This window comes from Cherax quadricarinatus, chromosome 14, assembly GCF_038502225.1.
Source record: "Cherax quadricarinatus isolate ZL_2023a chromosome 14, ASM3850222v1, whole genome shotgun sequence".
Lineage (NCBI taxonomy): Eukaryota > Metazoa > Arthropoda > Malacostraca > Decapoda > Parastacidae > Cherax > Cherax quadricarinatus.
Window position 1 is genome coordinate 9,439,235 of NC_091305.1, and position 60,948 is coordinate 9,500,182.

Sequence of the window (60,948 nt, forward strand, 5' to 3'; positions counted from 1 at the left end):
CCGCCTGGCACTATGTCCTGATTCACCATGATTCTCACACCATCAACCCAAACCGCCTGGCACTGTGTCCCGACTTACCATGATTCTCACACCATCAACCCAGACCACCTGGCACTGTGTCCTGACTCACCATGATTCACACACCATCAACCCAGACCACCTGGCACTGTGTCCTGACTCACCATGATTCACACACCATCAACCCGACCACCTGGCACTGTGTCCCGACTTACCATGATTCTCACACCATCAACCCAGACCACCTGGCACTGTGTCCCGACTTACCATGATTCTCACACCATCAACCCAGACCACCTGGCACTGTGTCCCGACTTACCATGATTCTCACACCATCAACCCAGACCACCTGGCACTGTGTCCCGACTTACCATGATTCTCACACCATCAACCCAGACCGCCTGGCACTGTGTCCCGACTTACCATGATTCTCACACCATCAACCTAGACCACCTGGCACTGTGTCCTGACTTACCATGATTCTCACACCATCAACCCAGATCACCTGGCACTGTGTCCTGACTTACCATGATTCTCACACCACCAACCCAAACCACCTGGCACTGTGTCCTGACTTACCATGATTCTCACACCATCAACCCAGACCACCTGGCACTGTGTCCCGACTTACCATGATTCTCACACCATCAACCCAGACCACCTGGCACTGTGTCCCGACTTACCATGAATCTCACACCATCAACCCAGACCACCTGGCACTGTGTCCCGACTTACCATGAATCTCACACCATCAACCCAGACCACCTGGCACTGTGTCCCGACTTACCATGATTCTCACACCATCAACAAAGACCACCTGGCACTGTGTCCCGACTTACCATGATTCTCACACAATCAACCCAGACCACCTGGCACTGTGTCCCGACTTACCATGAATCTCACACCATCAACCCAGACCACGTGGCACTGTGTCCCGACTTACCATGATTCTCACACCATCAACACAGACCACCTGGCACTGTGTCCCGACTTACCATGATTCTCACACCATCAACCCAGACCGCCTGGCACTGTGTCCCGACTTACCATGATTCTCACACCATCAACCTAGACCACCTGGCACTGTGTCCTGACTTACCATGATTCTCACACCATCAACCCAGACCACCTGGCACTGTGTCCTGACTTACCATGATTCTCACACCACCAACCCAAACCACCTGGCACTATGTCCTGACTTACCATGATTCTCACACCATCAACACAGACCACCTGGCACTGTGTCCCGACTTACCATGATTCTCACACCATCAACCCAGACCACCTGGCACTGTGTCCCGACTTACCATGATTCTCACACCATCAACCCAGACCACCTGGCACTGTGTCCCGACTTACCATGAATCTCACACCATCAACTCAGACCTCCTGGCACTGTGTCCCGACTTACCATGATTCTCACACCATCAACCTAGACCACCTGGCACTGTGTCCCGACTTACCATGATTCTCACACCATCAACCTAGACCACCTGGCACTGTGTCCTGACTTACCATGATTCTCACGCCACCAACCCAAACCACCTGGCACTGTGTCCTGACTTACCATGATTCTCACACCACCAACCCAAACCACCTGGCACTGTGTTCTGACTTACCATGATTCTCACACCACCAACCCAAACCACCTGGCACTGTGTTCTGACTTACCATGATTCTCACACCACCAACCCAAACCACCTGGCACTGTGTTCTGACTTACCATGATTCTCACACCACCAACCCAAACCACCTGGCACTGTGTTCTGACTTACCATGATTCTCACACCACCAACCCAAACCACCTGGCACTGTGTTCTGACTTACCATGATTCTCACACCACCAACCCAAACCACCTGGCACTGTGTTCTGACTTACCATGATTCTCACACCACCAACCCAAACCACCTGGCACTGTGTTCTGACTTACCATGATTCTCACACCACCAACCCAAACCACCTGGCACTGTGTTCTGACTTACCATGATTCTCACACCACCAACCCAAACCACCTGGCACTGTGTTCTGACTTACCATGATTCTCACACCACCAACCCAAACCACCTGGCACTGTGTTCTGACTTACCATGATTCTCACACCACCAACCCAAACCACCTGGCACTGTGTTCTGACTTACCATGATTCTCACACCACCAACCCAAACCACCTGGCACTGTGTTCTGACTTACCATGATTCTCACACCACCAACCCAAACCACCTGGCACTGTGTTCTGACTTACCATGATTCTCACACCACCAACCCAAACCACCTGGCACTGTGTTCTGACTTACCATGATTCTCACACCACCAACCCAAACCACCTGGCACTGTGTTCTGACTTACCATGATTCTCACACCACCAACCCAAACCACCTGGCACTGTGTTCTGACTTACCATGATTCTCACACCACCAACCCAAACCACCTGGCACTGTGTCCTGACTTACCATGATTCTCACACCACCAACCCAAACCACCTGGCACTGTGTTCTGACTTACCATGATTCTCACACCACCAACCCAAACCACCTGGCACTGTGTCCTGACTTACCATGATTCTCACACCACCAACCCAAACCACCTGGCACTGTGTCCTGACTTACCATGAATCTCACACCACCAACCCAAACCACCTGGCACTGTGTTCTGACTTACCATGATTCTCACACCACCAACCCAAACCACCTGGCACTGTGTTCTGACTTACCATGATTCTCACACCACCAACCCAAACCACCTGGCACTGTGTCCTGACTTACCATGATTCTCACACCACCAACCCAAACCACCTGGCACTGTGTCCTGACTTACCATGATTCTCACACCATCAACCTAGACCACCTGGCACTGTGTTCTGACTTACCATGATTCTCACACCATCAACCTAGACCACCTGGCACTGTGTCCTGACTTACCATGATTCTCACACCATCAACCTAGACCACCTGGCACTGTGTCCTGACTTACCATGATTCTCACACCACCAACCCAAACCACCTGGCACTGTGTCCTGACTTACCATGATTCTCACACCACCAACCCAAACCACCTGGCACTGTGTCCTGACTTACCATGATTCTCACACCATCAACCTAGACCACCTGGCACTGTGTTCTGACTTACCATGATTCTCACACCATCAACCTAGACCACCTGGCACTGTGTCCTGACTTACCATGATTCTCACACCATCAACCTAGACCACCTGGCACTGTGTCCTGACTTACCATGATTCTCACACCACCAACCCAAACCACCTGGCACTGTGTCCTGACTTACCATGATTCTCACACCACCAACCCAAACCACCTGGCACTATGTCCTGACTTACCATGATTCTCACACCATCAACCTAGACCACCTGGCACTGTGTCCTGATTTATAATCACACTATAACACATATGTATCATGTAAACTATTTAAATTTCCAGCGTTACAATGGAAATCCTCAGAACTGCTTTTTCTTCATTAATATAATAATAATAATAATAATGATAATAATAATAATAATAATAATAATAATAATAATAATAATAGTAATAATAATAATAATTATTATTATTATTATTATTATTATTATTGTAGTAGTATTAGGAATAGCAATAGTAGCAGCAGCAGCAGCAGCAGCATTTATTTATTTTCACAAGAAAACACTAAACCTGTTGGTATTATATCTTCTGGAACTGGGAGGCAATCATATATGATCCGAGGAAAGGTTAACTTCATTTCATACCTATCCCACCCTTTTGAAATGTGTTAGAAATGCTGGAAATGCTGAGAATCTCAGACCTTCAGGAGATAATCTGCCAGGTGAACGAGAGGGTATGCGGAGACTTCCCGAATCTGCTCACTAAGCATCTTATAATCCTTTGCCATTTAAGAGATGCAGCTTTTATCTCCGTGTCCTGCCAGTGCTCTGAGCGCCTGCGGTACCTCAGGGGACAGTTTGAAGCCAACCAAACTTCTCAAGAATATCACGACTATCTCTTTAAGTCTCGAGGCGGCCGGGTCTTATTAAATCGAGGTTGAAAAGAGTGTAGTCGGAGAGCATTAATATCCCAGTAAAGTGTGTAGAGTCAACCCGGCTTCGACATAAACCACATATCCAATAAAGAAGAAAAAAGGTATTTGTAAAATACTACAAGCCAAATTAGCTTAGACTTTTTCTTAATATATTCTCTCTTTAGTAGTTTTGCTTTGTTTCCTATCTAGTAACAGACAGAACAATCTAGTAATACATATATATATATATATATATATATATATATATATATATATATATATATATATATATATATATATATAAAAGCAAAATGCTGCACATACACCAGAATATTCGTACTGAACCTTTGGCAGTATTTTGCATCGAAGCATTCGTGGAATAATCCGCAATGCTGGTGGAGCTTGGACTACCTGCAGTCTCGCTGGAACCAATTTATGTCGTCTCAGGCACTGCCGGATAAGATCTTTACCTCTCAGCAAGCCAGAGGACGACTGCGGGTCCCTGAGGACGCGGTTGCCCACAGTGAAATCCTGCAATGTATTTGAATAAAGAGAAGTTTTCTTTTGTTGATTTGCCAGTATAGGCAGGTTTTGCACTGAGACAGAGGCAGAGAACTAAATGAATGGTATCTACATATGTCTGAGAAATTTATATATATATATATTACACAGATAACTTGCACATAGGAGAGAGAAACTTACAACGACGTTTCGGTCCGACTTGGACCAAGTCGGACCGAAACGTCTAACTTTATTATAGCGCCTAACCTTATTATAACAAGCCCAAATTAATTTATCCTAATCCAACTAAATATATTATAAATAAGTTTACAATAATTTAATAATAAACAATGAAATATATTTTTTTCGTTAGGTTCAGAATGATTTTTACGAAATTATTGAATACACATATTTTCGCTTGCCTTATTCGGCAAGAAGACCGTCGCTATTTAAGCCAAAATCGCAAGTTTTACCTGTTAGGCACGACATATATATATATATATATATATATATATATATATATATATATATATATATATATATATATATATATATATATATATATATATATATATATATATTGAAACCTTTGCAACCAAAAGAACTTCCTACAAGATTGGCTGCTACTACTAGTAATATCGTTGCATTGCATGTTAAACTTGATCGCCTTCTTGCACCCGCAGCTAATTACATCCTCTAGCATGCCCCGCCCACGCTTATGAGACAACTTCAGCTGCTGCTTCATTACTTCCAACTCTCTATAGATGTCCCTATATAAGTATCTATTCTTATGTTTCTATATTAGAGCGATAAAGCCACTGGTAGACAAAATACCTCTCAAATAGATTCCCAGTTGTTGTACATGTGACGTATTCAGCAACTTTTAGGCATTATATATCTTTATTCTAATTACTATCAAGAAAAAAAAAGAAGAGATGTGAATTAGAAAACGAGACGCTCCCACTACAGGTGAAGACGAAGAATCACTGAACCTCTTAAAGGTTAGAGATGGAAAACAGTGAGGTTTTAAAACTGAATGCATCAAATTTCAGGAGAGAATGAGAGCAAAACGTCATTGATGAAATTGAAAAAAAACCCAAGTTACTATACTCATGTACGAATTCCAAGCAAAAATAGCGTTCATTATTGTTGCTTTGCTTAAAGGATGTGTAATTTACACTGGAGAGAGGGGGTAAGAGAGGTTTTGTGTGCGAGGGGCTTGGACTTCCAGCAAGCATGCGTGAGCGTATTTGATAGGAGTGAATGGAGACCAATGGTTTTTAATACTTGACGTGCTGTTGGAGTGTAAGCAAAGTAACATTTATGAAGGGATTCAGGGAAACCGGCAGGCCGGACTTGAGTCCTGGAGATGGGAAGTACAGTGCCTGCACTCTGAAGGAGGGGTGTTAATGTTGCAGTTTAAAAACTGTAGTGTAAAGCACACTTCTGGCAAGACTGATGGAGTGAATGATGATGAAAGTTTTTCTTTTTCGGGCCACCCTGCCTTGGTGGGAATCGGCCGATGTGTTAAAAATAAAAAAAAAATAGTAAAATAATATAATACTGATATTTTAATGTGACTGTTCGGTAAGCCGTTAATTAGACTAAAAATTGACAATACAAATGAATGTTTCATGAATGAGACTTAAAACTCTGCCAACGTCTTCAAAATGCCTTACATAACCCTAACCACACTCGACTTCGAAGAAGCCATTGATAGTATGCCCCTGCACTCTTGCCCCATGCCCAGACTAGTGGAACTCCATATTCACCAAAATTTCCAAAAAATCACTATCCTATATTTTAAAAATCCTATGGAGTCTAGACACAGGAATCATCCCACAGGCCTTGCTGATTCCATAAAGGAATCAGCAAGACAGTTGTAACAATTTCTACGGTAGCACTAGCATCCCCAAAAAATTAAAATTTTAGAAAGAAATTTTAGAAGCAAGTGTGTTAAACACATGGAATTAAAACACTTACATAACCCAGGATAACGAGTTAGAGGAGGACCCTCCTGCCTCTCACAATTACCGGACCATTACACAGCCTTCATTGTACTGGAACACAAATATTATGCAATTGTAGTAAACACAGACTAAAAAAAAGCCTTCAACAAGTACGCTTATGGTGTAAGAACATTCAAAGTGAATAAGTGGGAAAGTGGAAGGTGGATTTTTAAGTGTCTAATAAATCGACTACAAAGAGGAACAGTCAACAGAGTAAAATCAGAGGTTTCCACGGTGAAAATATCTTTTTCTCAAGGCACAGTCCTCGCCGCAGTTCCCTTCCTCAGTCCCATTTCCGGTATAATCAGGGATGTGTCGTACTACTGTATTATTCTTACCAAATGATGCTAGAATTTGTATAAGAGCAACACACGTGAGGATACAGAAAACTTCCAAGCAGATATTAACCAAGTCTTCCAGGAGGCCATGGGAAATACATAGTCAGTGAGGACACTTTTTAGTTATTCCGCTATGGAAAACTGAAGAATTTAAAACTGAAACGGAGTATAAAACTAACTCAAAGTACTCAATAGAATAGGAAAGGAATGTGAGGGACTTAGTGATAATATCAGATCTTAAGTTCAAGGATAGGAACAGTATTGCTATCATAAATGTAAGCTAGGTAAGATGCAGAACTGAAGAATGCAAAGAAAATTTTCTGGCCATATAAATTCATTCAAGCACTTAAAATATTGGGAACGTCTGAGTTCCCTTAGAATGCAATCCCTGGAGCGTAGGCGAGAAAGATACATCATAATGTACACATTGAAAACTCTGGAGGGGTTGGTACCAAATCGACTCACTGAAATTACCCCTATGACAGCAAGAGGCTCGGCAGAGTGTGCAAAATTCCTCCACTGAAAATGGTCCAAGGATGTTTAAAACCCCCTACTTCATACATAAGGGGAGTTAATCATGAACCACTGGCAGTCTTCAAGAGGGACCTTAATAAGTTTCTCACATTAGTTCCTGATCAGCCAAGATATAATACATATGATGGACTGCGTGTGGATAGCACCAGTAACCACGTTGTGGTCTGGTGTGGGATCGGGCCGTGGGGGCGGTTGACCCCTAGAATCATCTTCAGATAACCTTCGGATATGCCTCTACCAAACAATAATATTCAGACTTTGGACAACTGACATGTTTAATTGTTAGCACTTAACTGTGAAACTTGGTCGCTAGAATAACACTTCACTGGCTACTTCAAACACTACGATCAGGTGTTACACGTTAATTACAACCGATATATTTTTAATTAACTTGCTGACTGTTGGGTTAGGGGCCAGATGTCACACAACTGTGACTGTTTTTGATATGTGTAACATGTATTTACATGTTGAATGCAAGTCTTTGCTTTCATTCCTGCAAAATGTGCACTAACTCTCACACAAACAAAATACAATAATCACAAAAAAAAAAAACATTCATGCGCAAGTACTCAAGGCGAGTCCCAGTGTATCATGTATTAAACTTAATAATAAAAGTCCATTAGAGAAAATTAGGTACAACGCCTGGAGAGCAGCAACATGTAATTAAACAATTAGGCTTCAGATCAGATAAACTCAGTAGGGTTTATCTGGGTTTATCCTAAATTATGGCCACGAAATAAAACAAGAAATTGATTGGCAAACTGTATTTACTTGCTACTTCAGACTAATCTGGAAATTATGTAGCATATGAGGCACTGAAAAATCGACTGTAAGTAGGGAGAGAAAATAACTGTACTACCTGAAAGAGGGAGAGAGAGAGAGAGAGAGAGAGAGAGAGAGAGAGAGAGAGAGAGAGAGAGAGAGAGAGAGAGAGAGAGAGAGAGAGAGAGAGAGAGAGAGAGAGAGAGAGAGAGAGAGAGAGAGAGAGCAAAATGAGTGTTATAATGAGGAAAACAATTTAATACTTAAATATCAGTTAATAAAGTTATGCAAACAGACCATCACTAAACATAGAAAGTCATCAGCAATGCAGCAAATCTTGCTCACTCCATATACAACATCGACTAACACCTGACATGCCGCTCGGCTCCAGTGATAATCACCACACCTGTGAGCACCTCAGTTGCTGTGGTCGATAGGTTCTGGACCAGTGAGTACAACAGAAGCACTCAGATAATAGAGACCAGCATTGGTAATCCAGCAGCCGCTGCTGCCGTATAACAACATCCGGCTACGCCACTATTGTCACTCCTCCCACTGAGCCAATAAATCTTCATATAACAAAGACCAGTGTCAGGTGATCTTTCCCTGCAATAAAACTTTTTCTCAAGTGCTGCGGTCGAGTACACATGTTCTAGTGTTCTCTGGTTCCTTTGATGGGCTCTCGAGTTTACCTTCTCCCGCAACCTGACTCTGGTAAAGCAATATGTTGCTGGCAGAGGTCTGCTGACTCACATATTCATCACAGCCTGGCTGATCTGGCACTTAGAGGAGGTACTTATCAACTTTCATCTTGAAGATTTCTACACTTGTTCTGTCCATATATATATATATATATATATATATATATATATATATATATATATATATATATATATATATATATATATATATATATATATATATATATATATATATATATATATATATATATATATATATATATATATATATATATATATATATATATATATATATATATATATATATATATATAATATATATATATATATATATATATATATATATATATATATATATATATATATATATATATATATATATATATATGTATATATATATATATATATATGTATATATATATATATATATATATATATATATATATATATATATATATATATATATATATATATATATATATATATATATATATACATGTATATGCAATAAGATCACAGGAAACAGGTGATTTTCAAAATATGCAAAACATAATGTGAGTAGTCACGAAAGCGCTTGGAATTTCTCTATTCTTTCAGAGTGGTTGTTTTGCATATATGTATATGTAAATTCAAGAATTATGTGGATTAAAGTAAAGGTTGGATGCGAAAAGTGGGTCATAATAAGCGTGTATGCACCTGGAGAAGAGAGGAATGTAGAGGAGAGAGAGAGATTTTGGGAGATGTTAAGTGAATGTATAGGAACCTTTGAACCAAATGAGAGAGTAATTGTGGTAGGGGACCTGAATGCTAAAATAGGAGAAACTTTTAGAGAGGGTGTGGTAGGTAAGTTTGGGGTGCCAGGTGAAGCAATGTAAAAAGAGAGCAAATGAGAGAGTGGGTGAGATGTTATCAACAAATTTTGTTGAAAATAAGAATAAGTTTTGGAGTGAGATTAACAAGTTAAGGAAGCCTAAAGAACAAATGGATTTGTCAGTTAAAAATAGGAGAGGAGAGTTATTAAATGGAGAGTTAGAGGTATTGGGAAGATGGAGGGAATATTTTGAGGAATTGTTAAATGTTGATGAAGATAGGGAAGCTGTGATTTCGTGTATAGGGCAAGGAGGAATAACATCTTGTAGGAGTGAGGAAGAGCCAGTTGTGAGTGTGGGGGAAGTTCGTGAGGCAGTAGGGGATATAGTTTTGGAGTGGTTGGTGCAATTATTTAATAAATGTATGGAAGAGGGTAAGGTCCCTAGGGATTGGCAGAGTTCATGCATAGTTCTTTTGTATAAAGGCAAAGGGGACAAAAGAGAGTGCAAAAATTATAGGGGGTTAAGTCTGTTGAGTATACCTGGTAAAGTGTATGGTAGAGTTATTAATGAAAGAATTAAGAGTAAGACGGAGAATAGGATAGCAGATGAACAAGGAGGCTTTAGGAAAGGTAGGGGGTGTGTGGACCAGGTGTTTACAGTGAAACATATAAGTGAACAGTATTTAGATAAGGCTAAAGAGGTCTTTGTGGCATTTATGGATTTGGAAAAGGCTATGACAGGGTGGATAGGGGGGCAATGTGGCAGATGTTGCAGGTGTATGGTGTAGGAGGTAGGTTACTGAAAGCAGTGAAGAGTTTATACAAGGATAGTGAGGCTCAAGTTAGAGTATGTAGGAAAGAGGGAAATTATTTCCCAGTAAAAGTAGGCCTTAGACAAGGGTGTGTGATGTCACCGTGGTTAATATATTTATGGATGGGGTTGTAAGAGAAGTAAATGCGAGGGTCTTGGCAAGAGGCGTGGAGTTAAAAGATAAAGAATCACACATAAAGTGGGAGTTGTCACAGTTGCTCTTTGCTGATGACACTGTGCTCTTGGGAGTTTCTGAAGAGAAGTTGCAGAGGTTGGTGGATGAATTTGGTAGGGTATGCAAAAGAAGAAAATTAATAGTGAATACAGGAAAGAGTAAGGTTAGGAGGATAACAAAAAGATTAGGTGATGAAAGATTGGATATCAGATTGGAGGGAGAGAGTATGGAGGAGGTGAATGTATTCAGATATTTGGGAGTGGATGTGTCAGCGGATGGGTCTATGAAGGATGAGGTGAATCATAGAATTGATGAGGGAAAAAGCGTGAGCAGTGCACTTAGGAGTCTGTGGAGACAAAGAACTTTGTCCTTGGAGGCAAAGAGGGGAATGTATGAGAGTATAGTTTTACCAATGCTCTTATATGGGTGTGAAGCATGGGTGATGAATGTTACAGCGAGGAGAAGGCTGGAGGCAGTGGAGATGTCATGTATGAGGGCAATGTGTGGTGTGACTATAATGCAGAGAATTCGTAGTTTGGAAGTTAGGAGGAGGTGCGGGATTACCAAAACTGTTGTCCAGAGGGCTGAGGAAGGGTTGTTGAGGTGGTTCGGATATGTAGAGAGAATGGAGCGAAACAGAATGACTTCAAGAGTGTATCAGTCTGTAGTGGAAGGAAGGCGGGGTAGGGATCGGCCTAGGAAAGGTTGGAAGGAGGGGGTAAAGGAGGTTTTGTGTGCGAGGGGCTTGTACTTCCAGCAGGCATGCGTGAGCGTGTTTGATAGGAGTGAATGGAGACAAATGGTTTTTAATACTTGACCTGCTGTTGGAGTGTGAGCAAAGTAACATTTATGAAGGGATTCAGGGAAACCGGCAGGCCGGACTTGAGTCCTGGAGATGGGAAGTACAGTGCCTGCACTCTGAAGGAGGGGTGTTAATGTTATAGTTTAAAAACTGTAGTGTAAAGCACCCTTCTGGCAAGACAGTGATGGAGTGAATGATAGTGAAAGTTTTTCTTTTTCGGGCCACCCTGCCTTGCTGGGAATCGGCCAGTGTGATAATAATAATAAATAATATATATATATATATATATATATATATATATATATATATATTATATATATATATATATACATATATATATATATATATATATATACAGTGGTCCCCCGCTTTTCGTAGTTCCCGGCAATCGTAAAATTCGCCAATCATAGAGGTATTTTTGTATAAACATGGACTCGCTTTTCATAGGTTGACTCGCGAGTCGTAGTTCGTCCGGGACGCGTACCCACGGCGTGAGCCAGGGCGGCAGCCAGTCTGGCATTGTTTACCAGTGAGCGAAGGTCCCCTCACGTGCTCCAGCAAAATATTTCATAATATTCCATTTATTTTAGTGTTTGCAAGTACTAAATAAGCTACCATGGCTCCAAAGAAAGCTCCTAGTGCCAAGCCTGTGGTACAGAAGGTGAGAAATACGATTGAATTTAAGAAAACCATCATTGAACAATATGAAAGTGGTACAAGTGTGGCCGAACTGTCCAGGATGTATAAGAAACCCTACACAACCTTATGTTCCATAGTGGCCAAGAAAAATGAAATAAAGGATGCTGTTGTTGCAAAGGGAGTAACTATGCTGACAAAAATGAGATCACCAGTACTGGAAGAAGTTGAGAAGTTATTATTGGTGTGGATAAATGAGAAACAATTAGCAGGAGATACTCTTATGACCTCGTTTATTTGTGAAAAGGCTAGGCAGTTGCATGAAGATTTGGTAAATAAATTGCCTGCAAATAGTGGTGAAGTGAGTGAATTTAAGGCCAGCAAAGGCTGGTTTGAGAGATTTAAGAACCGTACTGGCATACACAGTGTGGTAAGGCATGGTGAGGCTGCCAGTTCGGACCACAAGGCGGCTGAAAAATATGTGCATGAATTCCAGGAGTACATAGAGGCTGAAGGACTGAAACCTGAACAAGTGTTCAATTGTGACGAAACAGGCCTCTTTTGGAAGAAAATGCCAAAGAGGACCTTCATTACACAAGAGGAAAAGGCAATGCCAGGACACAAGCCTATGAAAGACAGGCTGATGCTAATGTTCTGTGCTAATGCTAGTGAGGATTTCAAAATGAAGCCATTACTAGTGTACCATTCTGAAAATCCCAGAGTGCTCAGGAAAAACAATGTTATGAAGAGTAAATTGTGTGTGTTTTGGAAATCTAATAGTAAGGCATGGGTCACGAGGGAAATTTTCGTCGAGTGGTTCAATGAAGTGTTTGGCCCTAGTGTGAAGGAGTATCTCCTGGAAAAGAAATTGGATCTCAAGTGCCTGCTAGTAATGGACAATGCACCTGCTCATCCTCCAAACTTGGATGACCTAATTTTCGAGGAGTTTGGGTTCATCACAGTAAAGTTCTTGCCCCCGAATACCACTCCTCTCCTCCAACCCATGGACCAGCAGGTTATTGCAAACTTTAAAAAACTCTACACAAAAGCAATGTTTCACTGGTGCTTGACTGTGACCACAGACACTCACTTGACCCTAAGGGAATTTTGGAGAGAACACTTCAGCATCCTCCACTGCATAACCCTTATAGGTATGGCTTGGGAGGGAGTGATTACCAGGACTTTGAACTCTGCCTGGAGAAAATTGTGGCCAGATTGTGTCGACAAGAGGGATTTTGAAGAATTTGGGACTGACCCTAATGAGCCTATGTCTGTTGTAAAATCAATTGAGGCACTGGGGAGTTCCATGGGGTTGGATGTGAGTTTGGAGGATGTGGAAGAATTGGTGGAAGACCACAATGAAGAGCTCACCACTGAGAAGCTGCAAGAGCTTCAGCAGGAAGAGCAACACATCGCAGCTCAGAATCTTGCTGCAGAGGAGGAGGAAGAGAGATGGAAGAAGGTGCCTTCTTCAGAAATTAAAAAGATTTTTATTATGTGGGGTAAGATGGAAAGCTTTATGGAGAAACATCACCCTAACAAGGTTGTTGCAAGCCAGGTTGGCAACATGTACAGTGACAAAGTCTTGGGCCATTTTAGGGAAGTGTTAAAGAGACGCCAGAAACAGAGCTCTCTCCAGTTATTTTGTGAGACAGGACTCCAGTGACTCTCAAGGTGGTCCTAGTGGCATTAAGAAACAGAGAAGAGAAGCAACCCCAGAAAAGCAAATGGTACCTGAGGTGTTGATGGAAGGGGATTCCCCTTCCAAACTATAAACAATTCACTCTCTCTCCTCCTCCAGTCTCCCATACACTAAGAAGAATCTCCAATAAAGGTAAATGTTATGCTGTTAATGTTTCATTCATCATTTCCCATTGTATTGTTTATGTACTACATGCATATTTCATGTTAAATTTTTTTTTGTTTTAATACTTCTGGGTGTCAGGAACGGATTAATCGTATTTACATTATTTCTTATGGGGAAAATTGATTCGTAAATCGTAAATTTCGTTTATAGTAACGGCCCCAGGAACGGATTAATTACGAACAACGAGGAACCACTGTATATATATATATATATATATATATATATATATATATATATATATAGATATATATATATATATATATATATATATATATATATATATATATATATAAACACTGATCTCTGGCTGAAGGAGACTCGAACCTACGAACCTTAGGACAAGGTACGCAGTGCTTTACCAATCTACCCACACTGGACCAATACCTTGGCGTGTAGCATCTGCTACACGTTTGATCCAAGGCAGCCAGCTTTCAGGGAGAAGGTTTACAGCTTTTCATCTCATCCCCTGCATGCATCAGCCTTACTAGAGATTTGAACAATGCAAGGAATTCGCGAGAGCATGCGAAATATACACAAACACTGATCTCTGGCTGAAGAAGACTCGAACCTACGAACCTTAGGACAAGGTACGCAGTGCTTTACCAATCTACCCACACTGGACCAATACCTTGGCGTGTAGCATCCGCTACACGTTTGATCCAAGGCAGCCAGCTTTCAGGGAGAAGGCTTACAGCTTTTCATCTCATCCCCTGCATGCATCAGCCTTACTAGAGATTTGAACATTGCAAGGAATTTGCGAGAGCATGCGAAATATACACAAACACTGATCTCTGGCTGAAGGAGACTCGAACCTACGAACCTTAGGACAAGGTACGCAGTGCTTTACCAATCTACCCACACTGAACCAATACCTTGGCGTGTAGCATCCGCTACACGCCATGCTCTCGCATGCTCTCGCGAATTCCTTGCATTGTTCAAATCTCTAGTAAGGCTGATGCATGCAGGGGATGAGATGAAAAGCTGTAAGCCTTCTCCCTGAAAGCTGGCTGCCTTGGATCAAACGTGTAGCGGATGCTACACGCCAAGGTATTGGTCCAGTGTGGGTAGATTGGTAAAGCACTGCGTACCTTGTCCTAAGGTTCGTAGGTTCGAGTCTCCTTCAGCCAGAGATCAGTGTTTGTGTATATTTCGCATGCTCTCGCGAATTCCTTGTATATACATATATATATATACATATATATACATATATATATATATATACATATATATATATACATATATATATATATATATGCAATAAGATCACAGTAAACAGGTGATTTCAGAATATGCAAAACAACCACTCTGAAAGAATAGAGAAATTCCAAGCGCTTTCGTGACTACTCACATTATCATAGTTCCTTGATAATGTGAGTAGTCACGAAAGCGTTTGGAATTTCTCTATTCTTTCACAGTGGTTGTTTTGTATATATATATATATATATATATATATATATATATATATATATATATATATATATATATATATATATATATATATATATATATATATATATATTCACGTATCTCTTCGCTGCACCTAGTACATGTTTGGGACTTTGAATTCGTTCATAGTAATTTATGTGATTTATTGATCATTCCAGCTTCGACATCTCTTCTGCTCTGAATGGAGCCGCCAACAGAGGCTAAAAAAATAAAAATAAAAGCAAGAGCATGGAAGCTCTGAGAGGGAGAGAGAGAGAGAGAGAGAGAGAGAGAGAGAGAGAGAGAGAGAGAGAGAGAGAGAGAGAGAGAGAGAGAGAGAGAGAGAGAGAGAGAGAGAGAGAGAGAGAGAGAGAAAGAGAGAGAGAAACACACATTGGGGGCTCAATTATTGTTCCACTGAAGATTTGAAGCTAATAAAGAAAGGTATTCACAAGTAATCATATGGACACTAACACCCCAATTTCAATAAAAACAGTCAAATTAGGATATACACAGCACAAAATTATTATTTTATTGTTGTTATAATCAAGGAGGAGCTCTAAATCCGTAGGATTATGCAGCGCCTGTGGGGGGGGGGGATGTGGGAGGTATTCAAGCTTAATTCAGGGAACTGGAGCACAGATCCAATTCCCTAGATCAAGAGCCCCTCACCAACGACACAGCACGAAAGCCAATTCAAACCCTTCACGAAGAAACGCCAGCTTTGAAGTTAAACTCAAGAGGCATTGTCTTATCTCAGGAAGTCCATTGCTATAAAATTAGGAAGTGATTAAGGTCACTCTTGAACATAGTATTGCCAATTATGTTTTAACTCTAGGCGAAAACAAAGACTGAATGAGATATTATTATCAAACCTAAGCGCTAAACCACCAGGGTCATACAGCGCTGAAGGTGATATAAATGCCCAAGATGGCCCGATACTCGTGGAGAGTAAGCATATACTGTACTAGCCAGCGTGTAATAATATATAATACAATCAGAATTAAGCGCTAAACCCACAATGGTAGGATGTGCTAAATACCTGGACCCATTATGTACCACTGTAATCTTCCGGCTACCGCCCACAGGATGGGTATGGGATCCATAATGAAGATATTCCAATAACTTCATCTTGTCAGCATTATATACCATTAATGTACAATACGTGGCAGGTGAGTTATTCTATGTCTCTCCTCCTTTAATATGAGTAGAATTTCTGTAGGTATTCAGCGAAACACGAAACATATCACAGAGATACTTATATATGATGTAGCGCCTATGTGCATTTTTCAAGCAAGTGCTGTTTACCCTCGGTTAAATTTGTATAATACACTTTATTATGGACCCTTGTGTGCCCTCAAGGCTGTTATCAAGGGAAAAAAATACGTTATGCGTCCATAACGTAAATAAAAATATATTTCGTTGCGCAGTTTACATGGCATTCGTCACCTGCTAAGGCAGGGGTACCAACATCGCCAAATATACACATATAAAATACATTATTTATACATTACTAAGGAATTAGTCACTTGTGTCAAATATATTCACTTACAGAATTATTTATTCCTAAAAGAAATTACCAGCAGATTAGGTAAGTAAAGCCAATGTTAGACTGTAGGCGAGATGTTAGCGAATATTTGTTAATATAGGAACTTTTGTGAACAACGAAGTGACATCAAAGCTAACCATACTGTAAATATTTAAATCAGTCAAGGTACTTATTGACTAAATCAGTATTATTTTTAACGTGAAAGTTAGAAACTTTGTCAACAATTGGGTTCAACATATCTATTAGGAATTAGAATAATTTTTAGTTAACTGACCCTGTGAGGCTAATTATGGGTCTGGCTGAATTACCTGGATTTTGTTTTGATTAATCTATACATATATGGGGTAATGATGGGTTGGTGGTCATGGATTTTTTTAGTTACTTCATCTTTGCCTTTCAACAGGACTTTTATTATGTTAAAGTTGCTATTAACCGAGTCTGTGATTCTGAGTTTGGAATAAGTATATCTATGATATAAGATTATTCATTTTAGCATGGTAAAATGAATAATAGCTATATGCTAAGGACGAAAATATTTGAAGGTAAGTAATGTTTACATGACTTTTTTTTTAGGCTTGGCTCTGCTGCTCAATATGATAGTGTAAATATGTTATCAGGCTCTGATATGCATTTGAAAGTGAAAAAAACGGAGGGGGGAGAAAAGAAAACAGCAGTTAGGTTTCAGTTTACAGCAGTAGCCCAGAAACAACTGCTGTATAAGCGGGGCCCTCCTGTGTGTAATTTGTCAACATGATTATAGCAGTGCTATACAACACCAATTCCGCTAACTAGTTTTTTTGAATAACTTAATGTTACCTTGCTTACAGGACGAAAAATCTTTAGAACCACCTGTTTCTGTTAGATAACACGAGCATACATACTCATTAAGGTCATTCTTTTGTCTTGTGCTGTTACTAATTCTATATTGTTTACCAGGTTTTCTGCTTACCTAATTTCTAGTGTATTAGATTATACCAAATGTTGGATTAACAATTTTTTTTTCGGATTCTTGATAGACTCAGACACACCACTCTGACGTGTTGACACGAAGTTAAGGAGTGAAGTCCAATGGTGTAACGTGCCTCCCCCCTTCCTCGTGTGGAGAAACGAAATACTAAAACAATTCCTTGGATGTGGATAAATAATGCAACTTTATTCTCACCTCGTCTGTATGGCCCACCAATACCAGCTTCAACCTGGATAAGTATCAGACCTTACAGGTCTCCTGCTACTCCGTTATAGGAATAAATTGGAAATCATCAGGCTTGAAGTATGAGGCCTCATACGTATTTAGTGTTAATTATGTTTCCCCTTTTTTAATATTTTTTTTCAGAGAATAAGAAAATTGGTTAACTTCACTATAACCTTTTCCCTACAGTATCTTAATGCCTCGTTTAATTTCTTACCAGCGATGCCTCGTTTAGTTTTTACCAGTGATTCCTCGTTTAGTTTTTTACCAGCGATGCCTCGTTTCGTTTTTACCAGCGATGCCTCGTATCGTTACTAGCGATGCCTCGTTTCGTTTCTTACCAGCGATGCCTCGTTTCGTTTCTTACCTGTTATGTCTCGTTTCTAGGCACTGATGCCACCGAAGACATGTCATATAACATAGGATGGTTTTCCTCTCAAACTCCATCACAGACGATGGTTTTTATGGTATATGCCATCACAAGATGGTTTAATATATTTTTTCCACAATGTTTCTCGTATTCTGTCATTCAAGATAATTTGGGAGACGTGTATGGACCACTTATCCTACCTGGATAACCTATATGTAATGTATAACAGTTAACATTCGTTAAAAAAAATATTACTGTGTATCAATGTAACGTTCTTTATCAATAATCTATAATAATCTTAATAGTAATAACTATAGCAAGATTGAGAGTAACAATCATAATTCATGTAATATGTAGCGAAGTGTTTCAGAAATGCAGAAGTGTGTTCCTGAAAACGATGCCACAAGCCTATCCGATGTTATCCTGAAGCCAAATGACTTCGAACAGGCGATAAATGACATGCCCATGCACTCTGCCCCAGGGCCAGACTCATGGAATTCCTTGTTCATCAAGAACTGCAAGAAGCCCCTATCACGAGCCTTTTCCATCCTATGGAGAGGGAGCATGGACACGGGGGTCGTCCCACAGTTACTAAAAACAACAGACATAGCCCCACTCCACAAAGGGGGCAGTAAAGCAACAGCAAAGAACTACAGACCGATAGCACTAACATCCCATATCATAAAAATCTTTGAAAGGGTCCTAAGAAGCAAGATCACCACCCATCTAGAAACCCATCAGTTACACAACCCAGGGCAACATGGGTTTAGAACAGGTCGCTCCTGTCTGTCTCAACTATTGGATCAGTACGACAAGGTCCTAGATGCACTAGAAGACAAAAAGAATGCAGATGTAATATATACAGACTTTGCAAAAGCCATCGACAAGTGTGACCATGGCGCAATAGCGCACAAAATGCGTGCTAAAGGAATAACAGGAAAAGTCGGTCGATGGATCTATAATTTCCTCACTAACAGAACACAGAGAGTAGTCGTCAACAGAGTCAAGTCCGAGGCAGCTACGGTGAAAAGCTCTGTTCCACAAGGCACAGTACTCGCTCCCATCTTGTTCCTCATCCTCATATCCGACATAGACAAGGATGTCAGCCACAGCACCGTGTCTTCCTTTGCAGATGACACCCGACTCTGCATGACAGTGTGTTCCATTGCAGACACTGCAAGGCTCCAGGCGGACATCAACCAAATCTTTCAGTGGGCTGCAGAAAACAATATGAAGTTCAACGATGAGAAATTTCAATTACTCAGATATGGTAAACACGAGGAAATTAAATCTTCATCAGAGTACAAAACAAATTCTGGCCACAAAATAGAGCGAAACACCAACGTCAAAGACCTGGGAGTGATCATGTCGGAGGATCTCACCTTCAAGGACCATAACATTGTATCAATCGCATCTGCTAGAAAAATGACAGGATGGATAATGAGAACCTTCAAAACTAGGGAGGCCAAGCCCATGATGACACTCTTCAGGTCACTTGTTCTATCTAGGCTGGAATATTGCTGCACACTAACAGCACCTTTCAAGGCAGGTGAAATTGCTGACCTAGAAAATGTACAGAGAACCTTCACGGCGCGCATAACGGAGATAAAACACCTCAATTACTGGGAGCGCTTGAGGTTCCTAAACCTGTATTCCCTGGAATGCAGGCAGGAGAGATACATGATTATATACACCTGGAAAATGCTAGAGGGACTAGTACCGAACTTGCACACGAAAATCACTCACTACGAAAGCAAAAGACTTGGCAGACGATGCAACATCCCCCCAATGAAAAGCAGGGGTGTCACTAGCACGTTAAGAGACCATACAATAAGTGTCAGGGGCCCGAGACTGTTCAACTGCCTCCCAGCATACATAAGAGGGATTACCAACAGACCCCTGGCAGTCAGGGCCGGATTAAGAAGTCTCCGGGCCCTAGGCTATTCAGATTGGCGGGGCCCCTTTGAGTTACGGGTAAGCGAAGCGATCCCTTCCAGCTTGGGGGTGGGGGGGGGGGGTCGGTGTGAGCCTGTCTAAGGTCTAATTAAATACATTCTGGCTATTTAGATTAAATTTAATAGGGAAAGTACATCAAGACAACCTAAACCATTTACCAACAGCCATTATAACTATCTTGTTAAATCATGCATTTTAAAGAGAATAAACTCAAGAGAGCATAGTATTACTAGATTAGGCTATTAAAGTAGTGACATCATGTACCTATTATATTTAGCATAACACTACAGCACTATTATTCCCTTTATAAATCACTGACCATTATTGTTATCATTGCATCATGCATAAGACTATCAAATCATATAAACTCAAGAAAGTAAAGAATTGTTTATATTCACAGGCACTTCTTAAATAAACTTTTTTCTGGATTTCATATTGGCAAAATCATCAATTATATTCTGAAAATCAATATTTCTTGTTAGATCAGACTCAATGGTCAACAAGGGCTAGGTTACACAATTTGTCTTGGCTCATTGTTGAACGGAGCTAGTTTTTCACTCTTTTCAAAACAGAAAATGAACGTTCTCCTTCACAGTTAGTAGCTGGAAGTGTTAGGTAAAGGCGATACACTATGTCAACATTAGGGAAGGTTTCTGAGATACCTGCATTTCTTAAATGTTTCAAAGCAGCTGAGGGCGCACATTTTTCAGGTGGAGCTTTAATCTGATTCACATACCCAGAAAAATGAACTATTTCTTCAACAAATGTGTCCTGAACATCTGCTGAAAGGTGTTGTTGCAACTTTAATGCAGCTTCTCTCAATTCTGCATCTGGCATAGTAGTAATTTTGAACAGAAATCCAAACTTGTCATTTAGATTCTGGTAGATTTCTTTTCTTTTCACCAATTCTGTAATCAGTGAATCCAGAATGACGAAGTATGTAGCTGTCTTACATTTCTGCCTTGGTAGCAACACAATTTCATTGTCTGGCTCTTCAAAATTGCGTTTCCTCTTCCTTGACCGCTGATGATCAGCCCGGTAACTGTAGTCTTTCACCAGCAGTTTAGCTTTCTCTTCAAACATTTCAAAAGCTTCATCATTGCGAAGTGAGCTTACAAATTCCACTAAGCCTGCTTAGAGGTTAGCACAAGTAGCCATTTCAATTTCAATTTTCTGAAGTGTCTTGTTCGTGGCATTTAACCGTTCCAGTATACAGTCCCAAAGCACACAGAGTAAGGCCAATTCAAAATCTTCCAATTTTGATGCTAAGCTGGCTGCTTCGCTTCTTGTAGTTGCTGTCTGGTCTTCATCCTCTGCTATTTGGATCAAAGCAGAACGTATTTCAGCAAAGCTGTCTTTCAAAGCATGTGTTGCATCGTGCTGCGCTGACCACCTTGTTGTTGATAATGATTTGATGACATCTCCATGAATGGTTGACTTGAGTATACTCCACCGATGCTTTGAAGCAGAGAAAAAATTAAAGAGTGCTTGTAATAGTCCAAAAAATGAAACTGCAGCGACACAACACTCCGCAGCACATGACCCAACAAGATTAAGAGAATGTGCTGAGCAGGGCACGTATTCAGCAAGTGGGTTGATTTGCTTGATACGGGCTTGCAATCCATTATATTTACCCGACATGTTACTTGCATTGTCGTAGCTCTGGCCACGGCAATCCATAATAGAGAGATCATGTTCAAGCAGAGTATCCAGTACTACATTCATCATTGTTTCTCCATCATGGCCTGAAAGAGGAATGAATTTTATAAAGCGCTCTACAGGCTTACCACTGGAGTCGACAAAGCGAACAATGAATGTCAATTGATCTGTATGTGAAATATCTGGTGTTGAATCTACACTTATTGCAAAGTATTTTGCAGTTTTCACAGCTGCTATAATGTTATTGAGGACCTTCTTAGTCATCAGTTCAATAAATTCATTGCATATAGTAGATGACATGAAAGATACAGTGCCTCTTCCTGCATTCCCAAGGCGTGACACATGATTTGCTAAGAATGGATCGAATTGTGCCAACAGTTCTATGATCCCTAGGAAATTGCCATTGTTTTCCGAACCAAAAACCTCATTTTCTCCACGGAAAGCAAGTCCTCTTAGAGCTAAGAATTTTACAACAGCAACAACTCTTTCTAGAACTTTTCTCCAATAAGTGCGCTCTTTTTCAGTTTGATTTTCCAAATGAGAATCCAATAAGCCTTTTTTCTGTGCAAGAAATACACTGGCTAAAATGCAGCTCCTGTGAGTGGTGCTGTTTTCATGTTCCTCGAAACGCTTGGAATTTTTCCAGTCATTGAACCCCTGTGTGAAGGTATTTTCTTTGGTAGAAAATAGCTTGCATGCTGAACAGTACACTTTTCCTGAGCTTTCAGAGTATACCATCCATGATCTTTTCACAGTTTCTGAATTTGCAAGCTTCCTATAAAACATAGATGACTTTAAACAACGACGACTTCCATCATCATAAATCCTTGCTGATTTCCTAAAGTCAATGTTCAGAGTTTGACTTAAGTTTTCTGCAATGAAAGCATTACGTAGAGAATCTGGGATTACATTTGGCAATGAGGCAGGATCTTTTAAGACAAATCCTGTGGATGAAATGTCCGTTGAGACATTGAGAGGAGACACAAAAGAAGTAGATGCTGGCTGAGAAATAATGGAGGGAGGGCTTCCTGTATGATCTGACGTATCTGCAGATTCAACTGTACTGGTAACATCAGAAACTGTTTTCGTGAGCATGTCTGTGATCTTTCTGCAGCTTCCTACATCTTTCTTTTTCTGTTCTTCTTCTTGAATTTTCTTCTTTCTTTTCTGTGACCCACTCGCATAAGAACGTCCAACATCACGTTCACGAGATGCCATAATGAGGATGTATCACTGTCTGTAATCATGCAAATACAAATTTTTCATTATCAATTATTATTAATTTTTTAATTATTATTAAAAAAAAATTTCTGTCAATTGGGGGGATATGGCCCTTGTAGCCCCCTTTCCTCTAGCTGCGCATCTAAAAATTCAAAACGTTACCAGAAAGGAGTCATATACAGAACTTTTACCATAAATTAGGTTAGTGATTTGGGCTACGAATATTTTACTAATTCATCCTCCTTGATCTCCAATTTACTTAAACAGAAATCATACCGAGTCCAAGAACAATGCACAATGGTATTTATATTACCATTTTCATAACTAAACTAATCATTATGTTTTGTATGATATATGGCCTACCACCATAGATAAGGACATGAGAATTAAAGAATGCAGGGATAATTTTCAGTTTCGCCCAACCAACGATTTTCTGATGTGGCTTATGTGTTTCTGGGGAAATATGTAGTAAATTAATTGATGTTCTACATCACTTCCGTCGCAACTTGAAAACTAAGCATAAGTGATGTAGAACATTAATCAACTGAGATCTGTTATTGAAATGATAAAGACTTAAAGACAGGACAAAGTGCTTTTAAAACCTACAAACGGAAGTCAGTTTGCGTTTTTAGGTTTTCCTTTATAGTATTTTTACCAAAAATGCGTCTTTACTGGTCCATGCGTCTTTACTGGTCAAGTAACCCTATCAGGTACCTCCCTTAACATTTAGAGGCGAAAACAAACATTTATCCATACACATCAATGTCTATCAACAACACTTCAGTTAATCTCTCACAATACAAGTCTAGATAACGTGTAATTACTACAGAAAATTGGAGAGGAATCTGCCATACTCACCCATTAGCGGGAAAACACAGCTGTTCTGATGTAAACAAAGGCGTGTTGAGTGTTGCCATCTATGGTTAGGTTTATTTATTTTTATTTTATTTTATTTCATTATTTATTTTTGTTTTGATTAATTTTTAAAAATCAATTTTACTCTCCAAACACTTGAACTTTTTAGGTAGGGACCCCTTTGCACTTGCACCATGTGTGCAGTCTTGGATGAGCCCCTGAACCCCTTGGACCGCGGGGCCCTAGGCAAATGCCTAGTTTGCCTATGCGGTAATCCGGCCCTGCTGGCAGTCTTCAAGCTGGCACTGGACAAGCACCTAAGTCGGTTCCTGACCAGCCGGGCTGTGGCTCGTACGTTGGTTTGCGTGCAGCCAGCAGTAACAGCCTGGTTGATCAGGCTCTGATCCACCAGGAGGCCTGGTCACAGACCGGGCCGCGGGGGCGTTGACCCCCGGAACTCTCTCCAGGTATCTTAAAAGTCTTTTGAGTACAACCCACAGGATGAGTGGAGGGTGCATGGCAAAACTAATAGAACTAGCAGTGACATTTCTTCCAGCCAGGGATGCTACCACTAGCCGAAGATGACTGTGTTCCTGCTAGCTACGCCTATGTTCATAGTTTGTCATATTTTCACACAGGATGTTTTCCTGTTATACTTTACCTAGCAGGATGGCTTCCTTAATACTCCATCCTACAGATAATGACGTCTGCCAGATGAGGCTGGCAGACTTCAGTATGGTCCACATAACCTACCTAGGTCGCCTATAATATGCTCTAATACCAAATATATTGGTGATGTATTAATATTTAATATGTTAGTATAATCATTAATTATGTATTGATGTAATCTGTATGAGAGGTTAGTCATCAATAGTTTATAAAAGTAGCATTAATTGTAGCAATACCAGTACTAACAATACTAAAACTAACAACCATAATAACAAAAATAACCCGAGTGCAAATGCCTCATCCAGCCAGCGATGCCTTGTTTCTTGCCAGCGATGCTTTGTTTCTTGCCAGCGATGCTTTTTCTTGCCAGCGATGCTTTGTTTCTCGCCAGCGATGCCTTGTTTCTTGCCAGCGATGCTTTGTTTCTTGCCAGCGATGCTTTGTTTCTTGCCAGCGATGCTCTGTTTCTTGCCAGCGATGCCTTGTTTCTTGCCAGCGATGCCTTGTTTCTTGCCAGCGATGCCTTGTTTCTTGCCAGCGATGCTTTGTTTCTTTCCAGCGATGCCTTGTTTCTTGCCAGCGATGCCTTGTTTCTTGCCAGCGATGCCTTGTTTCTTGCCAGCGATGCCTTGTTTCTTGCCAGCGATGCTTTGTTTCTTGCCAGCGATGCTTTGTTTCTCGCCAGCGATGCCTTGTTTCTTGCCATTATTATTATTATAATCAAAAAAAGAAGCGCTAAGCCACAAGGGCTATACAGCTGTTTCTTGCCAGCGGTGCCTTGTTTCATGCCAGCGGTGCCTTGTGTCTTGCCAGAGATGCTTTGTTTCTTGCTAGCCGCCAGCAATGCCTTTTTTTTTTTTTACCCTCGATGCCTCGTTTCTTGCCAGCGATGCCGTTTTTTAACCAGCAATGTTTTTTTTTCTAGCGATGCCTTGTTTACAAGCAAAGCGTTGTTTTTAACGTTTTTAACAAGCCCTGGCAGACGTACTGACTTGGGTTATCCTGGGTGGCTAACTCTTCGGGTTAAAAATCCCAACAAATCTTACGCTATAGGTTTTGAAGTCTATCAACCTGAGCTGGGAGAATATCATTAAAATATTTCAGTGGTACAATTGTATGTTTATCATAAAAACAAAGTTGGCTGATGAGATGAATGTTGCATTCAATACTGAATCAGTGTTTCAACTAATTATACTGTGTTCCAGGTACCGATGCACCCAAGTGTTCCAGCTAGTGATGCAGCAGCCTAGTGTTCCAGTCAGTGATGCAGCAGCCTAGTGTTCCAGCCAGTGATGCAGCAGCCTAGTGTTCCAGCCAGTGATGCAGCAGCCTAGTGTTCCAGCCAGTGATGCAGCAGCCTAGTGTTCCAGCCAGTGATGCAGCAGCCTAGTGTTCCAGCCAGTGATGCAGCAGCCTAGTGTTCCAGCCAGTGATGCAGCAGCCTAGTGTTCCAGCCAGTGATGCAGCAGCCTAGTGTTCCAGCCAGTGATGCAGCAGCCTAGTGTTCCAGCCAGTGATGCAGCAGCCTAGTGTTCCAGCCAGTGATGCAGCAGCCTAGTGTCCCAGCCAGTGATGCAGCAGCCTAGTGTTCCAGCCAGTGATGCAGCAGCCTAGTGTTCCAGCCAGTGATGCAGCAGCCTAGTGTTCCAGCCAGTGATGCAGCAGCCTAGTGTTCCAGCCAGTGATGCAGCAGCCTAGTGTTCCAGCCAGTGATGCAGCAGCCTAGTGTTCCAGCCAGTGATGCAGCAGCCTAGTGTTCCAGCCAGTGATGCAGCAGCCTAGTGTTCCAGCCAGTGATGCAGCAGCCTAGTGTTCCAGCCAGTGATGCAGCAGCCTAGTGTTCCAGCCAGTGATGCAGCAGCCTAGTGTTCCAGCCAGTGATGCAGCAGCCTAGTGTTCCAGCCAGTGATGCAGCAGCCTAGTGTTCCAGCCAGTGATGCAGCAGCCTAGTGTTCCAGCCAGTGATGCAGCAGCCTAGTGTTCCAGCCAGTGATGCAGCAGCCTAGTGTTCCAGCCAGTGATGCAGCAGCCTAGTGTTCCAGCCAGTGATGCAGCAGCCTAGTGTTCCAGCCAGTGATGCAGCAGCCTAGTGTTCCAGCCAGTGATGCAGCAGCCTAGTGTTCCCGCCAGTGATGCAGCAGCCTAGTGTTCCCGCCAGTGATGCAGCAGCCTAGTGTTCCAGCCAGTGATGCAGCAGCCTAGTGTTCCAGCCAGTGATGCAGCAGCCTAGTGTTCCAGCCAGTGATGCAGCTGCCTAGTGTTCCAGCCAGTGATGCAGCTGCCTAGTGTTCCAGCAGCCTAGTGTTCCAGCCTTCACTACCCAGAAGACTGAATAAACTTTGGCTATGTTACCTGTTTATCATTCACCCAAACTCAAAAATTCAGTTGAAAACAGTATCAGTTTAATATTGTCACGGTTAATAAATGAGAGCTATAATACAGTACAGAGTACAAAATTTACATTAAATATTGATGCTATTTTGATTAATGTTGACCATCAAGCGCAGGGTGCCTTGATGCCTGGGAAGGGCTCTTGATTCAAGGAATTGAATAACTTTTCCTCTTGAACCTGATTCTCCCATTTTCCAGCCTCTTTATGACCCGTGGGGTTTAGAGCTACCTAATACTGTTTAAAGTGATTATTTTGAGGACATAACCTCTTCGTTCGGAAGGACGAGCCCAAGTATGTAAATCATGGTAATGTCCAAAAACAAAAGCGCACGTGATATAATACCCATTTTCCCCAGGCGCTGACCCCTGGGGGTTTAGCACTTCCCCCATGGATAATAATACACAGCATTTTAGGCAGATTTAAACAAGGATTAAAACAAATGCCAATAAAAAAATCTACATGGATGAGTTGTTTTAGCTTACGGGTTTAAAACCAAGTATACATATTAAGATAAGATTTCGTTGGAATTTTTAACCCGGGAGGGTTAGCCACCCATTATACCCTGGGGGAGGGTTAGCCATCCATAACCCAAGAAAGTCAGTGCGTCATAAAGAACTGCTCTACTTCCGCTGTGTATTTAATTTCTAGCCAGAGCTTCCCTCAAGGAAGGGATGGGGAAGGGCAGTGCCTTCATGCTGGTGTAATAGTAATAATTTCTACAAGGACATCAATGACATATTGCTATATATTAAGTCCCTTGTTATGCAGAGCAATTCTGGCAAATTAGATCAATTTTGTCCCCAGGAGGTGACCCACACCAGTCAACTAACACCAGGTACTACCTACTTTACCTAAGTTACCCTTACCTTACTTAGATCAAATATGATTACATCAAATTACCAAAAGTGCTGCATGATCTCTCTATGTACTTTTACTATTTTTGCTAAATATAATAAAAAAAAAAATGAATGATGAGTTTTTCTTTTTCTGGTCACCCTGCCTTGGTGGGACTGGGCTGATGTGTGAATAAAAAAAAATATACAGTGGACCCCCGCATAACGATCACCTCCGAATGCGACCAATTATGTAAGTGTATTTATGTAAGTGCGTTTGCACGTGTATGTTTGGGGGTCTGAAATGGACTAATCTACTTCACAATATTCCTTATGGGAACAAATTCGGTAAGTACTGGCACCTGAACATACTTCTGGAGTGAAAAAATATCGTTAACCGGGGGCCCACTGTATATATATATAAAAAACAATAACAGAAGGGGTATGGTATTGTAACTGCTTCTCACACAGTTGTTACTTAGCTGTTTCAGCTTTTAAGGTTTAAATAAGTTAAAAGTCACTAATTTTCTTGGGTTATGGTTAGTCAAGATTTGTCAGGAAACAGGACAAGTTTCCTGACGCGGGTCTTAGTCAGTCAGATGATGACCCATCGTTGGAGCTTTAGGTCATCTGACCGAAGCCTTCTGCTGACTTACTGGTCCACCCCTGTGAAAATTATGGTCTTAGTGGTATTAACTGCACAATTATCACAGCGCTGCAGTGTCGGATGTCTAAGATGAAATGTGAAGATCAGAGACCAGGGAAGGTTAGTAGTAAAGTTTATTTCTTTGTCAAGGTTACAATGTGTAATTACAATTTTGATTTGCTAAGTACAAAGATAGCCACTATCATCCCGAGGCATTCCGGGCAAACTAATCCTAATACAAAGTAACTAATTAAAACTAGATAAGATAATAGTACATAGTAACTATACTTAAAACTAGACAAGCAATAGTGGTTAATTGTTTTACAGTCTTATTTAAACTTAATACAAGCGAGAGGTAGTAAGGTGGAGTAGGGTTCGGTAAAATAATCTTGAAATTGCACACAAAATCCACTTTACAAGTAATGGTGCAGGTGGTAATAATTTATGGTGTAATAAATCATTATACATATTAAGTCTCTCAACAATTGCATAAAATGTTAAAAAAAAAAAAAAAATGTAATATCAAAGTATGCTGTCTATTTAAATTTTGTCAGATTATGAATAGAAGATTCTATTTATTTTCATCATAAATGAAGCTTTTTTATATATTGTTTTAGATAAAGGAAACTTACACAGCCTGACAACAGGTATTATTTCATCTTCAGATTTTTTAAAACACTTTTATTGTAATATTAGTCTTAACACCAGTCATACAGCACTGCATGATAGGATGTACTAAAGATGTAATATGTTAGATCAGAGACCAGTGAAGGTGAAGAGGATGCTGGAGGCAGAGGCAGAATAAAGAAGGTGAAGAATGCTAAAGGAAAAGTATAAGCAAAGTTGGTATAATAAAGCTGTCGCTTACAAGGTCAAAGAGGATGTCTATGTCAAAGGTAGGGATGTAGTTTAATGTAAAACCATAAAAGGAGCACTGCAGCAGGCCTGCTGGCCCATGATAGGTAAGTCAGCTCACATTCACTTTTGTATATGTCTAACCTATTTTTAAGGCAACCGTTATAATAAAAAAGAAGCACTAACCCCTTTAGGGTCATACAGTGCTGCTAAAGCTATCCAAGGTTTTTAAGAACATAAGAAAGAAGGAACACTGCAGCAGGCCTACTGACCCATGCAGAGCAGGTCCATGTCCCCCCCCCCTGATTAGACCAATGACCCACCCCCAGGTTATCCCAATGACCCACCCAGTCTGGTCATCCCCACTCAAGGATGGAGCACTGTACCAGACCCAGCAGCACAAGCTGGTCAGGTCCAACTCACACCCACCCACGCCCACTCATGTATTTTGCTTCAATGATGCTACTCAGGAGTTTGCTTCACTCATTCACAACTCTATTACCAAATCAATGCTTTACTATATCTTTTCTCAAACTAAATTTTTCCAACTTATGCCTATTGCTGGGAGTCCTCTCTTGGTTGACATATTTAGCACATTATTTATATCCTTTATTTATTCCAGTCTTCCATTTATATAAAAAAAAAATGCTAAACCTACAAGGGTCATATCTTCCATTTATACATCTTGGTCATATTCTTAATTCTATGCCTTTCTAGAATGCAGAGTCAGTGCCCTCAATTTATCCTCATAGGAAATAAAGAGGACCCTGGTTTTCGTGCAGTGTGGAAATTGTACAATTTGGATTTTGATCACTTTTTTTAGGTGAAATTTTCCCCCGGGTTTTGTACATCCACTTGGAAATCATCCGTATTAGATGCGTCCACCTGCCTGGGACGCCGCTTCTCATGCGTACCAGACTCAGTCTACCTCTGTCTCTCACTGAGTTAGCAATATTCCGTGCATTCATCCATTGTTTTTTGTGCTTGTTATCGATTGCTACTGTGAAATAAGACACCATGGGGCCAAAGAAAGTTCAGAGTATCAGCCCTTTGATAAAGAAGGGGAGAAACACGATAGAATTCAAGACCTTGTAAAATGAGTTCCTAAGTTTTGTGGAGAAATATCACTACCACCCTCTACAAAGGTAGAGGTGGTAGTGATTGTGGTAGAGGGTGGAAGTGATGGTGGTAGAGGGTGGTAGTGATTGTGATGGTGGTAGCCCTACTGTACATAAAAGCTAATTACAAAATATCAGTGCATTTGATAAATACAAAAAGAAAAAATAATTGTTTTGAATAAATTGCAATAAATAAAGTTTTTGACCAGTCTCTACCAAACAAATATGAGCCAGACACGCATACATACAATGAACCCATGGAAAATATGAACGCATTTAAGTGAAAAAATAACCAAGAAAATATAATTTACTGAAAATTTATATCTGAATGCTGTATTTGCAATGTTTGCATTTGCAGACTGTCCATAAATTACAAATCACAACACTGATGCTTAAAAGTTAGAGACCTACTGTATACTGTATTTTTTGTGCAAATGACAAATTATCTATATTACAATATTTTTTTTATTAACAAATCTGCCGTTTCCCACCGAGGAAGGGTAACCCAAAAAAGAAGAAACTTTCATCATCATTCATTTCATCACTGTCTTACCAGAGGTGTGCCCACACTAGTTTAAAAACTAACATGTCAACACCCCTCCTTCAGAGTGCAGCCACTGTACTTCCCACCTCCAGGACTAACTGGTTTTCCCGAATCCCTTTACAAATGTTATTTTACTCATACTTCAACTCGCAATTGGAGTGTGAGCATGATGTTGGAATTTTAAAATATTCATATCTTATTTTATAGTAAATTACAAACATGTGTGGTCTTAGTGCTGGGAGACTATTCTCTGAGCAGCAGTTGCCAGCACCTACTGAACTGAAGTTTCACCTAGTCTACAAGATGTCAGAGAACAGCATAGGATGTTCAAAATATTTGGTGGCCAGAGTGAAAGTGTGATGTACACAATAAAAACAGATTACTTATTTCAGAATTATGACTGAAGGGCTAAAGGATTGAAAATTAAATATGAAAACCACATTTTAATACTAAACAAATGCAACATGGCAACGGATTTCAGTAAGATGAAAAGACAAATGATGAAGTTACTAAAAGAGAATAGCTAAAATTTCATTTATATATTTGCTCAACACAAATGCCTGCAAATTAACAATTTGTCATGTAGAATATATTAAAATAACTTAGAAACTCTCAACAGATTTAAGGCAGCGATCGGTAAAAAAGTGGTGTGTTTTCTTTTGTGGTGGTCGCCCCAACACACTTGAAGATTTTGGCTTCTTAGCAAAAAATTGGAGGACAGAAGGAGTTTTATCTTTTTCTTCTTCATCTTCCTCCTCATTCCTGTAAAAAAATTATGAAGCAAATATAAACACAGAAAAAAATTTTTTTAAATACAGCTTCTCCTTTACCAGGCCTAGTAATGGGTTAACCCATTACCAGGCCTGGTAAAGGATTAACAGAGTTCCGTTCCTAAGACCACATCAGTAAATGAATTCGTTGCTAAGCGAGGAGCATACTATAATGGTAGAGGGTTTGTGTCAACCATCTTTGATATTGCTTTAATGTCACCTTTGCACCATTTATAACATTTTTAGTATAATTTTAAATGTTTATACAGTAGTGTCCTGTATACTGTAGTAAACAGAAGAGAAAATCAGCTCTAATATACATTATTTAGGTATGCATCTGGTTAGAGAGTCCATTGCAAGTCGGAGTTGTTGGTAAACGAGTACACTGCTAAATGAGGAGAGGCTGCATAATAAAGAGAAAAAAAATTACCTCAGAGAGAGAGATATATCATAATCTACACTTGGAAAATCCTGGAAGGAATGGTCCCAAATCTGCACACAGAAATCATTCCCTATGAAAGTAAAAGACTGGGCAGGCGATGCAAAATACCCCCAATTAAAAGTAGGGGCGCCATTGGTACACTAAGAGAAAACACCATAAGTGTCCGGGGTCCAAGACTGTTCAACAGCCTCCCACCAAGCATAGAGAGAATGGAGCGAAATAGAATGACTTCAAGAGTGTATCAGTCTGTAGTGGAAGGAAGGCGGGGTAGGGGTCGGCCTAGGAAAGGTTGGAGGGAGGGGGTAAAGGAGGTTTTGTGTGCGAGGGGCTTGGACTTCCAGCAGGCATGTTTGAGTGTGTTTGATAGGAGTGAATGGAGAGAAATGGTTTTTAATACTTGATGTGCTGTTGGAGTGTGAGCAAAGTAACATTTATGAAGGGATTCAGGGAAACCGGCAGGCCGTACTTGAGTCCTGGAGATGGGAAGTACAGTGCCTGCACTCTGAAGGAGGGGTGTTAATGTTGCAGTTTAAAAACTGTAGTGTAAAGCACCCTTCTGGCAAGACAGTGATGGAGTGAATGATGGTGAAAGCTTTTCTTTTTCGGGCCACCCTGCCTTGGTGGGAATCGGCCAGTGTGATAATAATAAATACACCCGACTGCCTTCAAGAGAGCCGGACAGATACTTAAAGTCAGTGCCGGATCAGCCGGGCTGTGGTTCGTACGTTGGACTGCGTGCGGCCAGCAGTAACAGCCTGGTTGATCAGGCCCTGATCCACCGGGAGGCCTGGTCGTGGACTGGGCTGAGGGGGCGTTGATCCCCGGAATAACCTCCAGGTAGAGTACACATTATTTCAAAAATGTCCTTAGATACGTAATACAGTGGACCCCCGCATAACGGACGCCTTGCATAACGGACAATCCGCATAGCAGACGCTTTGATCGCTAAAATTTTGCCCCGCATACCGCCCAAAAACCCGCTCAGCGGCCTTCGTCCGAGACGCGTCCAATGTGCGGCCTGAGCCACGCTCACATGTTCCGCCGGTGGCATTGTTTACCAGCCAGCCTCCGCGGTAACATCCAAGCATACAATCGGAACATTTCGTATTATTACAGTGTTTTTGGTGATTTTTTTCTGGAAAATAAGTGACCATGGGCCCCAAGATAGCTTCTAGTGCCAACCCTACAGCAATAAGGGTGAGAATTACTTTGGAGATGAAGAAAAAGATCATTGATAAGTATGAAAGTGGAGTGCGTGTCTCCGAGCTGGCCAGGTTGTATAATAAACCCCAATCAACCATCGCTACTATTGGTGGTACAGCTGCTGCTGCTGCTGTACCACCGTCAGCTGCTGCTGCTGCTGCTGCTGTAGTACCGTCTGCTGCTGCTGTAGCATCGTCTGCTGCTGCTGTAACATCGTCAGTTGCTGCTGTAGCATCGTCTGCTGCTGCTGCTGTAGCATCGTCTGCTGCTGCTGCTGTAGCATCGTCTGCTGCTGCTGCTGCTGTACCACCGTTGTTGGTGTGGCTTATTGAGAATACCAAGAAACAATTAACCCCAGAGGATTTGCCACCCAGGATAACCCAAAAAAGTCAGTGTCATCGAAGACTGTCTAACTTATTTCCATTGGGGTCCTTAATCTTGTCTCCCAGGATGCAACCCACATCAGTCGACTAACACCCAGGTGAACAGGGAAAATGCGTGGAACTAGTGCTCATATTGGTGAATTTAGAGCCAGCAAAGGTTGGTTTGAGAGATTTAAGAATCGTAGTGACATACACAGTGTGATAAGGCCTGTTCTGGAAGAAAATACCAAACAGGACCTACAGTACTCAGGAGGAAAAGGCACTCCCAGGACACAGTGTCTCATCAGTCATTGCTGCATCTTCAATAAAGGTAAGTGTCATTTATTCTTCATTTAGTAGAGTAGTACATGCACAATATATATTGTGCATGTACTACTCTACTTTTGTGCATGTATCCTTCTCTTTGTGTGTAGGAAAATGTCTATTTCATGTGGTAAAATTTTTGTTTTCATACTTTTGGGCGTCTTGCACGGATTAATTTTATTTCCATTATTTCTTATGGGGAAAATTCATTCGCATACCGAACATTTCGCATAACAACCAGCCCTCTTGCACGGATTAAGGTCGCTATGCGGGGGTCCACTGTACTAGCTGGCACCTATCAAAATGGGGTATCATCAATACTTTCCAATTAAACTGTTTTAAAACACAGGTGAACTAGCATGTACTGAAAACACTGTACTGTATTGAATATATTAAGACTGAACAAAGACCTAGCTTTGCTAACTGCCATATTGCATGTGGTTTTATTGTTCCTGCCTAGTGTTGGAATCAGCACATGAGACTATGTTGCTTAAGCAATAGATTATTATATTTACCATATTTTCTAGCACATAAGGGGGAAAAACCCACACACACACACACTGTGCCTATTTATATGGCGAGGGTCAGGAACAAGGATAGGCTTCGAGTTAGTTGCAAGTGGTGGTTTCAGTGCTATGGTGTAGTACCAGTAAACTAAACTCCAAACATCCCCCCTTAATCCTTAAACGATCCAAACGTATATTTACGTTTTTTTAAACATTTGAAAGTATGTAAAAAAATGTACATCATTTTTTTTTTTGTTATATTTGAAAATACGTAAAAAAACATAGAACTACTTTTGGAGCACTACGGATTTGAACATCGATCTATTTGGACCGTTTAACCCTTTCAGGGTCCAAGGCCCAAATCTGGAGTCACGCACCAGTGTCCAAGAATTAAAAAAAAAAAAAATTGTTATTTTTTCTTATGAAATCATAGAGAATCTTTTTGTGAAGGTAATAAAACAAAAAGTACGAAATTTGGTGGAAAATTGACGAAATTATGCTCTCGCGAATTTTGATGTGTCAGCGATATTTACGAATCGGCGATTTTGCAGACTTTGACTCCCATTTTAGGCCAATTACATTATTCCAATCAACCAAATTCTTAGCTATTTCACTAGTATTACTTCTATTCTATCGATTGAGCACAAGAAATCGCCAAGTCAACTGTTTCAACTACAAAATAAAGTGATCAGAAATTGTTAATTTGGCCAATTTAACACAAAGTTCAAAATATTCCAATTTCAAAATAGGGTCCAGAATGAACAATGTAAGCATTCCTGGCACTAAACTAACATTTCCTCTGTTCATTAGTTACGTTTTGAGGCTATACAAATAAATTCCATTTTGATTTTTTATTCACATAATGAATTTTTATTCACACCAAAAAATAGAAGATTTACTGTTATGCAATACTGTAATAATTGTATAAATATCATCACCATATTTGCGAATGTATATCAGACCCACCAGCTGGCGTGTATTAGACGTGTGAGGTCGTTTGTTTACTCTTGAATATCGGCAAAAATTTAACATTTCCGCTACTTTGAGCTCAGTTTCAAGCCATTTCCAGTGCTAAAACCAATCAAAATCATCTCTATTTCTGTAATATGTCTTCCATTCTATCAAATGAGACCAAGAAATCGCAAATACAACTATAAAAAACATACGAAAAAACACTGCAAAGTTGCTATTTTAATCGAAAAATCATGATTTCATTTTTTTTCTCTCATTATACACAGTGTGCTGCAGGATCTGTTTTATGTGGTGCACACATACCACATAGATGTATTCTCTCATATCTAGGGCCAAATGTACCACTCACAGTTTATCAGAGTGAGCTGAGCTCATGGCGTAGATCTACGGTTTGGACCCTGAACGTAAAGCCGTAGATCTACGGGACGGACCCTGAAAGGGTTAAGGGTTAAACTGTCCAAACAAATATGCGTTCACATGGTTAGTGCTCCAAAAGTAGATTACGTATTTTTACAACGACTGCACTCTAAAGGATGGGGTTTCAGGATATTAGCAGTTTGGAGGAATATGTTGTGCATCTTTATACGTATATGCTTCTAAACTGTTGTGTTTCTGAGCACCTCTGAAAAAACTGATTATGTGTGAGTGAGGTGAAAGTGTTGAATGATTAAAGTATTTTCTTTTTGGGAATTTTCTTTCTTTTTGGGTCACCCTGCCTTGGTGGGAGACGGCCAACTTATATATAATAATAATAATAATAATAATAATAATAATAATATTATAAAAAAAATAAAAAAGATCTATGTTTTTTACATACTTTCAAATGATGAAAAAACGTAGATCTATGTTTGGACAGTTTAAGGGTTAAAAACTTTTCCGTCAGATTATATATCTATATATGTAATTAACACATTACTAGAACATAATAAGCAAATCAGCTTCAGCAACTGTAAGTAACTGTAAAGTAGCCATTTGTTAGCAACAGGTAGCCATGTTTGTCTTGGTGGTTGCTGGCAGTGGAGATGACAGGCTGCACATGGTCCCATCTCTTTCAGCCATGCTCTCCACATAATGAGCCAGTGGCTGGCTGCTTATCATTTTGAAACAAGTATTGCCATTTTTTTTCCCCCAGAATATGCCTGCCAAAATTAGGGTGCCTTATGTACCACTAAATAGAGTATGTGAAATGCTAAACCCATGAGAGTCATTAAGAGCTAGGAATGGTAGAGGTTTAACTGTCCATCCAATATAAATGAGACATACATGGTACCCAAGTGTACTTGACCAATTTCAAATGTCAAGACGTTTAAACTAAAAGCCAACTAGGCACCGACATTCCTTAAAATACCTTTTAGGTGTAAGCTAAAGGTGACTATTTCTGACGTGTCAAATTTGCTTTTGTATCTCTTAGTAAAAGAAACACCCATGCACTCAGATTTGAACAATGAAAGCATTAAGGAACAGACCCTATTTGGCACAGTGAAAGCAGCAAGGGACAGATCCTATTTGGTCCTTGTGGGCGAGGCATGGACCTCTTTGTACTGCAATTCATCGTAATACTTTACATGCATTGGTTTTCATGCGTGCAGATGATTTCTTTCCTGATAAAATCAAAAGTTGTACAGGTTATGAACTTGCAGCATTTTGCATTATGTTTGTAAATGCAAAGAGCACCAAGAATTAAGTTTAAAGTTAGGAGAAACCTATTAGTACAGCTGTCATATCAGTAACTGTTCTATATTGTTTAACATATGTTTTAGACAAAGCTTCATCTATTGTAAAGTTGAACATTTTTGTTAAAACTAATATGGTATTTTCTATGTAAAAAAAATGTACAGTACTGTATACTTCTGTAAGAGCACCATACTTTACTTTGTAATATTGTAACTTTTTTTTTTTTTTAACAAGTCGGCTGCCTCTCACCGAGGCAGGGTGACCCAAAAAGAAAGAAAATCCCCAAAAAGAAAATACTTTCATCATCATTCAACACTTTCACCTCACTCACACAATCACTGTTTTTGCAGAGGTGTTGAAAAATACAACAGCTTACAAGCATATACGTATAAAGATACACAACATATCCCTCCAAACTGCCAATATCCCAAACCCCTCCTTTAAAGTGCAGGCATTGTACTTCCCATTTCCAGGACTCAAGTCTGGCTATATAAAAATAACTGGTTTCCCTGAATTCCTTCACTAAATACTACTCTGCTCACACTCCAACAGCTCGTCAGGTCCCAAATACCATTCGTCTCCATTCACTCCTAACACGCTCACGCATGCTTGCTGGAAGTCCAAACCCCTCGCCCACCAAACCTCCTTTACCCCCTCCCTCCAACCTTTTCAAGGATGACCCCCCTACCCTGCCTTCCTTCCCCTACAGATTTATACGCTCTCCATCTCATTCTGCTTTGATCCACCCTCTCTAGATGACTAAACCACCTCAACAACCCCTCTTCAGCCCTCTGACTAATACTTTTATTACTCCAAACCTTCTCCTAATTTCCACACTCCGAATTTTCTGCATAATATTTACACCACACATTGCCCTTAGACAGGACATCTCCACTGGCTCCAACCGTCTCCTCGCTGCAGCATTTACAACCCAAGCTTCACACCCATATAAGAGCATTTGTACCACTATGCTTTCATACATTCCCTTCCTTGCCTCCATAGATAACATTTTTTTGTCTCCACATATACCTCAATGCACCACTCACCTTTTTTCCTTCATCAATTCTATGATTAACCCCATCTTTCATAAATCCATCCACTGACACGTCAACTCCCAAATATCTGAAAACATTCACTTCTTCCATACTCATCCTCTTCAATTTGATATCCAATTTTTCTTTATCTAAATCATTTGATACCCTCATCACCTTACTCATTTCTATGTTCACTTTCAACTTTCTACCTTTACACACACTCCCAAACTCATCCACTAACCTTTGCAATTTTTCTTTAGAATGTCACATAAGCACAGTATCATTAGCAAAAAGTAACTGTCAATTCCCATTTTGTATTTGTAACTGGTAGTATAAAATGACTCATTCCTCATAGCACACATTCCTATCTAACTCTGGTAGTGCTACCAAGCAAGAATAGGTACACAAAACTACCCTGCAGTCCCTGTACTGTGCATGAGCAACTTCTGCTAAGACTAGTCCTTACAAAAAATAATCTAGACACTGATTTAATTAGTCTTGTGGATAAAGACACTTGTGTACATTTCAGGACATTTATTAAAAGGAAACATTTTGCCATGAGTGGCTTTACCAGTTCTATATGACTAAGAAACCACTCATGGCAAAACATTTTCTTTAATAAATGTAATAAACTGTACATAAGTGTCTTTTCCACAGCTTGCTGGTGTCGACATGCCACCACAGTCTGGTATCAACATAGCACTGATAACTTTAATCAGTTTTCTTTCTACATTATATTTAAGAATAAAAAAAAGATCATGTCTAGAAACAACACAGAACCCAAAGAAGATAGAAAAGTACTGAAGGTTAGCGTAATCACCAAAACAACTCAAATCACGAGAAATAAACACACATTACAAAGTGTACTCTTAGCTATACAAGACATCTTAAAAAATAAGTGTGTAACTCACCAAGTCACAGGAACACACTTTTCTTCAAGGATTTTCTCAGCAGTGGACCAGGAAAATCTCACAATACCCGGAAAACCAAATACTTGATTAAGCGAGTTCAATAAAAAGTTCTTTGTTACAGCATCTGGAAGAGAGAACGAGATCTGTATTATACATCTAACATGAACTATGGAACAAAACCTAGTTTTCAATATTCTATTTATGTTTTTACTGTGGAATAAATATTTAAGTTCATGTTTATGGTAATTTTATGACATGATCACTTATTTGCAATTATGTACCGGCACACCCTGCTTTTACAGTAGGGTAGGTTAGGTTCTGGGATACTGCTGTAAAGCAAAGACTGGTGTAAAGTGAAAGCTTTTTTCCACTTTCAAATACATATAAAAGCCTGATAACATGTATGCACTATCATATATTAACCCTTAAATGGTCCAAATGTATAACGTATCATTCGAGCAGTGCCCCCAATATTTAAAAAAAAAAAAAAAAAAATTTCTTTTTATAGAAAAAAAAAAAAAAAAAATTTTTTAAAGTATTTTAAAATAAAAAAATTTTAGGGTCAGTACTTACCGAGATATGAGGCCGAGAAGTTGGCACTGGATGCTCACGTGACAGCAACATCGTCCTGCCGCTTGCAGAAGCGTTGCCGATATACCTTTTTTTCTATTTTTCATATTATTTTATGTAATTTTTATGTTTTGATAATTACAATTTGTAGTAGTTCTTGTCATTTTATAGCCAATCTTTGTTCTGACACTAGTATTAAGTACTGAAATTGTGCTCAAATTGTCACAAACACACTGACAGGTGGACATTTACACCTGTCTTAGCCATTTACTACTGTCTTGGAATATCTACAAAGTATTTACATGTCCCAGCAATGTTTTGGAGATGATGATGATGATAAAAATAATACATAGTAATAATAATAAAAGGGGATAATACCTCCCCTTGAAGCATGAAAAACAAAGTCCACCCCTGACAGTGACATAAGATAACAACTGATAAGAGCTGACGTTTGATGAGCATACACTAGGGTGGGGGAGGGTGCAGCCGATAAAAAAAGATTAGAGGTGATATTTGATGAGCATCCCCCTCGCTTTGTTTTCGCTGGTACACAAAAATGTCTGTCTGTTAAGCTCCCTGTCTATCTGTCTATCCATCTAGCTCTGTCTCAGAGAGCCACAAGACTGTCATCACGTTTACTCACATCTTCAAGCAGAGTATAGCACTTTGTCTGGATTTTTTGGGTTATCCTATGTAATTTACACTATGTATACTTGTATTTATGTGTACCTGTGAGACAGAGATAGAAAGAGACAGATTGAAAGAGATACAGAGAAAGACAGATAGAGACAGAGAGAGAGATGACAGAGATACAGAGATAGACAGACCCTAAACTTGGGGTTAACATTACTTTCCTCTTAAAAGAGGAGTGTTAATATGACATTACATCAGCGAATCCTTGGTGTTTGCTCTAGCTGGCGCTCAATTTAACTGGCGCTCCCACAAGGTACTAAGTGGTCCCAGATTTTTTTAATACCACGCACACTCAGTGTTAGGACCCATTCTATGCTGACAAGACATCTCAGGTCAATCGTGCCAAATTTGAAGGCAGGAAAAATAAAATATGTTTGGACCGTTTAAAGGTTAAGAGTTAGGCCTAAAAAATGTATGAATAGTACACACATTACTTGCATTTAAATATTTTTATCCTCAGCTTTTAGCGAGTGGTGAATATATTTATTGTAAGAAGTCTGAATAAATGAATAATGGGTATAACCGAGTACCGCTGCATTAGCGGTTTATTTATTCCTGTTTTCTATTTAAACACCTCAATCATATCCCCCCTAATTCTACGCCTTTCTAGAGTGCAGATTCAGGTCCCTCAGTCTATCCTCATAGGGAAGATTTCCACTACACGGGGCCAACTTTGTTATCCTCCTATGTACATTTTCAGGCAAGGCTCAACGCAGTTGAACCAGCTAGCCAATTTACATTCAAAGAAGAGTCCAATGACAAACTACCTTTTCTAGATGTCCTCATTCACAAAGTAGATAATCTAAGATTTCATGTTTACCAAAAACCTACAAACAAAAGTGATCTTTCACACTTCTATTCCAGTCAAGATACTAAGACCAAAAGAAGCATTATTGGATTTTTCCTAAGAGCACACACATACATGTATGAATATGCACAGACATATGTACACATACATGCCCATGTAAACATGCATGTGTAAATATACACAGGTATATATCCTTACATGTTTACATACAATGTACCGTACATACATACACACAATAATAAGGATGGGACAATACCATCAAGATTAGCTGATACTTACCAATACTTTGGCATACCCCTACAAATAAGTGTACATACCAGGTAAGGGACAATACCAAAATTTCTGCCAATACTAATACCACCTAAATAAGCTGATACAAATACCAGTACAGAAATTTTAACACACCCCTAGCAAAGACATACATGCACACAATATATACACATATTCTTATAGGATTGCGGATGAGCAAGGAGGTTTCAGAGTGGGTAGGGGATGTGTAGATCAAGTGTTTACATTGAAGCATATATGTGAACAGTATTTAGATAAAGGTAGGGAAGTTTTTATTGCATTTATGGATTTAGAAAAGGCATATGATAGAGTGGATAGAGGAGCAATGTGGCAGATGTTGCAAGTACAGTGGACCCCCGGTTAACGAACTTTTTTCATTCCAGTAGTATGTTCAGGTGCCAGTACTGACCGAATTTTTTCCCATAAGGAATATTGTGAAGTAGATTAGTCCATTTCAGACCCCCAAACATACACGTACAAACGCACTTACATAAATACACTTACATAATTGGTCGCATTTGGAGGTGATCGTTAAGCGGGGGTCCACTGTATATGGAATAGGTGGTAAGTTATTAAATGCTGTAAAGAGTTTTTATGAGGATAGTGAGGCTCAGGTTAGGGTGTGTAGAAGAGAGGGAGACTACTTCCCGGTAAAAGTAGGTCTTAGACAGGGATGTGTAATGTCACCATGGTTGTTTAAAATATTTATAGATGGGGTTGTAAAGGAAGTAAATGCTAGGGTGTTCGGGAGAGGGGTGGGATTAAATTTTGGGGAATCAAATTCAAAATGGGAATTGACACAGTTACTTTTTGCTGATGATACTGTGCTTATGGGAGATTCTAAAGAAAAATTGCAAAGGTTAGTGGATGAGTTTGGGAATGTGTGTAAAGGTAGAAAGTTGAAAGTGAACATAGAAAAGAGTAAGGTGATGAGGGTGTCAAATGATTTAGATAAAGAAAAATTGGATATCAAATTGGGGAGGAGGAGTATGGAAGAAGTGAATGTTTTCAGATACTTGGGAGTTGACGTGTCGGCGGATGGATTTATGAAGGATGAGGTTAATCATGGAATTGATGAGGGGAAAAAAGGCGAGTGGTGCGTTGAGGTATATGTGGAGTCAAAAAACGTTATCTATGGAGGCAAAGAAGGGAATGTATGAAAGTATAGTAGTACCAACACTCTTATATGGGTGTGAAGCTTGGGTGGTAAATGCAGCAGCGAGGAGACGGTTGGAGGCAGTAGAGATGTCCAGTTTAAAGGCTATGTGTGGTGTAAATATTATGCAGAAAATTCGAAGTGTGGAAATTAGGAAAAGGTGTGGAGTTAATAAAAGTATTAGTCAGAGGGCAGAAAAGGGGTTGTTGAGGTGGTTTGGTCATTTAGAGAGAATGGATCAAAGTAGAATGACATGGAAAGCATATAAATCTATAGGGGAAGGAAGGTGGGGTAGGGGTCGTCCTCGAAAGGGTTGGAGAGAGGGGGTAAAGGAGGTTTTGTGGGCAAGGGGCTTGGACTTCCAGCAAGCGTGCGTGAGCGTGTTAGGTAGGAGTGAATGGAGACGAATGGTACTTGGGACCTGACGATCTGTTGGAGTGTGAGCAGGGTAATATTTAGTGAAGGGATTCAGGGAAACCGGTTATTTTCATATAGTCGGACTTGAGTCCTGGAAATGGGAAGTACAATGCCTGCACTTTAAAGGAGGGGTTTGGGATATTGGCAGTTTGGAGGGATATGTTGTGTATCGTTATATTTGTATGCTTCTAAACTGTTGTATTCTGAGCACCTCTGCAAAAAACAGTGATAATGTGCGAGTGTGGTGAAAGTGTTGAATGATGAAAGTATTTTCTTTTTGGGGATTTTCTTTCTTTTTTGGGTCACCCTGCCTCGGTGGGAGACGGCCGACTTGTTGAAAAAAAAAAATTCTTATACACACAAACATATGCAGGTGTACATACATGCATGCATATACACAAGCAGACACATTTTTATCTCCATGGGTAAGTTGAGAAAAATCCTTATCTGTTTTGTTTCTTCTTTTCTGGGTCACTACCTCAGCTGGAGACCGCGAGTGTTAAAAAAAAAAAAAAAAATATTTTGCCGTGTTAAAAATTCTCACTACCCTGCACTACAGCCTCTCCTCACTGAACGATGGAGTTGCGTTCCTAAGACTCCATTGGTAAATGAATTCATCGCTAAGCAAGGAGCATACTATAATGGTAGGGGGTTTGTGTCAACCATCTTTGATATTGTTTTAATGTCACTTTTGTACCATTTATAACATTTATAGTACAGGTCGGCCATCACTAATCTGGCATCATTGGGGCCTGTAGTGTGCCAGATTACAGAGTGGTTAGGTTAGAATACAGTTAATTAACCTATCAATAGAGACTTTCTGCTGCATCTTCATTTTTATCACTGCTTTCTCCTCCAATGGCTTGCTGCTGTGGATTTACAACCATCTGCACAATTTCTGAGTCAGTATAATGATGAAATTTGAAATTATGCTAGCCAAAATTAGTGCCAGATTACTGATGGAACCGGATAACTGATTGCCGGATTAGTGACAATCGATCTGTATATTTTTATGCTTATACAGTAGTGTACTGTATACTGTAATAAACAGAATAGAGGAAATCAGCTCTAATATACATTATTTAGGTATGCACACTAGTCAGAGCGCCTGTTGTAAGTCCGAGTCATCGGTCAACGAGTAGGTCGCCAAGTGAGGAGAGGCTGTATTACTTTCACTTGCATTGAAGTGGAGGGGCCTTGGGAAAGAATGCAGAGATACCTTTCTTGAACAATACACACCTAGTTTTCCTGTCAAATGGGAGAACCCTAGCTACAGGAGTAGTCTCTTTCAAACAATTAATGGACAGTTAAGTCTTTCCCATTTTCTGGTCTGAATGACACACATGGGTTTAGCACTAAGTAATAATAATAATAATACAGCCGGAGTGTTGATAAAAAAATAATATAACTTTATTATATTATTATTTAATAAATGTATGCTATTATTTAATAATTGTATGGAAGAGGGTAAGGTATCTAGAGATTGGCAGAGAGCATGCATAGTTCCTTTGTATAAAGGCAAAGGGGACAAAAGAGAGTGCAAAAATTATAGGGGGATAAGTCTGTTGAGTATACCTGGTAAAATGTATGGTAGAGTTATTATTGAAAGAATTAACCCTTTGACTGTCGCAGGCCCCTTTCTGAAACTGTCATTCTATGTCGATAAATTTTTGGAAAAAAAAAAAAAAAAAAAAAATTCTTATGAAATGATAGAGAATCTTTTCCCGATGGTAATGACACCAAAAGTATGAAATTTGGTCGAAAACTCACGGAATTACACTCCCGCGAAGTTAGCGGTCTCAGCGACATATGTATCGGCAATTTTGCCGACTTTGAGCCCTGTGTACAGCCAATTCCGTTGTTCCAGTCAACCAAACTCATAGCTATTTCTTTAGAACTCCATTTTATCTATCAGTCGAAGTACAAGAAACCGCCCATTTACCGATTTGAACTACCCAATAAAGTGGTCAGAAATTGGCAATTTGGCCAATTTCACACAAATTAAAAAAGATGCCAATTTCAAAATAGGGTCCCGAATAAACAATGTAGACATTCTTGGCACTAAAATAACATTTCCAATGTTCATTAGTCACATCTCTAGGCCCCTCTTATATTACTATTGCTTTCTATTTTGATTTTTTATTCATACAAAAAAATACAAAATTTACTGGTATGCAGACTACTGCATTATTGTAAAAATGGTATAAATAATATAAGTGCACTAGTGAAAGAATATCAAACTCCCCAGTTGACGTGTATTGGACTTGTGGTGTGATTTGCTTACTCCTGAACATTGGTAAAAATCGAACATTTCCGCTACTTTGAGCTCAATTTCAATGTCGTTTTCATCGTGAAAGTAATCAAAATCATCTATATTTCTGTAATATGTTTTCCATTTTATCACTTGAGACCATGAAAACGAGAATACAACGATAATTACTATACTAAAATACACCTCAAAGTCGGCGTTTAAAAAAAAAAAAAAAAAAAAAAACTCAGTTTTTTTTTCTCATTATGCACTGCGTGCTGCAGGGTTTTTTTTTATGTGGTGCACACTGACCACACAGACCCATTCTCTCACATGAGGGCCTACCAACTTTCTCCCGCTTGATTTGAAGCCGCTAGAATTTACATGTGTTAATACGTCAGAAACAGTGGCGCGTAAGACGTATATTTTTTTTTTTTTTCAACAAGTTGGTCGTCTCCCACCGAGGCAGGGTGACCCAAAAAAGAAAGAAAATCCCCAAAAAGAAAATACTTTCATCATCATTCAACACTTTCACCACACTCACACATTATCACTGCTTTTGCAGAGGCGTATATATACGGCATAAACAGTCAAAGGGTTAAGAGTAAGACGGAGAATAGGATAGCAGATGAACAAGGAGGCTTTAGGAAAGGTAGGGGGTGTGTGGACCAGGTGTTTACAGTGAAACATATAAGTGAACAGTATTTAGATAAGGCTAAAGAGGTTTTTGTGGCATTTATTGATTTGGAAAAGGCATTTGACAGGGTGGATAGGGGGACAATGTGGCAGATGTTGGTGTAGGAGGTAGGTTACTGAAAGCAGTGAAGAGTTTTTACGAGGATAGTGAGGCTCAAGTTAGAGTACGAAGGAAAGAGGGAGATTATTTCTCAGTTAAAGTAGGCCTTAGACAAGGACGTGTGATGTCACCGTGGTTGTTTAATATATTTATAGATGGGGTTGTAAGAGAAGTAAATGCGAGGGTCTTGGTAAGAGGCGTGGAGTTAAAAGAAAGAATCACACAAAGTGGGAGTTGTCACAGTTGCTCTTTGCTGATGACACTGTGCTCTTGGGAGATTCTGAAGAGAAGTTGCAGAGGTTGGTGGATGAATTTGGTAGGGTATGCAAAAGAAGAAAATTAAAAGTGAATACAGTAAAGAGTAAGGTTATGAGGATAACAAAAAGTTTGGATATCAGATTGGAGGGAGAGAGTATGGAGGAGGTGAATGTATTCAGATATTTGGGAGTGGACGTGTCAGCGGATGGGTCTATGAAAGATGAGGTGAATCATAGAATTGATGAGGGAAAAAGGGTGAGCGGTGCACTTAGGAGTCTGTGGAGACAAAGAACTTTGTCCTTGGAGGCAAAGAGGGGAATGTACGAGAGTATAGTTTTACCAACCCTGTTATTTGGGTGTGAAGCATGGGTGATGAATGTTGCAGCGAGAAGGCTGGAGGCAGTGGAGATGTCATGTCTGAGGGCAATGTGTGGTGTGAATATAATGCAGAGAATTCGTAGTTTGGAAGTTAGGAGGAGGTGCGGAATTGCCAAAACTGTTGTCCAGAGGGCTGAGGAAGGGTTGTTAAGGTGGTCCGGACATGTAGAGAGAATGGAGCGAAACAGAATGACTTCAAGAGTGTATCAGTCTGTAGTGGAAGGAAGGTGGGGTAGGGGTCGGCCTAGGAAAGGTTGTAGGGGGAAGGGGTAAAGGAGGTTTTGTGTGCGAGGGGCTTGGACTTCCAGCAGGCATGCGTGAGCGTGTTTGATAGGAGTGAATGGAGACAAATGGTTTTTAATATTTGACATGCTGTTGGAGTATGAGCAAAGTAACATTTATGAAGGGATTCAGGGAAACTGGCAGGCCGGACTTGAGTCCTGGAGATGGGAAGTACAGTGCCTGCACTCTGAAGGAGGGGTGTTAATGTTGCAGTTTAAAAACTGTAGTGTAAAGCACCCTTTTGGCAAGACAGTGATGGAGTGAATGATGGTGAAAGTTTTTCTTTTTCGGGCCACCCTGCCTTGGTGGGAATCGGCCAGTGTGTTAATAATAATAAAAAATAAACTTATTGGGTAGTGGAGAAGAATCCTTATTTTCTGTAAGCCATGCATTTTGCAAGAGGTGACTAAAATGCCAGTAGGTCCTCCTGCATAAATTACTAAATGTAAAAAGAAAAAGTTTCTTCTTTTTCAGGTCACCCTGCCTCAGTGCGAGAAAGCTGACATTTAAAAAAAAAAAATTAAATCAATTATAATATTAAATTAAAAAATTAAAATAATAATAATCATAGGTAGTAGTTTGGTTGACAGCAACCACCCATGGAAGGATTACCATCCTGCCAAGTGAGTGCAAAGTGGAAACCTGTAGTTGTTTTACATGATGGTAGGATTGTTGGTGTCTTTTTTTTGTCATAAACATGCAGAATAACAGGTATATCTTGCTACTTTTACTTACACTTAGGTCACACTACACATCCCTGTACGTGCACATATATTTAAACACTGAACTGGCTTTTTTTTTTTTTTTTATTTCCTTTTATCCCCATGGGGAGGTGGATAAGAATTCTTCATCTGTAAGCCATGCATGTCATAAGAGGCAACTAAAATGCTGGGAGAAAGGGGCTAGTAAACCCTTTTCCTGTATAAATTACTAAATTTAAGAAGACTTTCATTTCTCCTTTAAGGTCACCCTGCCTCAGCGGGATACGACCAGTGTGTTAAAAGAAAGAATACTAACAATAATACTCTTACAGGTTGTATGAAAAAATTCAACTGACTCACCTCCTGGGTATCCACTGCCCCAATTGTCAATTTCTATTCCTTCAGGAAACTCCCATTTTTTCAAGGCTCTGTCACGGGCAACCTAGAATATTATAGCGTGATCAAAATTTTATTTTTTTTTTTAGTACATCTTACTTATCATGTCAGTTAAAGAATGTCCGAGTATTTCCATAAATTACTATCAATGCAGCTCATAATTTTTAACTAATGCAGCATTAATGTGTAACCTCCCTATATAATTAACTAAAATTTATTAAGCAATGCCAGGTTACTAATATTACATTCACATGGAAGCACTAAACCCAAAGGACTCAGAGTGTGGCACAATGCTGTGTGATCAGCCTCATTCTTTGTACTTACCAATTTTTTTATTTACACATCTAGTTTAAAAATTAATACTTCACACATGCTTCACATATTTTTCTCGACCTAATTTCATGCTGCATTCTTAGTTGTAAGATACTTGTTAAAGTTTATGAGGGCAAGCAAGCCCTTGGTTGAGGTCCCACTTAATATTAATCAGGACTGAATGTGCTTCACATTAAAGGATTTTAAAGATAATGGGTGTTTCAACAGTAGTACAAGCAAGCAAGCATAGTTCACTCAATCTGCTTATGATTAATATGCACAATTGCTAACATACAGATATATGTACTTCATGTATAAAAATAAACTAAAGAGCTTAAGTGGAAAGACTAATGAAAACTGACAACTTTTTGATAGCCCACTATCTCTGTGTTACCATACTTCCTTAATAAATATGATACTAAAGCTATTAGCAAGTCTTAACCTTAAAAGGAATAAAGATATTCTAGAACTATCTTTGATTTTAAGTTTTCTTGTTTTTTTACATCAGCCATCTCCCAGCAAGGGTGACCAATAACAAAGAAGGAAACCCATTCAACATCATTCAATAGCTATCTTGCAGGAAGAGTGTAGGCATCACAATTCAGATGACCCCATGAATAGCAACAATTTTGCCCCCTCCTCATAATACCATACATGGTCTATTGTTATACTATATATGGTCTACGTAATTTAGAAAACACAAGTTTCTATTATTAATTAACAATGCTTGTGCAGTAGTTAAAATATATATAATAGGTCTGATGTCAGCAACTATAGGCTTCTTAGTATATTTAGTGTAATATCCAAAATTCTATGGAGGGCAGTGTACTGTCAAGGAGCACTTACTCATCCAACACCTCCCTAATTAATCTGATTACATGAGAACTGAAATGTCGATAGGGAACCTCTCAGGAATGGTAACCTTTGACTTGCAAAAAGCCTTCAATACTGCCAACCACAACATACTATGTAAGAAACTTCAAGCTATCGGCATAGGTTCCATAGGCTGGTTTAAGTCCTATCTTAGCAACAGGAAACGAACTGTCAAAATCAACAAAACAGAATTGTAATCCCTGCCGATAGTATGTGGCGTTCCCCAAGGTAGTATTCTGGGTCCCTTATTATTCTTATGTTATGTAAATGACATGCCCATCAGTGTCAAATGCAAACTCCTACTGTATGCAGATGACAGTGCTCCGTTAGTGTCAGCTAAAGACCCACAAGATATAGGTAATGTAATAACACTAGAACTGGAGTCCTGCAGCAAATGGTTTGTGGACAACAATCGTTACATCTCAGGAAAACGGAGGCCATACTCTTTGGCAGGAAACAAAAGCTGAGAAGGGTAAATTTTTATGTCCGGTGTAATGGGGAACCCATCACTTCAGTTTCCTCAGTTAACTATCTGGGAATCCCCTTTGACCCATGCATGTCAGGAGAACTGATCAGGAACAGTGTAGTAAGGAAAGCAAATGCCAGACTAAAGTTCGTCTACAGACAAGCACAATGTTTACCTACGGAGGCTCGCAGGACCCTATGTCTAGCCCTTATACAATGTCATATGGACTACACATGCTCTTCATGGTACTCTGCCTTGACAAAAAAACAAAGATAAACTGCAAATCACACAGAACAAAATGGTAAGATTCATACTGGACCTGGGTCCAAGAGAACATGTAGGTCAGGATGAATTACAACAATTAGACATGCTGAATATTGAAGACTGTAAAACAATTGAAGTTAAATCAAGTTTATAAAATTGCTCAGTGTCCAGAATATCTTGCTGCTAATTTTGTCAAGGCTGGGAACTGAAGCAATCATAGTACTAGAGGGAGAGAGCACAACTTTGTAGCACTCACAGTCAGTGGCCAGGCTTCAAACACCTTTTATTGTACAGCAATAAAGGAAAGGAACAGATTGCCTGCACCTGTCAAAGCCAGTCACAGCATGAGCCAATTCAAGAAGAGAGCCAAAAGGTACCTAATGAATGTAGTGACAGAGAGGGAGGAGAAAGATTTTTTTTTTTTTTTAGCTAACACATATGTAAATGTAAATAACTCTTTTTACCTTATTCCTAGCATATATCCTGTATATTATAATAAGACATTATATCCTTTATAGTATAATGAGGTATTAAAAGAACCCCATCGGAAATAAGTCATGCCATCCGACTTTTTTGGGTTATCCTAGGTTCTCTACACATATGCTGCTTTGTATGATAATCTATTAATTGTATTTGTGTATACCTGAATGAACTTACTTACTGTGTAATGTATTACAAGACACTGTAATTGTTAATAGTATAGCATACTATACAATACACTTCAAAGTTTCTTACATAAAAAAGCCACTACTACATACCTCTGTATTTTTGAAGTGTTTTATGAATTTTCCTACTCCCACAGCCCTGCCCTGAGCCAGACTTGTCTGGTGCTGGCCCAATCAGCCAGGCAGTTACTGGAGGAAGCCTGCTGGCTCTCATCTCCATCACAACTTGGTTCATCCAGAACTGTCCCTGCTTTTAACTAGGCTTATTTTAAATTTTCTCCCATATTTTTCATTTTTACATAATTACAACATATGAAAAAATAGCTATGACAATATCTGGTTAGCTAGTGACCTGTAAACAAAAACCACATCAAGTAGGCTAAGTTATCTAAGTTTTGGTTAACAGACCTCTGATTAACATAAGTTCTAATGTATTAATACACTATTTTCTAATGGCTCATCTTCTACCAACACAAGGTGAACCTCGCCCCCCCCTCAAAAAAAAAAAAAAAAAAAAAAAAAATACTACTCCCTTGCTGACTTTCCACAAGGGCACAGACATCAGGGTCATATTGATTAATCAAACTATATCCCCACCAAACTTCTAAAGTACAGGTACTGACTTCCTACCCCCAGATCCTAAGTCTAGCTTGCCAGTTTCTCCAATACCTTTCATAAATAAGACAGTAGTTCATCAATTATCTGGCCCATCCTAAGTGGTACAGCAAACAAGATCACTGGATAATATTAAACACCAAATAATCAATTACTAGATAACTGATGATGTACTGTACTATGTCTATATCCCAGCAGTGCATTAAATTTGAAAGATCACGCACTTTCAATCTAATGTGCTTACATATGCTTGCTAATGTTCAGGCCTCTACCTCTTAACACAAAATTAAAATTTTAAAACAGTAGTAGAAACTGAAGAAAAAGTAAGACTGACAACAGATAGTGAACAAATTATATACCACTTCCTTAATTAACCACAATATTAAATACAGTGGAACCTCAGTTTTCGATGACTGTCAAAATTTTGTCCCAGTTTTCATCCGCCGTACTGAACGTGTCTGCCTGCTCGCACGTACCCACACAAAGCATCCCACACACGCACTCTGAGTCAGTCTGGCTTCATTTCTCGTTGAGTGAACATTATACGTACTGTTCTTTCACATGAAACATTTCATAATTATCCATTGTTTTTTGTGCTTGTTTATTGAGTGCAACTGCTAAATAAGCCACCATGGGGCCAAAGAAAGTTCCGAGAAACACGATAGAATTGCTTCAGAGGAGAAAGAGAGAGGGGAGAATGTGCCTTCTTCAGCGATTTAAGGACATGTGTGCAAAGTGGAGAGAGTTGCAAAGATTTGTGGAGAAATATCACCCTAACAAAGTTGTTGCAAGCCGTGTCTGCAACACGTTCAATGACAATGCCTTGTCCCATTTTAGGCAAATCTTAGAGACACCAGAAACAGACCTCTCTGGACAGATTTTTTGTGCGACAGGGGTACAGTGACTCAAGCTGGTCCTAGTGCCAGTAAAAGAAAGGGAAGTAACCCCAGATAGAGACTTGATACCTTAAGTCCTTATGGAAGGGGATTCCCTTTCCAAACAACCTCTCCTCCCTCTCCCCTCCTCACCGTCTTCCATATGTCAATAAGTCTTCAATAAAAGGTAAAAGTTATGTTAAATGTTAATTTATCCATTTCATTAGTCATTTATATTTATTTTTCATTGTTTTCTGTATGTAAAACTATAGTCATTCTCTATAAAATGTACTTTTTGTTAATACTTTTGGGTGTCTGGAACGGATTAATTGGATTTACGTTATTTCTTATGGGAAACATTGCTTCCGTTTTCATCAAATTCGCTTTTCGTCAGACTTTATGGAACGAATTAAAGACGAAAACCGAGGTTCCACTGTATAGTACTCACCTTAGCACAAATACTTGCACCTGATACGCAAGGAAACAGTGCATCAGCTTTCTTCTCAACAGTCACCTTGACTGTAGGAAAAATCTCTTGCAATTTAGCCTGGGAAAAATCACAAAAGTTTTGTTTTAATAAAAAATTAATTTAATTAAATTAATATCAATAACATAATTCAGTACAAACTTGGTAAACAATTACAGTTTAAATAGGGGAAATGTACAGTATCTAAAAGAAACTTGAAATATAAGTATACAGGTATAACACTGATTTTCCAGCACCCTTGGTTCCCTGGCTTTGCTGGTATATCAATTTAGCTAGACCAACAGAGATCACAATAATAATTCAAGAATGCACTTCTGACTCCCATGGTCTGCTGAAAACTTAAATTGAACATTATATATGAAACAGGTTTAGTAACCCTTTCAGGGTTTTCGACGTACTAGTACGGCTTACGCACCAGGGTTATTGACGTATTAGAATGCCTACATTCTAATGCCTTCAAATCTAACGAGAGAAAGCTGGTAGGCCTACATATGAAAGAATAGGTGTATGTGGTCAATGTGTACAGTATAAAAAAAATCCTGCAGCACACAGTGTTGTAATGAGGAAAAAAAAAAAAAAAAAAAAAAAAAAAACTTTGACCGTGTTTTTGGATTAAAACAACGACTTTGCACTGTATTGTCGTATGGTATTTATGGTTGTATTCTAGTTTTCCTGATCTCGTTTTATAGAATGGAAGATATTACAGAAATTGAGATGATTTTGATTGGTTTCACAATGAAAAGTACCTTGAAATGGAGTTCAAAGTAGCAGAAATGTTTGCTTTTTACCAAAGCTCAAAAGTAAACAAATCATGCCAAGCGTCCAATACACGTCAACTGGCGAGTCTAATATTCTTTCACAAGTGCGCTGATATTATTTATACCATTTCTAAACTAATGCAGTAGTCTGCATAACAGAATCTTCTATTTTTTTGTGAGAAAAATTCAAAGTGGAAAGCAAAAGAAATAGAAGAGGGGCCTTGGGACATGACTAACGAACAGAGAACTTGTTATTTTAGTGCCAGGAATGTCTGTCTTGTTTATTCTGGACCCTATTTGGAAATTGGCATCTTCTGAAATTTGTGTGAAATTTGCAAAATTGCCAATTTCTAACCACTTTATTGGATAGTTGAAATTGGTAAATGGGTGGTTTCTTGTACTCATTCGATAGAAAAAATGGAGTTCTAGCGAAATAAATATGATTTTTGTCTAGTACACAGGAATTGGCCGAAAATAGGGCTCAAAGTGGGCGAAATTGCCGATGCGTAAACATCGTCGAGACCGCTAACTTCACGAGAGCATAATTCCGTAATTCAAATTTCATACTTTTGGTGTCATTATGATCGGGAAAAGATTCTCTATCATTTCATAAGAAAAGATAATTTATTTTTCTGAAAATTTTTTGACCCTGAGAACAAGTTTAGGAGAGGGCCTCTCAGCCCTGAAAGGGTTAATTACTGTACATAAAAGAATGCTGCAATACTACCACTCCCTAAGTAGTAAATTTGAGAATTTTACTGGAACTGTAGAGCTAATCACAAAGGTCTGGAGGATGAGGGTTGTCAGGATTTCTGTCTGTAATGCTGCTGGGAAGAAATCTGGGCCAAAGGATTTTCAGCTGAAGGCCCATTGCTATGACAGAGTCATTTTGGCCATCTTATTAAATATATCTGGTCTGTGTACTTTTCATGCATCAAATAAAAATCTGTCACAAAGGAACATTATTCTTGCCTCCCCCCTCCCTTGATTAATTCCCCTGACATCTGAATTAACTTGTCAACAGCCATTGCTACTGACAAGTTACTTATATAGTTAGTAACTCTAGCCATGGCCTGGGTTATCTGTTATCAAAATATGCTAAGAATTGTACAGATTCAAGGAATCACCAACAATAACTGCAAAGTAAAGAATAAGTAAGCACACACTACTCACCAAGACATCTTTGTCAGTCTAGTAAAGTAGTCTGGTAAAAATAAAAAGTAGTCTTGTAATTTTGTCCTGACTAAAAGATATGCTAGACCACCCGTTGATGGTAAATCAGCACAGTACCTGTAGTACATACTTACCAGGACCAACACAGAATGAACTCTCCAATACCCATTTAAACTTGCAACCAGACAGAACTTTGGGCATTATTAATGCCATGGTGTGTGTGGGGAACTAGCTACACGACCTAGCAATCCTCACAGAATAAAATATAGGCCTGTACTGTAATGCCAATTTTACCCATTTCACACATTTAGCCTACTGAAAATGTCTTACCTTTAACTGCACAGTAATAAAATGAATATTACACTAGGGCTTCTAAACGCACATACACTAACCTGGTACTTCTCTGGCGGGCCAACAGTATCCACATACACTTCTGACACATTCACTCCAGCGGCAATGGCACGTTTTATCAAGCCTATGGCTGCATTATGAGACACCTCATTTAACGATACCTTTGGTCTGAAAAAGTATGATACTTATGATTATTACTTTCTTTAGGGTAATTCAGGCAGTCTCTTAAAATAAATAAATAATACTTTTATTATATTACAGTTTAAGTAAATAAAGATTTGAATTTTGAGACTAAAAAAAAAAAAAAAAAAAGTAAATATTATACCAGTGTATGGGCCATACCGAATCTAAAATAACTGAGCAAGCACAAAATCTAGTATCATGTATTATCTGTGTATTCACCTGCATATTTCCCAATACATAAATGTCTCACTAATTATATAAGTAAGGCACACTCATATGGGTTGAATACAGGAACTCAAGAATATTACAGTACTAGTATGTACATGGCAGCAAGCTCATTTTTACTCTCCTAGTCACAGTGCTGTATGTTCTTATATAAAGTATGTAACAATTTTGTAAAGAAGAAATTTGTATTTATTCAACTAACTACAATACATAGTATACTGAGTTCCAGTAACTTATCTTACCTTTTGTACATGCAGTTGGAAATATATAAAGGTGATATAACTTCAACTGACCAACCAACATAGTCACAGTTTTCGTGAATTACGCCAAAAATCTTCTCTCTTTGCTCTTCTGTCAGTGTCTTGGAGTCAGCCACACCAGAAGCTTTGAGTTCACTGTGTTTGTTCACTGGACAAAAACAAATTCCATAGACCATAGGGCCTGAATGAAAAGACAATGACTATCTTGAGTTAAAAGAGTGGTTATAAATCCAATATGAACAAAACTAGTGCTGAAAATTACTTGATGGTTTAGTGCAGTTGATTCTATGGTCACACTGCATTTACTCCATTTAGCTCTTGTTCTCTTTACTTTAACCCTTAAATGGTCCAAACGTATATATACGTTTTTTCAACATCTGAAAGTATGTAAAAAAATGTAGAGCTTCTTTTTTGTTTTACATTTGAAAACGTGTAAAAAAACTTTTATCTACATTTTTTTTTGTTACATTTGAAAATATGTTAAAAAAAAAGTAGATCTACTTTTGTAGCACTACGAATTTGAACGTCGATCTGTTTGGACCGTTTAAGGGTTAATTTATTACTAAGAGTTGGATGTGGGTACAGAAATTAGTAATTTTCTTGTATAATTTTTGTTCAAGTAATATTCCATTTGAATTTTATAACACAAAGAAAAAAAAAAAAGGTGCTACGTTAAATTTCAACATATACTATTATGTTCTTATTTAACACATCTTGTCCCATTGTATTTATATTTTAACTAAAGTAACTCACTATCTTCATCTTTATTCAAACTCCACAAAACTGAAGACCATTGAATCAGTTTGAAGTATTAAGTCATACTTTTGAAATTGTACCATTTGTTCATTAGCCACCTTTCTTATTGTACATATGATTGTAGTTAACTGTATAAGAGCTCCTTAATAATGTCTAAATCTTAAGTAATATTTAAGCATTATGATTAGTTTTTCCAAAATACATTCCACACTAGTGTTTTTTTTTGTGCTTACCAATTTTTTATTACATGTATACCCAGAAGTGGGTATACCTGCAAAGGGTTTCGGGGGTCAACGCCCCCTGCATCTCGGTTTGAGACCAGGCCTCATGGTGGATCAAGGCCTGATCAACCAGGCTGTACTGTTGGTTGCACGCAACCTGACATGCAAACCACAGCCCAGCTGGTCAGGTACTGACTTTAGGTGCCTGTCCAGTGCCTTCTTGAAGACAGCCAGGAGTCTATTGGTAATTCCCCTTATGTATGCTCTAAGGCAGTTAAACAGTCTTGGGCCTCTTGACATTGTGTTGTCTCTTATCGTGCTAGTGGCACCCCTGATTTTCACTGCGGGGATGTTGCATGATCTGCCGAGTCTTTTGCTTTCATAAGGAGTGATTTTTGCGTGCAAGTTTGGTACTAATCCCTCTAGGATTTTCCAAGTGTATATAATCATGTATCTCTCCCACCTGCATTCTAGGGAGTACAGGTTGAGGAACTTCAAGCGTTCCCAGTAATTTAAGTGTTTTATCATAGTTATTTGTGCAGTGAAGGTTCTCTGTACATTTTCCAGGTCAGCAAACTGCATAAAGAAAAAACTGTATTATACTGCATTTCAGCTCCATGGGGAAGCAGAGAAGAATCCTTCCTCCATAAGCCATGCAGAGGTGACTAAAATGCTGGGAGCAAGATATCAATAACCCCCTTCTCTTGTATTAATTGCTTAATGTAAAAAAACTTTATAAAGTTGAGATGTTTGAATGTGTGTGTGGACGTAGTATAGACAAGAAAGAGACGATTGTGAAAGTTATGAATGAAATGCTGGATGTCTTAGGTCTAGCAAAATATAATATTATCTTTATTTACTACAAGCATATGTACAAGGTATACAGGCCTAGCCGACATCAAATTAGGTCAGTTTAGTCCCAGGATGCTTTATCTGGTTATCCTGGATTACTAGCTCTTCGACGATTAATTATACACGGGTACAGAGGCACCTCCTTGAAGTACACCGAGGTAACAATTGACTCCTTGTATTAATTGGTACAGTTACCTACAATATTAGGTAAAATGACACAAGTGCAACTAATGTGACATTTTATTGTGGCAACATAACGGCTTAATAAATTATTATAATCAGCGCTAACGGCTTGATAAAGCTCCTGGAGAGCAAAACCTTACCACAATAAAATGTCACATTAGCTGCACTTGTCTTTTTATCTAACAAGTGACTGATCTTACCTAGGACAGGTCCTCTGCCAGCTTCATCAACGCCTACCACACATGGCTCCTCCTTACACACCTCAGGTACATCTGAATTCACGTACACATTACAGTGATTATTACTAGTATACGTTGAAAGATCCATCTTGTAAAGTAGTTTAGTGCTTCAGGTACAAGTTAGTATGATTCACCCCCGCCTGTTGCTGTTGCTGGTGGTGCTGTTGCTGGTGGTGCTGTTGCTGGTGGTGCTGTTGCTGGTGGTGCTGTTGCTGGTGGTGCTGGTGGTGGTGCTGCTGTTGTTGTTGTTAACTTTTCGCGGCAAATTTTAGTTAACTTCATAGGGGATCATTAATATAAATATTTATATCCTCTTTTTGTATTCATGTTACAACCGTTACAGTTTTATGCAATTAAGTTAATGATTTATCATTATTACCCAATCATTTATTTATTTATTTATTTATTTATTTATTATAAATTTGAGCACACATACAGAGGTACAAAAAATACAGATAAGAGCAGCATGCCAAAGCCACTTATACTATGCATAGCATTACGGGCTGGCTTAAAATTAACTTAAGATTAACTAAGCAATGATGAAGTCAGTGATAAAACATTAATGTAAACAGATTACTATAAAGCACAAGTGAGTATTACAAAGACAGGTCATATGGTTGCATTCAGTCATATGAAGGATTCTGTTAGGTAGTGTATTTAAAAAATAATAGTTAGATTCAGTTTTAGGTTTAACATTTATGTGATATAATTGTGAGAAACATTTAAGATATACAATTTATAAGGTTCAGTTATTCAGTATTTATTTGGTTTTGGGTGAGTAAGTGATCTTTGAGTAGAGACTTGAATTTATAAACAGGTAGTGTTTCTTTTATATTTACAGGTAATGAATTCCAGATTTTAGGGCCTTTTATGTGCATTGAGTTTTTGCATAGTGTGAGATGGACACGAGGAACATCAAAGAGTGATCTGTGCCTTGTGTTATGGTCATGTGTTCTGTTGAGGTTGGCAAGGAGATGTTTGAGGGGAGGGTTAATATCAGAGTTAAGTGTTCTATGTATGTAATAGGTGCAGTAATAAGTATGGATGTTTTGTATGGTGAGTAGGTTTAGTGTATTGAATATTGGTGGAGTGTGCTGCCTGTAGTGAGAATTTGTTATCATTCTAACTGCAGCCTTTTGTTGGGTAATTAGTGGTCTGAGATGGTTAATTGTTGTTGAGCCCCATGCACAAATTCCGTAGGTGAGATAGGGGTAAATAAGAGAGTGATATAGGGCCAGGAGGGCTGACTGTGGAACATAGTACCGTATCTTCGATAGTATGCCTACAGTCTTGGAAATTTTCTTAGAAATTTGTTGTATATGTGTATGAAATTTGAGTCTATTATCAAGGTGGATTCCTAAGAATTTTCCCTCTGTTAGCTTTGTGATAGGTGATCCGTTTATCATTATGTTAAGAGGGACATCTGTAGCTCTGTTACCAAACTGAATGAAGTAGGTTTTGTCAATGTTTAGTGTAAGTTTATTAGTCCTCATCCAGGTAGATATTTTCTGTAATTCGGTATTTACAGTATTGGCTAGTGTGACTGGGCTCGGGTGAGAGAAGACGTATGTAGTGTCATCTGCAAATAGTGTGGGTTTGAGTAATTGCGAAGCATTTGGAAGGTCATTTATGTATAGGAGAAAGAGAAGAGGGCCAAGGACACTTCCCTGTGGGACACCAACTGTAATTGGTTGCGCAGAAGAGTTTGCCCCATTTGCGTACACATATTGGCTTCTGTTGCTGAGGTATGACTTGAGGTAGTCCTTCTTCTTCTTCTTAGATGTTTGCCGGTACTTCCGGCCCGGGTCTTCTCCAGCTGGTGACCCGGCGGTGGCCCCCGGGGCGGGGGTGTCGTTCGTCTTCATTCTTCTATCTTCTCTCTTGGGCCCTCCGGTTGGAGGGTAACTTCTTCTTCTATCTTGCATGGACTCCACAAGTGGGGAGTGTCTTCTTGCTTGGGATCTTCGATGTCACAGTTGGGCAGAGGCAGAAAACAGGGTCGATTGGAGCCACACCCCAGCTTTAGCAGGCAGCAAAGTGCTGGGGGAACTTGTCTTGACGGTGGTGCTAGAAGCGGGGATCCTCTTCAACAATCTGATTAAACCTGTTCCTCAGTGCTACAGGGTCGATTCCCTGGATTCCACCAAGTTTGACGGCAGAGTAGATTTGCTTGGCAAATTCTTGTATGTGAGGATTCACAGTGTCTTTGTTATCCTGCCCACGTTCTGGAATTTGTATTGGGTTCTTCTTCTGGTTGTGTGTGCAGTGTCCACCACTCTTGCCCGTGGTTTCTTGTTGCCGTGGGGGATTGACAGCGGCCTGGGGAGCTGCAGCTCTTGGTTCTTGAGTTTTGAGATTCTTGGCCTTGACTCCTTGGTGTGGTGTAACAGTGGTAGCGGTGTGGGGAGTTGCAGCCCTTGCTTCTTGCGTTTTAGCTTTCTTGGATGGCGGTTGAGTTGTTCGAGGCAAGGCCTCGGCTTGGACAGTTGTGGTGGTGGTGGAGGCAGGAGGTGGTGGACTTTCATTGGTGGAATTCACCGCCGTATCAGGAGTCTCAGACTGGTCCATCTCCATGTCAGGTGGAGGTTGTGACAGTGGTGGCACAGCAGTTAAGCTGGCAATATTTGCAGTGGTTTGTAGGATCTCAGTGGAAGGTGGAGATGCAGGGAATGTGACTTCAGGCATGTTGTTGAGTTTGAATACTTCGTTGATGGTGGAGTTGAATGAGCCAGGCTCAGCTGCATTCTGC

The 60,948-nt window shown here is 39.5% G+C and overlaps 1 protein-coding gene across 2 annotated transcripts; it reads right to left on the reverse strand.

The window, feature by feature from the left end:
* Positions 1-30,094: 30,094 nt before the first annotated feature.
* On the reverse strand, positions 30,095-58,432 carry LOC128695250 (ribonuclease H2 subunit A). Of its 2 annotated transcripts, none has more exons than XM_053785771.2 (7): positions 58,161-58,432; positions 55,931-56,096; positions 55,322-55,448; positions 52,960-53,058; positions 48,406-48,487; positions 39,451-39,574; positions 30,095-32,014 (listed from the first exon to the last, which is right to left on the reverse strand). In XM_053785771.2, exons 1-7 carry the CDS (start codon positions 58,285-58,287, stop codon positions 31,855-31,857), a joined length of 885 nt encoding a protein of 294 aa, XP_053641746.1. In that variant the 5' UTR covers positions 58,288-58,432; the 3' UTR covers positions 30,095-31,854. The 2 variants fall into 2 exon arrangements, with proteins under 2 accessions (XP_053641746.1, XP_053641739.1); XM_053785764.2 differs by having other exon boundaries at positions 55,931-56,129.
* Positions 58,433-60,948: the final 2,516 nt, after the last annotated feature.

Excerpts from the sequence above, each read along its gene's own strand:
- LOC128695250 (XM_053785764.2), bottom strand. The coding sequence starts at position 58,287 with ATGGATCTTTCAACGTATACTAGTAATAATCACTGTAATGTGTACGTG. Across the intron at positions 56,130-58,160 it reads TGGCAGAGGACCTGTCCTAG|GCCCTATGGTCTATGGAATT; the intron begins GTAAGATCAGTC and ends CTTTTCATTCAG. Across the intron at positions 53,059-55,321 it reads GCCCGCCAGAGAAGTACCAG|GCTAAATTGCAAGAGATTTT; the intron begins GTTAGTGTATGT and ends GATTTTTCCCAG.